Raw genomic sequence first — 60,948 nt, 5'->3', positions numbered from 1 at the left:
TCTAATAATTGTATTTTATGCGATCAGTGTAAATGATTGCAGGCAAGTAAAAATCAAATAAAAATTCACTTCCAAATGTCGCAAATGGGTCAGAAGAAAATACTCTTTTATTGTTGAGTGCTGTAAAAGTAACAGATTTCAGGTCATAGGGAGTAATAATTCTTAATCATTTCATTTCTTTTGCTTTAAATACAATTTCCCCACCTTTGCGAGATAACCATTGTTCATTGTCAGTGTATTATCTCGCCTACAATAATTATCAAATGTCATCAGTTATTAAAATCCTTTAAAAACCAGGTGAAACACAATAATTAGAAATCAAAGGTTGCAAGACTCAATCATTTCCTTTCCAATACACCTCGTCTTATAGTTTTCACACGGATGGGCCTTCCATTACATTGTGGTGGAGAAGACTTTCAGAAGGAGGTCAGCAGCAAGACCGGGTGAGATATCTCCACACGTGACCCTTCGTTCTAGCTCCGGGAGCTCGGCACGCACCGCTGAATGCTGCTGGAAGTGGCGTAGAGCGTTCTCCTGAATCAGATTCCACAACCACACCTTCTGCTGAGTTTGCCGTCGGGCTCGGAGCTCCCCGCTGCTCAGCATTGCATCCCGGAACTGTAGCATGGTGTCCCACAGCTCAGGCACACCCTGCCCTGTCTGAGAAGATATGCGGACCACCTGACCACACATGGGAAAGAGAGAGTATAAAATGTGTTGGTGTGGTTAACTTTAGACTAAATGGAAAGATAAAAATAAAAAGCAGAGGAAGAAAGTGAGAGAACGGAAGCAGGCAGTTGCTTTACATATGAGCAGCCACAATGCAGAAATGTAAAGGGTGTTCGCCCACACACGTCACTCCATCCTTGTTTCAGTGAAAGACCTATATACGACCTTTAGGAGGGTGGAAAAAATCAATATGACTGTCGCATCCCCTAGTACAGGGATGAAGTTTAGAAATCATGCTGCTCAGAGGAAACAAAGGCTTTAGCGGTTCTCATCCATGTGGGTGGCCTCTAATCAGTCAAATGCATGAGGCAGCATTTGGCCATTCAAAGGGCTGCCTATGCTGGCTCTGTGCCCTCTGGGTAGAAGTAATACTGGGGGTGAGGGGACAAAGAGGAAAGACTTGACAAGGCAGAGCAGAGCATGATGGGAAATGAAAACAGACTACTCCACTGGCCAGGGGTCTCATTTATAAAACTGTGCGTAGGATCCTTACTAAAAGTGTAGCCTACGTGCACCCGAAAGTCCCAAAAAAATTCAGACTTATAAAAAAACGTGCGTACGCCAGAACCTGCGCAGAATTCACTTTATAAATCCCAGTCAGCGGAAGATTGTGCGCATATGCGTCTCGACGCCTAGTTTACAACGCCTAGTTTTACTATGCATATCCTCATCTGCATATCATTTGTATATGATTCTTCTTCCACGTGATAACATGTTTAACGGTACAAGACATTAGGACAATATGAGATACGGATGTGCCGTCACATTACAGTAATAAAAATCATTTAGTAGCCTATCCTTGCCTTGTTTTTGAATAAATAAATCAAATAGTGTAAAATACATTTCAGAGAAAGTTTTTCTCAATCTTTTCCACTGGCCAAATAGTATTTTTAATTGATTTATACTTTTAACTGAGACAGATAGGCCTTGTTGTGCATTATTTCCACAAAACTATTTTCTCAGACAATCTGCTATTATCATGATAAGCAATTATCTCTGTGGTTAAAACATTAAAACACAGCATGCCACAGGAAAAGTGTTCAAAAGCATCGCATCCACAACAAATATTTCTATTTATTGAATTTTTTTTTTTGTAACTTCTCAGTAATGATTTCATGTAGTTTAAGTGTTTAACTCCATTAGAGAATGGCATATTTAATCATAAATGTAATATTAAATGTTTATATCAGAAGTAAAACATAGTTTAAATCATTCTTTTATTTATTTAAACTTTTATTGTGAACATGCACTGTATTTATGATTAGAACTCGTAATGAAGATTTACGGTTTTACTTAATCTGCCGTTAGATAGGCTATATATGCGTCAGTTTTACTAAACGGCCCAACCGCTCGCTGGCGCGGACATTTAAGAAGGGATGGATATTTGCTTCAACGTGATAGGCTTGGTGAGTGAAATTATATTTGTATTATCTTTCTGTATATGTATAATTTTCTTTAGATTTTCTGTCTAAAAATTACCAAAAAGAAATTTAACTCCAGCTCACCATCGGTGTCGCCAAACTGCTCCATCTCCAAAACGTTCGTACGCATGGGTTAGAGTTTGCATGCAGGTGCGCAAATTTTCCCGTCAAGTTTGTTTTTATAAATCACAACTTATGTGTCGGAAGTGGCGTACGCCTCTTTCAGGGCCTGCTTTGTGCGTACGCAACGGTTATAAATGATGATAACCGTTTCTCTTTATCTTCATTCTCTTTTGAACAGAGAATGAAGATATATAAATAAAATGCATTTACATGCGAGTCATTCTTATATGGGAGGGAGGTGAAGAAGGAAAAGTGATCAAATAAAGGCAGGGCTGTATACACTACTATTTAATAGTTTGGGGTCTGTAAGATTTTTAATGATTTTGAAAGAAGCCTCTTATGTTCACCAAAATCTGCAATTATTAGATTTAAATACAGTTAAAACACTAAAATTGTGAAATATTATAACATTTTAAAATAACTATTTTATTTTAATATATTTTAAAGTTTTATTTATTCTTGTGATGGCAAAGCTGAATTTTCAGCCTCATTACTCCAGACTTCAGTGTCACGTGATCCTTCAGAAATCATTCTAATATGATGATTTGTTGCTCAAGAAACATTTCTCATTGTTGACAAGAGTTTAATATAGTTGCTTAATATTTTTGTGGAAACCCTGATACCATTTTTTTTTTTTAATTGCTAATTTTTTACAAACGTAAGATACAAACACAGACAATCTTTCAGACAATAAACAAGTTATACTTCAATAGTTAACAAGAAAAATAATATAAAGACGCCTGGTTTATCTATTGAAAATTATTTGCCAAGAGAAAGAAAAAAAGAAGAAAAAAAGAAAAGCATATTATGAAAGAATATTAAACATGGTACAAATTCTAGATGTTTTTATAGCTTTCTTATTTACAGACGTTGAAATTGTATTTAAGTTCAACTTCAGTTCTTGTTTGAAGATGTCAAAGCGGGGTTTACTCTTTGCATATTTTAATTTATGGATATAAAACTTTCCAATAAATAAAAGGAGGTTAATATAAAAACCTAATTTGATTAGATTCTTGTCATTAATATACACCCCAAAAAGAATGTGTCTACAAGATAAAGAAAAAACCCTGATTCATTTTTTCAGGATTATTTAATGAATAGAAAGTTAAACAGTTTTTTATTTTTTAACTGAAATATTTAGCAACAAGGTAAAGGTTTTTACTGACACTTTTGATCAATTACATCCTTAATGAATTCAAGCATTATTATCATTATTATTGAGCCTGAAACTTTTGAACTGTAGAGTACATGTGAATTTTTCCAAATTTTTCCTTAATGCTGGCTGTTTATTCTGAAATTAACTAAAACAAATATTCGAAAAAATCTTTAATGGCCATTTTCTTTAAAGAGGAATTTCATTTCTTTTTTTAAATTTCTACTTTATTTTTGTGTAAAATTGCTGTTGAGCATGAAAAAGGTCTGTAAATTTACAAAGCACAAAGTCCACTTCAAATGGAGTTATTCTCTATACCAGTAAGCACATTTCTGAACTCCCTGACATGCCTTCATTGTAGTCTTAAGTTTTCTTCCGGGAACGTACACGTCATCAAATAAATAATTCCCACCCAAGGTATACGCAAAAAAAAAAGAAAAAAAGTGGAGAGGCCTGGTGGAGTTATGTTAGTAGTGTGTTGAAACTCGTTGTGGTAAGGGCCGTGACATTTCAGAAACACGCTCAAAGCGGTTGACCAATCACAACACACTGGTCCAGCCGACCAATAAGAGCACATTGCGCTTTTCGGAAGGAGGGGCTTCATAGAGATGGGAAATAAACAGAGTGTAACAGACTGGGAAGAGGGGTGCTGCAACAATGTAATGTGAAAACACTTTTATTTTTTGAACGTTCAAGCATTAAAAAAAAACTATTTTAGTATACACCAAAACCAAGACTTGCAGATATGATGGTCATCTTATATTTAATTACAATAAATTAATTACAATTGTTTTTGTTTTTTTTGTAGTATATACGCAAGATATGAATGCAAAGCATGATTATAAAGTCACACACCTTCGGTTTCCAGACTTTGGACTTCTTTCGAAGTAACTTCAGGGCACTTGTGTATTCTGCCTGTATTTTCCGTGCGGGAGCAACCAATTCACCATCTGATTTTGTAACCACCACCAAGTCAGCCATCTCAATAATTCCTCTTTTGATTCCCTTTTTGAAAATAGAATTTAATCAAATTTCTTTAAAATATAAGAATCGCCTATAATATAAAACAATCAGTTTAGATAACTCCGATAATGTTCAATGGCAGTGGTTCTCTAACTTTTTTGACTCCAATTCTTTTTATAAAATGCCAATTGAATTGAGTATTAAGATTTTATTAATTTAAAAGAAAAAACATTTTAGAATATTTACCCAGGTCTATAAATAACACTAAGAATGTATTAAAATGTAATTTAATAAAAAAAAAAATATATATATATATATATATTAACATTTAAAATGATGGCAAAAGGGATCAAGTAAAGGAAGTGTGTATACCTGTAGTTCATCGCCCCCTGCTGGTGGGATCAGCAGCACAAACATATCCACCATGTCAGCCACAGCAAACTCAGACTGACCAACACCTGTGTAAACATTTAAACTTAAGTTACATTGCATACACCATTGTTTTTAAGATTAGCTTTTCTCAAAACTGAAAATACCATGAAAACCTGGAACAAAGGCTTACCTACGGTCTCCACTAATACAATGTCATAGCCTGCACCCTCACAGAGGACTATGGCTTCGTTGGTGGTTCTCGTCACACCACCGAGGGTTCCTGATGTGGGAGATGGTCGGATGTAAGCGCTCATGTCTCTGGAGAGTTCTGTCATTCGTGTTTTGTCTCCCATCAGTGAACCTGCATTAAAGGTTAGCAAGGAATAGAATAAAAGTTTGGAAACATTACTATTTTTAATGTTTTTGAAGAAAGTCACTTATCTGCATTTATTAGATCAACATATAGAAAACAACATTAATATTGTGAAATATTATTACAATTTAAAATAAAGGTTTTCTATATTAATAGATTTTAAAATTTAATTTATTTCTGTGATGCAAAGCTGAATTTTAATCAGTCTTCAGTTATATGATCCTTCAGAAATCATTCTAATATGCTGTTTTGATACTCAGTTATTATCAATGTTGGAAACAGTTGTGCTGCTTAATATTTTTTTGGTACCTGTGATACTTTTTTTAGAATTCATTGATGGATAAAAAGTTAAAAAGAACATTGTTTATCCATAATATGATTTAAAAAAAATTAAAGAAAGAAAACAAATGACTGAACCCCAAACTTTTGAATGGTAGTGTATATTGTTAGAAAAGATTTCTATTTAAAATAAGTGCTGTTCTTTTTTACTCAAAGAATCCTGTCCAATATTTCCAACATTGATAATAAATCAGCATATTAGAATGATTACTGAAGGATCATGTGACACTGAAGACTGGTAGTTTAGTTTAGATACTTTACTTTGGTTTAAAAATATAACATTCAACTTTACTTTTTTTTAATTAATTTAATGCGATAATTAATTCATAAATAACAACTGTTTTCAACATTAACAATAATAAGAAGTATTTCTTGAGCACCAAATTAGCATAGAAAAATGATTTCTGAAGGATCATGTGACACTGAAGACTGGAGTAATGACTTCTGAAAATTCAGCTATGCCACCACAGGAATAAATTAAATAGAAAAAAGTTGTTTTACATTTTAAATTACTAAAGTGACTTAGAAATGTATGTACTGAGTTTGTGCAGATTAAACAAGCAAATATCTATAGCACCAATCGAAAACTGGCACCATCATCTGTAGGTAAATGTTTTTCAGACATGTGAGTGCCTGTTCACCTCCAGTTGTGCATGAGGAAGGATCCACAGCCAGAACGGACACTTTATGTTCTCTTCCTGTCAGCATCTTCCCAACAACCTCAATGAATGAAGATTTTCCAGCACCAGGGGGACCAGACAGTCCTGAAGTCACACGTACAGAGAGGTGATTGAGGATTGAGGGCATTCATGCAAACAGCAACACGGTTCATTTCACTCCTATAGTTCACATCACCTTACTGACCAACTCTGAAGGCCGCTGGCTTTCCACCATTGCATCTCTCCTGCTCCTGACGAAAGGCCAGCACTCTTTGAAGCAGAACCTGGGCTAACTCTTTCTTCCTCGGATGCTGGGTTTCTACAAGGGTTATCGATTCCGCGAGAGCTGCCCTTTGACCCCCGACAAGTCCATCATAAAGCTTGGTCAGTAGTCTTTTCTCCCTGTCAGTCAAGTTTGAAATGTGATGGCTTATGGCAGTCTCAGCTGAAACAGATCTCGTCTGTTGGAGGGTGCAGAGGGAGGCATAGCACAGTTTTGCAGTACGCTTACAAAGGGAATGTCTTAAAGCCATTGTACTGTGTATAGGAAAAAGAACAGCAGCACGATGAAGAATAGGAAAAACTCTAGTCGGACCCATCTTCCTTTTCCTGTTGAGTAGAACTCATTCTGTAAAAACAGCAAAGAATATCTATGTGAATAGCTTTCAAATGTAAACCTTACCTTTTTACAATTGGTGAACATTACAGACTTATTAAAATTTACCAGTCTATGCAAAATATAATTTCCATAAAAAATTCTTAAAAAATGAGAAATTCTTCTCTTGAAACTCTTAAAAAGGTTGTTTTATTTCTTCTTCTTTTTTTTCCAATAAATGGTCATTGAAAGGCAGTGTTTAACCTTAAACTAGCCTATATCATATGAGCTACTTTTATACACAGTAACATTGTAACCAAATATAGGAAATAGTTTAAAATACTTAATTGAATTATATTCTATTATCATTATTATTCTCTATCAATAAACAAAAAAAAAATACAATTATGGCAAACAACAGAATAGCAAATTTAGCCTAAATTAAGCAGTCACTCATTAGGCTAGTTTGGGACCAATGTTTACTGATCAATTTATACAGCATAAACTAAAGAGAAATGAGAAATGTAATAGTTACTATAGACAGTAAGCTTGCTATATTTGGTAGCCACCACAGATAACTAGTTAACGTTATACAGATTCAACAAAATGATATATTCTTAAAGCTTATGGCAATGTGGAAATGCAATAGCTCGTGATGATTTCACAGTGATAAGAAAAACTGTAGTAACCAAGATCATATAATGGTATATTTTATCGGAGCAGCTGATCTTCGTTAACTTATCCACTTACATAGATCACATCATTTCATAATACATTTCAAACCGATCATAGAAATCAGACAAGACAAAACTGACCATCTGGAATGGAAAACAGCATCGATCAAATCACCAAGTTTTCTGAAACCGTCTGTTTATCGTCATTTGGACAGATTGCTTACAAATGGTAATCTTTAGTCATGTATCTCGGTTTCCCAAAACCAGTTGACACTGAGGTCGTGTAAGTGAGGGACGTCAATGTTCTTTCAAATAAAAGTTTCCCTCTTCAAAATAAAAGTCCATATTCGCTTTGGAATAAAACGAGCCTAATAATATTCCCATCTTCTTTAAATAAACATAATGGATGATGATGTTGTCTTTGAAAAATTTGTGACATCAGTTGTAGTCAGCTGTGAGTTTTGTAATGGAAATGTGCGATTATGTTATTATTATTATTATTATTATTTTATCTGTGTTAGAATTATTAACCTCATCAACCCGACAAAAACTAGGTTGTAAAAGCCTTTTTTCGAGTTGTGAAAAGGTTATAATAATCTTTTAATCTGACGTATTTTTTTATATTTTTTTATTTAAATACATCAGATGCTCCAGAAAGTTACAAGCCAACATCATCAGTGGAAGGAGCATCAATAGTAGTTTGTGTAGGCTATGCTGCTGTGATGGTTCATATTGATTATACGACTCCTGTCTACCTCTCTACCTCTGCACAGAAAATTGTTTTTACAAAGAGTCAAATAAATGATCATGTCCCTGTGTTTCATAATAAACTGCAGGAGACACTTTATCAAATATCAGAAACTGCTACATAGCCTAACTGAGCTTGTATTGTGTAAACACTTCGATTCCATTTGAGCAATGCTGAAGGATCAGAGTCTGCATGATGTCAGCATACAGTGACACACATCTGACAAAAATGGTTTACAAACACTTTGTATTCGCTGTGATTTATTCAACAAGGAGCTCAGCTTACAATGTGAAAAAAGTATTTTAAGTGGTAAATAAGCAGTAGCCCATAAATGACTAAATTAAATCTTTATCTTTGCAGTGGGGGCAGGAAGGCAGAAAGGGCTGATGTTTTATATTTATTTAGTATTAGAACACATGGCCCTTAATTAAGTCTAATAACCAAATCATTCATTTTACTTAAAAACAAATCCTACATATCAATCCAATGATTGAATTGTCATATTTAAGAATGAACATAATGTAAAATAATATTAAAATAAATAATAATGTATGATCATTTGTCACATACAAACACATAGAACAACATTGTCTTGTTATAGTTTACGTTTTAGTTGAATTAGTTTGTAACTGCTTTTATTATTTAAGTCAGGCAATCCTACTGGGATCCTGCATCCATAAGATGTCTTCCGCCCTCACGTGGCCGTGAGAGGAAAAACGCAAACAATAATAATCTAATAATCTAATAATGTAACATTATCATGTACTTTTGAGGACTGTTAGACAAATAATATTCATTAAAATTTGAGAAACCCAGTAAGATAAATTATTTTTATGCTATATAGTCTAATTACAGATTGTCATGGACTCAAAATGACACCTATAATTAAATAGTTAAAGCTGCAGTCAGCAGTTTTTCCTCTTTGTCGCCATCTCTGTTCGAAATCTGCAATTGCAGTTATTCGTGGAATTATCAACTTTACGTGAGTTGTAGTTCGACACCCTCGGCATGGCACAGTGCGGATAAACACAATGTTTGAGGAGACTGTGAGGCTATCAGTCACCGCGCCGGTGTGGATACTGGCATTCAGAATCACAGATTATTCTTTTTGGAAGTATGACCAACATAATAAGACACGCAAAGACATGTGCTGCATCCCAATTCGCATATTATCCGTCCTAAATAGTATTTGAAAATAGAATTAGTACGTCCCAAATCGTAGTATGTTTAAATGAGTGTTCCAAAGAGACCCGGATGGTCTACTGTTTCCGGTCAGAATCCGAAGTGCAGATCGATGCACACTCTTAACGGCTGATATTGCCCACAACCCATCGCGCGTTGGACGAGTGAAAAGTGTTAAAAAACTACAGACATGGAGGATGCACGAGTCCGGTGGTTATGTAGAGAGGTTTAGATAAAGGGGTCGTTTGAGTGATTAATTATCAGTATCTAACCTGACGAAAATGTATTTATTCAATGTTGGCTACATTATATTGCATCATTGTGAACTTTTGTAAAGATAAGTTTAGCCATTAACTTTTAAATGCATCATTATATTGAAATTGCAAACACATGAGGAGAGTCTCCTCAAGAAAGACCCACGACTGGCAGGTGAACGTGCTACAACATTTCTCTCCGAAACGGTAAGAAATTATATTAGATTGAATGGAGGATTTTAATTGTGATTAGATGATTGACAGGGCAGTTTACGGTGACAGAAGCACGCGACAGAGCTGTCCGTTAAAGATGACGAAGTAGTATGTCCCAAAGCTTGCCTACTCTTTTGCTACACACTCAAAAGTATGTACTTTTTCTTCACAAAAAGAGTACATACTTTTAGGGCGTAGTATAAGTAGGCGAATTGGGATGCAGCCATGCTCGAATTTCCCGCGGAAATCCACCAGTACCACTGGAATTAAAAACATTATTACAAGCTTACCGCTTTGAATCGAGCTAAGGCAAGCAGATAGTTTTGAACACTGGCTGGTTATGTATTTTCTCAAATATGTATTTTGGATAATTTTTAACCCCCAAAAAGCTACGGACTGCAGCTTTAAATACTAATTAAATAGACAAAAATGTTTTAATTTTTGTTTTCATAAGCAGTGGTTTTGTTTGAAACACCAACGTGCTGTTGTAGCCTATGCAGCCTCAGTCGCGGGGGTCCCTGCCCATTCAGTGGTTGCTGTCTCAGCAGACTGGGTCATGGAGGCCTCAGAGATTACTGTTATGGCCCCAGAATAACTGGAGAAACTCCAGAAGGAAGCAGTTTTACTGAAAAGAAAAGATTTGTATCTTTGGCAGATCTCCAATAATGAAGACTCTTTTAATAATGATAAATTATTTGGGTAAAAATTACATTTTTGAAAGTATTAAAATGTTAATATAAAGCATAGTGAAATGATAAATGTCTTGTGTTATTTTATGACATAATAACATCATTGACATGCCATCAGGGTGTTTCCTAGCCTGGTAATACCAGACTCTGCTACTTCACTTTGCTTCGTAGACAGAGTCTGGAATGGCATAATAGAGAAGTGTTTTCTCTCTCGCTAGGGGGCGCTTGTCTGAAGTTTAAAATCATTGGTTACCCGTAAGCCAATCAGATAAGTTTATATATGACGTATGTTATGTGCCAACACAGCCGCATTGAACCACAGACATCATGCATCGAACTCAAATCTATGATCGAACTTCCACTGTAAACCTGCTGTAAACACTTGATGATGCGAGCGAAATACCGGAGTGATCATGTCTGTAAACGACTTTTGCAGATTATGCGAAGTTAATCTACGCATCCACGGTACAATCAGGGCCTCTAAACTGATATTTGACAGTAGAGAGAAACAAAAAAATATTTGCAGCCAACTGTCAAAGTTAGGATTAGTTCTGTTAAACACAGCTCTTTGTTCATCTCGAGTCTGTCGGAAATGCTGCAACTTAATTGCAAGATTACAGCATGTCATGCCAATATTTAAGACCTGGAAAAGAAATGAGACACTGACCTGTCAAAAGGCTCCCCAGTTTCTCGCTGACGATCGGTAATAGTTGATAAATGAAACTTTTCCCAAAGGGAGTAGGGCCACAACATCACCTCCATTCAAAATGTTTAATACACACTCTTCTTGTTCGGGCTTCAGTTTGCTAATGCCGGGAATATTCTCCACAACAGAGTGAATTGCATCCGCGTCTCCATATCCGCGGTCGTTTTCAATTTCCCTGACCTAATCTTAAACTCGGCGCTTAGCGACTACGTCACGGCTTTCAGCCCGCCCTCTGTTCGTTGATTGGCCCGGCTGTTTTCAGGTCGGAGGAAAACGGATAGATAGGCCGCTGTCTCAGACTGAGTACAGAAGCGAAATGAAATTGAGCGGAAGTACGAAGTCTGACGTAGTCAGGTTAGGTGTTTCCCCCTCCTTCAGCCCAAAACGCTGATATAAGCTCCAACATCCCCACGACAAACATGGGTTTTCAAACTTGTCCTGGAGCATCCCCAGCACTGCACATTTTGAATGTCTCCCTCATCTAACACACCTGATTCAACTCAGCTCATGAGTAGAGACTGCAAGACCAGCACTGCGTCCCAATTCGCCTACTTCTACTACGACCTAAAAGTATATACACTTTTTGTGAAGAAAAAGTATATACTTTTGAGTGTGTAGCAGAAGGCAAGTTCGACTTTGTCATAACTGTGTCTTTAATGGAAGCTCTGTCGCTTAGTTACGTTCATCCTGTCACCGTTTAAACTGCCATGTCAATCATCTTGTCACAGTTAAAATCCTCCACATTCAATTTAATTTAATTTAATACTGTATCGGAGAGAAATGTAGTAGCACGTTGATCTGCCAGTCGTGGGTCTTTCATGGGGAGAATGTGTTTGTAATTTGCATAAAAGTTAATGACCAAATGTTTCTTTACAAAAGTTCACAATGCTGTTGCAGATGAAATATTATGTGGATAACATTAAATAAATATCTTCTCGTCAGGTTATATACTGATTATTAATCACTCAAACCCTTTTATCTAACCTCTCTACTTAACCGTAAAAGGTTCAACCAGGCGCTCAGGTAAAGTTATAATGTCCGTGATAGGTGCTCTTGGGGTAGGGAAAAGATCCAAAGAAACGAAAAGCAGGTCCCAGGCACTCAGTCAAGTTTTCAATGAGGAGAAAGATAAAGTTACAAAGCCTTTATTTAGTATGGCTTAAATCATTTTAAAAGTACACGAGCCAGCATGTTTCGTCCAACAAGTGGTACTATTCGCACATTCGTCATGTTTGCAGTTTTATTTATTCGTGTTTGTAGTTCTAACTTAATCCTCGTCCAATGCGCAACGGGTTGTGGGCGATATTAGCAATTAGAGTGTATCTTTGGAATACTCATTTCAACATACTACTATTTGGGACACGTTAAAGAGTTAGTTCACCCAAAAATGAAAACTCTGTCATTAATTACTCACCCCCATGTCGTTCCAAACCCGTAAGACCTTCATTCATCTTCGGATAATAAATTGAGAATTTTTTGATGAAATCCAAGAGCTTTCTGACCCCCCATAGACTGCATTGAAATCATCATTTTCAAGGCCAAGAAAGGTAGTAAAATCATCGTTAAAATAGTCCATTTGACTATTATATAGTTCATCCTGCAGCCCCTGTGTTTGTATGTTCAGTTTACATCTGACCATCTGTGTATTTCCAGTAAATACCTTTTACCTGCATTATTGCATCCTCCCTGTCTGTTTATAGCAGCATCACAGCATCACGAGAATGGATGCACAGGAAGAGAGTATCTCAAACACAGGGCGTGCGGTGCTGGCTCTAGTAGCGCAGGTGACCGAGCTCACCCAGCAACTCCAACATCTGAGAGGTCCCACTGCGCCACCCACACCGCCGGTCCAGCCCACACCACCGGAGCCGCCCTTCCAGTCAGAACCTCGCCTACCTGTTCCTGAGGCTTATTCGGGGGAACCCAACTACTGCAGAGCCTTCTTGACCAGATGTTCCTTGCATTTTTCTCTGCAACCCAGGACGTTCAACAACGAACGATCGAAGGTGGCATTTGTCCTGGCGCTGCTGACTGGAAGAGCGGCGTTATGGGGAACAGCGGTGTGGGAGAACCATGATCCATGCTGCGCCTCGTTCCAGGCACTCTCTGAGGAGATGAGGCGAGTATTTGACCGAACGGTGGCGGGAAGAGAGGCGACTCGCCAGGATGCTCGCCGACCTTCGCCAAGGAGACCGCTCGGTATCTGACTATTCCATCGAGTTCCGCACCCTGGCGGCAGAGTGCCAATGGAACGAGGAGGCGCAGTGGGACATGTTCCTGCGTGGGCTGGCTGACCGTGTCCAAAAGGAGATCTACGTCCTGGACCTTCCGATGAGTCTCAACGGACTAATTGATCTGGCCCTGAGGGTGGATGCCCGGATAACCAGGATGGAACGCCGTGTACCTTCTGTCAGGCCACCTGGGGGCGCTGAGGGCCTACTGACCAGCGACAGGGACACGGTCAGCCCCGCTTTCGATCACGAGCCCATGCAGGTGGGGAGAGCTCGGCTTTCCCGGGAGGAGAAGGAGAGGCGGAGATCCCAAGGACTTTGTCTCTATTGTGGGGGAGCAAGTGTCAGTCTATCTTCAGGGTTTCATCCCCAAAGCAATGGCCAGACCGAGAGAGCCAACCAAGATTTGGAAAGAGTGTTCCGATGTTTGGTATCTAAGAATCCTTCATCCTGGAGTCAGCAGCTCTCAATGGTTGAGTACGCTCACAACTCGTTACCAGTGTCATCCACGGGCCTTTCTCCGTTTGAGTGGAGCTTAGGTTACCAGCCACCTGTTTTTCCTAGTCTGGAATCCGAAGTCGTGGTCCCCTCTGGTGGGGGTGAGGGCGATCAAGGCTAAGGCCGATCGCCACCGGTCGAAGCCTCCCGTATACGTGGTTGGCCAAAAAGCGTGGCTTTCAACTATGAACATTCCGCTCCGCTCCGTTTCTAACAAGCTAGCTCCCAAATTCATCGACCCATTCACTGTCACCAAGATCCTTAGTCCGGTGGCAGTCCGACTCAAACTTCCTCCTGCGTACAGGAGAATTCATCCCGTCTTTCATGTTTCTAAATTTAAACGTGTGTTTCATTCTCACATTAATCCGTCTGTGTATTTCCAATAAATACCTTTTACCTGCATTATTGCATCCTCCCTGTCTGTTCGTCACAGCATGGACCTGTTGAGTTTCATGGACTTCCATGGAGGAACCCTCGACGAGAAAACATGTTTTGCGGCGGCAGGACCTTCATGCTGCTAACATTTGCTGTGAGTGAGCGCGCTGTCTTCTACCGGGACATCAAACCAGAGAACCTGCTGGTGAACCAGGACACCATGTAGGTCAAATTGATTGACTTCGGGTGCAGTGCGCTCATGAAGAAATCTGCCTTCAAAGTCTTCAGTGGTATGTGTTATTATGAACCGCTTTATTTGGTCACAGAAACGCATCCTATATATAGTCAACATGCTGTGGAAATATATTAATCATCAGACAACTCTTTTCTCCAGGCACAAAAGCGTACAGTCCTGCAGAGATCAAATTTGACGGCAAGTACCACACAAAGCTGACCTACTTACCAAAGCCTACCTAGTGTGTTCACTAGGGATCCTCCTGTTCAAGATGGTGTGCAGGGATTATTTCACATTCCACGACCTGTTCACCATCTGTGTGAACACCTGGACCAGTCCTGGCCTGTCACAAGAGGTGAGATATTCATCAAACAACAAAGATGGACAATTTGAATTCTAAATCATACGAAAAAGACCAATCGCTTAGGTGTGAAGTATAAATTAATAATCAGACATCTGTCTCGTCTTTTTGCACAGAATGTTGAGACATTTGTGCTTGTAAATGTAATGCATTTAGACAAATAACACTGATTTATGTTTTTGTTTCAGGTCATGGAGTAAGACTGAGAACATCAGCAAACAACTCCTGTCATGGCCACCCTGTTGTTCTCTGTCCTGACATGAGTGACCTTTCCATTCCTCCACTTAGGCCTCAGTCTTGTCCTGGTAGCGTGTGGTGCCTTGACTTGAGGCAGCAGTATTTGCGTCTGGTGGTATTGCAAGTCAAATTTGCAATACCATCAGATGCAACTATTGCAAATTATCGTATACATTTTCACACAAAATGTCTAATAAATAAAGTCATTTTGTAAGAAAATGTATCAAATTTTTTTTAAAGAAAATTCATAAGAATATTTGTACAATAAATGTTCTTTTACAAAATGTTATGAGAACATTTGAAGGAAACCGTACAAGACATATTGTAAGAAAATGTGTGAGACATTCTGTAAGAAAATATGTAAGACATTTTGTAAGAATATTTGTAAGAAAATGTATAATAAATGCATATTTATATTACACCATGTTCCCTTGTAGAGTTTCATAGTACATTTCTCCGACATCGCCGCCCTTTGACCTTCTCTGACAGGCCAGAGCTCCCTGTCATGAACTCTGACCAAACATCTACTGTCATCTGCCATCTCTCACTATATATGACCACAAAAGAAAAACATTCAAAACCATTCAACCATTGAAAATGTTGTATAACATGTAAAATTATACAAAAACACTACATTAAAAAAGGATCCCCAGATTTATTTATTTACCACAATTAGAGCAAGTGCTTGAAAGAAAAAATGGTTACATAAATCTGTATTTGTATAACTAGATCAGTAACCAGTATCTCAAGTGAATGAAACTTCCACACTTACAAGAGCTGTGCTGTCTTAACTATACTATCTCATCTTATCTGTGCTATCAAATGCAGTGGAATTTAGACCATTTTAGGGGTTTGAATATGATCTTCTTACTGCAGGTGCAAAAACAAAGAAACAAACATCCAAACAACAATAACAATGAAGGTATTAAATATGACACATTTAATAAATTAAACAAAGTTATACTGAAACATGTCTATTGTAATACGATTTGTTATTCCTGCTCATAAATTGTAGATAAAGAACATAATGCTTTAGTTTTCCTACAGACCATCTGGAATAATTTTTTTGACACTCCCACAATTCCAACATGTAGCGAACCTGGTTGCATCCAACAGGAGGTTGTTTAAAGTAGAACTCCCTATTGAATTACACTGTATGTAATAGAGTACATTAGACACATGGTACATTTAGTTATTGCTGCAAGAAATGAGTAAATTACAAACTTTTCAATACTAATTGTAGATTTTACTTATATATATTTAAAATGTATGAACTGATTATCCCTTGACACTAGAGGGAGCTGTTCACACAGTATAGTAGGCTTTATATCTGATTGAGAATATTCACACAGACACAAAATTAAAAATTGTTTTTAAAGTTAGATCTACAGGTCCTCTGCAGTGGTGTTCATTAAGCATAAATACCGCTAAGGAAGTTTATTCTGGACTAATTTACAGACAAATCAATGGAGTAAAGTATTTGAGTAAATGTAATTAGTTACTGTAATTGGTGACTTGTAATGGAGTCGTTTTTGCTGTATACAGTATCTGTACTTTTACTCATGGTCAAACAGAAAGTGGATTTGTAACAAAGGCACACCATGTATTTGACATCAACTCGTAAAGGCTGTGATATTGTTGCAGAGGTTTGAATTGGTGCCTTGAACAAATGTGGATACTTTGTATAAAAGGTTGAGCACTGTAGCTCAACAGTTCGGTGAGTTCCTGATGCTAAAGCAAAAAGTGTTACAACTACCGGTCTCCCCCTACATTGGTTCACATGAATAACAATAGCACTGATCTTACTAAAGAATCAAAATTGCTATATACAGTACATTCAGAATAAATGTAAGGGCATATTTAATCAGCATTGCACATTTTTATTCACATGTCCTTTCACAAACAGTATGTGGTTTAACTGATAAAAGCAGCCTTCTATTCTGGGGAAATAATTTTTTTGTACAAACAACTTATAAAATGTAATCATACAGGCCTACAACAATACTTACATGTTTGACAGAATTTCGAAGGGAGATGGCATATCCCTTGGCATACGAGGGAGTGTTTTAGCACTGATGATTTGTACAGTACAGGACATGTTTACACAATACAATGACCCTGTATGAGTTATGAATGCTAATTTTCCTTTTTCATTGTTCTCTGCAAAAATATCAGCATTGATGTACAGTCGTTGCTTAAATGTGGAATCTTTCTATTGTTGAAATTTAGATATGTCAGAATGTTTATCATATGTAGATGTATTGTGTGGTCAAAAACATATAGATTTCCTGCAGAAATGTTTGCAATCAGGGATCTGCATTGGGCAGATGTTATCATTGGAAAGGTAGCTGGTCGGGGCTTTGTTTCAGTGTACTCAGGATCCTGTGGTTAATTGCCACTGATTGGATAAGGAGGGAGAGAGCGAGAAAGATCGCAAGGGAAAGGCAGCTTCAGCATCAACAAAGTGGTGGTGGGGGGGTGGGGGGGTGGGGGGGGGACCAGATACAAGCCCTCCCATAAATTAAATTGCTGGGCTATCTTTGTGACCTTTGACCTACCACTGCAACAGTTACAGCACCACTGTGGTAGCCATGGCAGCTATGATCAATAAAGCCATGAGGATGACATCATTGCAATGTCTTACTGCTCTCAATTGATGATTCAAAGGAAAACCCTGTCACTAAGATTGTAACAGCCTTATATGTACCTTTAAGTTGTGGTTTATATGCTTAGATTTTTTTGGTCACATTCTTTGGTAACACTTTATTTTATGGTGTCATTGTTACACGTTATAATAACGTGTTGTAATAACTATAAATTATGCATAATTACATGCAACTAACCCTAAACCAAACCCCAATCCTAACCCTAACCCTAACCCTATAGTAAGTACATGTATTTAATCATTATTACACAGTACTCAAATGTATAATTACACTGTAACACGGACACCTTAAAATAAAGTAGGCCTCTATTTTATTGTGTCCTTATTACAGTGTAACTATACAGTTGAGTACTTACTATTAAGGTTAGGATTAGGGTTTGGTTTAGGGTTAGTTGCATGTAATTATGCACAATGTACTGTTACTCTAATAAGTTGTAACGTGTAACAAAGATACAATAAAATAAAGATTTTTTGCTATTTAGTATCTGTATGTTTTTAATGAGCTGGTAGGATTCACTGTCTCTTTATGTTATTAGCTCAAGTTTTTAGTGCACATATTTGCATTGTAGAAGTCCTGTGTTTAACATGGTTTGCAGATGGAAATGAGTTTAGGGTGGATCTGGTTTTTGTTGTAATATAAGCTTCATGGTGTGAATGCTGAGTTATTCTCTTGCTAACTGTTCTAGTCTTCTCTTCTGTTTTCTTTAGCATTAAAGTGCATATACTATTATTCTGTTCTAAGAAAAGCAAATCAGACATGGAGGCTTTGTTTACAGCCGGAGCTATTTTCACCACACAGATCTCTGTTTAGAATACGCCACAGGAAAGGATGATGTCAGAGGACTATCGCTTACAATATGTCCAGATGGACGTAGCACTGCGGCTCTTGTCTCTTGAGAAATTACCTTACAATGTTGAATTGAAGGAACATCTGTGAGATGGGAATAAAAATATCTTCATCTTCAAAGTTGCATGATGTTATGCAGGAATTATATTTGCTGATCATGCAAACAATAGCACCACTAACCTGACAAATGAACAGAGTGTTAGTGTCATTTTTGTAGCTTTGGTGATGTTATTCACGTCTATAGCATTTTAAAGTATAAATTATGTGAGTTCATGTTTTGCCTTTTTATTAGTCTACGATATTAGTCTACGATGATTTGTCCTGTCTGGGGTCTTGTGGTTCCAGATGAGTCAATTAACTGGTTGAGAAACTGACCCAGTGATCTGCTCTATCTGACGTAATGTCTTTATTTCTTCAAAAAGACCATAATTAAAGCTCAGAATAAAGGGAAATGTCAACTGCTCAGTTCCGTAAATGTGTGTGTGTATGTGTGTGTGTGTGTGTGTGTGTGTGTGTGTGTGTGTGTGTGTGCGTCTGTCTGTCTGTAACCATAGAGAATGGTATGCATGTACAAATAGTCAGTGAACAAGCAAGGACTAATTAACAGATCTTCTTGAACTGCTACATAAACACCATGAGCCATCATATCAGAAAGTATATGTCTCAAGATGCCTTTATGTAAACTTTCTACGTAAAAAAGTCCTACACCAAATCAAATTTTTGAGCACACAACACACTGTAAAAATTGATCATGCAGTTGACTTAATTTTTTTTTTTTAAATGAGTAAACCTATTGCCTTAAAATTATTAAGGCAACAAGTTTCCTCACTTTTTTTTTTTTTTTTTTGTCAAGTCAATAATGCAATAAACTAAATTACATAAAATTTTATCAGGTACTTCTGACAATGTGCTTTTATTGTTTTTAGTATACATTTCTTCTTTTTTTTTTTGTTCACTATAAATAATATAATTTATTTGCAAAAACCCTATGGTATTTACTGTAAAATTAAAGTTCAAACATTTTTTAATAAAAAATAAAAACTTTTTTAAAGTTTATTTGTAATATAATGTATTGTTAAATAATCAAAAATGTGATAACCTATTAATTTGGATAACAAATCTGAATATTGCAACAACACATCAATGATCTGTTTGCAAACTCAATGGGCTTTTTATCATTGAAATGACAAGGACGACCTTGGCAAATACTTTTACACTAGCGTGGTCTTCAGTATGCAAGCCCTCCACCAAGTGACCATGGCAGCTGTTCCAGCCTCTCGAGCCTTGTGCAAAGCCCCACAATTGTCCTCTTATTCCTCTCTCCACCCTGGGGTAAGGCAGACCACCCTCCTAGCAGCCATGGGGATTGCTGATGGTGGATAAAGGGGTTAATTCTAGCCAGGCCAGGGTGAGGGGCTTCATCTTACACACCGCCCATTTACAAATAACATAATGTCCATTTGAACAAATGCCAGTCAACAAAGTTGTTATCCTATCAGGGAGGAAAATAGGAGGCATGGTCAGCTGTCAAGGCCGCTGTGCTCTCTCATCTCTTAACCCACATACCTTCAGAACTACTGGTGTTCTTTAGGAATATTTTATAGTATAGTTAAGGCATTCAAGGAATAACAACTTAAAGGAATATTCCCGATTCAAAAGTAGCTAAGCGCAATAACCACAAAAAAATTCATTTAGACTTGGCCCTATATTTCTGCTTAAAGAAAATAAAGAAGCTAAATCTGAGTTACAGCGAGGCACTTACAGTAAAATAGAAGTGAATGGGGCCAGTTTGTAAATAGTAGAATACTCTCTGTTTCAATTGTAGTCACAAGACTTAAACGATGTGCAATTTATCATGACTTGTGAATGTGAACAGAATCACTAACTCAACTCTTGGATAGTCATACAGCGTTGTTGCCATGATAATGCCTAAAACAACCATACAAAAATAACAAGAACAAATTTACAGCTCAAATAACACAAAAGTTTTAACAGAAGAATGAATGTAAGTGCATTTTTAAATTATAAGCTTCACATTTCTGCTTTTAAAGAAATGTCCAAGAAATGTCCTCATTCAATTCTATAAGTGTTTATTACCATTCATTCACTTGTAGTGCCTCATCATTACATTGAGTCCTTTTTGTGGTAATTAACACAATGCTGTTGATTGAGCTTAACATGCATTGAACTCAGAATATTCCTTTAATGCTGTTCCAGAATTTTAAAGACATATTGAACTGAACTGAATCAACATTTAACTGACTTGAGCTGAATAACAACACTATTGTCTTCAATAGAGCTGAACTGAATTTGCTTCATAACTAAAAAAACTTTGCAACATTCACACTGTTATTGAACTAAACTGAATCAACATTGAACTAAATTGAGCTGAATAATGACACTATTGTCTTTTTAGAGCTGCTTTACAGCTGAAATTGTATTTGTTTCATAACTTTGCAACATTAATACCATTGTTTTCTTATTACTGCACTCTTAAAAAGATTTGGTATGGCACTAATGGTTCCCTGAAGAACCTTCAACATCCATGAAACCTGTCCATATAGCACAAAATAGATTATTTTATTGGAAAACGGGTTTTCAGATTATTAAAATGTTCTTCACTCTCAGAAAAAAAGGTTATTTTAAGAAAAATTTTTTATTGCAGTGTAAAATGAACGAACCATGTTGCTGTTTTAATTAATTTGTTGATTTATGATTCAAGTTTTTCGCTTTGACTGTTTAGAATTTGTTTTGTGTGTATTATATGTTTATGTGAAATTTGATGTGAAATTTTAGTACGGCCATCTTGGCCAGGACTCCCTGGAAGAAGAGATTTCTTTTAATCTCAATGGGACCTTCCTGAGAAAATAAAGGATAAAAAAATAAAAAATAACATAGAATGCCGTCTTCTATGGCATTGCTGCAAAACCCCCCTTTTGGGTCCTTTATTTTTAAGAGTTTGTGTGGCTGCTTTGAAACAATCTGTGTTGTATAAAGACCTATATAATTAAACTTGTGACTTGACTAACACTAGCAACAAATTAACATGTACTCATGCAGGTGGCATTATGGTCCGTGGCGTATGAAGGTTCGTAGGATAAATAAAATAAAAGCCCTTGGAGACAGTATTTAAATATTACCACTCCAGACATTATTTCTAGAAGAGCAGGAGTACGGTGTCAATGGAGGCGCCTGTTTGAAATGCGAGCTGCCTGATTCTCTGCCATCATGCTTAGCATTACTGAAAACACCAGTGCTGTGCCAAAGACCGCTGATGGCACCAAAGCACAAATGAGTCGCATACAAGCAAGCGCACAGCTTGGCTCCCCAAAAAGAAATGAAAATACTACTGATTTAGACCGTTTCTTTAGGTCGAGCCTCAGGATTTGTATGCTGTTCTTCGATAAGCAGAATGTGGGCATAGTTTTTCAGCACTACCTCACATTCCTATGGCACAAGCGTCCGGCTCCATTGTGATGAGGGTGAGTGGCAGAGGTGAGAGGCCCTCCTACGACCTCTCCTCCCTCCTCAGCAGTGGGTGATACTATAAGACAAAAAGGACTCAAATCGAAAGTGCACCTGACAGCAGCCCAGTGGGAGACAAGCATTGTAGTTTTCTCGCTCATTAAGGAGGCGACTTTATCCTAAAAGTTAGGTAGCCCTATATCCCATTAAGCAAAACAAATTTCTTAAGACATCCAGTGTTTGAAAATACATTAGTGTCTGTCTAGTCCTTTTCGTGATTTAAATACAATATGCTCAGCTGCTAGATATGCTTTGATATTGTAGCATGCTGTGATTGGAAAGCTTAAAATGTGTTCTTTTGAGTTAGTCTCATTGAATTGTACATCCATATGGCTACTTATTTAAAGCCTGAAGAAAACTGAAAATAAAATCTGCTATAAGAAGCTATGCAAATAAAGTGAGAACAAGTAATGTCTAAGCTGCAGCTTCTTTAATATGACCCTTGCAATTCACAAATATTTCACAATTCACAAAAGAAAAAAATACTAAGTAAACAAATTGAAAAAATAAACATAGCCTAATAATGATGATCATTAACCAACAGCAATTCATAAATCAAAGCAATTATGCAGGCAATTTTGGACATATAAGAACTATTTTAGAATTCTGCACACTTTTTGAAACGCACTCTCGGCTAGCAGTGTTTTCCCAGATTTCACATTCACGTGCAGCTTACTCGCGCCTCACTCAGACATTCTGTCGCCAACCGCGTGACGTAATCGGCGCTAGCAGCACTCCTACTCTCGATAGTCTCCTTCCGCCGCTGCCGACACAGATATTATAGTTCCACTCAGAAACATAAAAAACCTGTATTGTTAATGAGGAATAAATTGTTTTACATTAATATATGACTGCTTAGATTGATTCTTGACATTAACTACCAACCCAACATTGAGGAGTTTCATGAATAGTTGTGCATTTCATTCATTGATTTAGTTGTGCATTTCGTTTGTAGAAAATATAGGCTAATTGACTTTCTGCAGGGATGATGGATTGTCATTTTCTCGTTTTGTTTTTCATCTTGTAAATCAGAGTTTGTGATTGATTGGCTCTACACAGTAAAAATCCTTCTCTTTTTTAGTAGGCTAAACGAAACTTAATTTAGGTTACTGTTTTTCCAATTGATTTGACCAATGTATTTTAATTGACAAAATTAAAGAGATGTAGACCTATCTGTAAAAAAAAGTTGGTTTGGAGTAACTAAAACTCAAATAATATAATATAAAAAAATATAATGAGTTGAGATTCTTACAGTGTATGCAAGAAGTTACAGTTATGTGCATTTTTTTGGAGAGATTAGAAGACTTGTGGATTAGCACTGACTGAAGATCTAATTCATGTGTTGCTTTTACTTTTTTAAAATCTACTTTTAACCAGTATTTAGGCTACATGAATACAAGTAAAAAATAAAACTAAATGTAATAATTGTGTTATCAATAAAACATTTAGGCTATATAACACAAACAGATTTTAGATTTTTAAGGCATTTAAGACCCCATGTAAATCAGTCAACACAATATCTAAACATAAAGCATAAAGGGTAACCTAAATACAGATGGGATAGGCTACTCTCTGATTATTAATCGTGTATAGGCCTAAATATTGCCTTCAAAATGTGCACGTTTAAATGCCATCTGTCTGTGTCATAATGGGATTAATTTAATGCTGATTTTTAGTAATGGAGAAATTTTTTACAAGTTGTCACACTATCTGTATTCCCCCTACTGCAGACTACTACATAGTGATCATGTCCATCATCAGGTCATGTAGAAGTATGCTGTGCTTGAATTAACAGCATCACATTGAAACGCTCATTGCATGGTTTTCCCATGGTCCTATCCAGGACAGTGCCATGATGGACCGCTGACTAGCCTCTTCGGGCCATAGAAAGAGTAGGCTACATTTTCACGATGTTACATAATTCATTCCACAGTACTTTGAAAACGTCGAATGTGTAAAAAAGTAGGACTTGTTAGAACTTGCGCACCGCCCCTCACTACATCCCGCGGCGTGATACGACTTCAGCGCGGAGGGTGCGGCGGTCCGCGACACACTGACGCCAGGCGAGAGCACAGCGAGTCTTGTTGTATGAATGTTGTGAAGGATCGCGTCGAGGTGGCGCACAAGGTACAGTAAACTTTACTTTTGTATTTAAACGCGTCAACAAACTGTGAAAATACGAACGGCACGTTTGTGAATGCTGCTTAGAGGAACGCGCAATTTATAACTTCTTACCTAGTGTTTCTCGCGCATTGAGATCAGCAATGAAGCATCCAACTTGGTTGTTCTTCATAACAACTCAAGAGAGTAAATCACTCAGTGTTTGCTATGGTTCATGTGCTGTGTCTGCACATCAGCCTGTGGTTCTCACAGTTATGCTGTTTGTAATGCATAAAGTACAATTTTGTTTGACTGTCACATGATGTTTGTGCTGTTGTTGATGTTTTGTTTTCCAATCAGGATGATAATTCAATCATTGATCTTGATTATTAAATCCACACAAATGTGTTACATTTTTTTTAGTAATTTCAAATACATTATTTATTCATTATACTCCATTTCGTTCTTTACCACCCACTTCTGTTTATTGTGCAGTCGGATGGGATATTCTTTGAGTAGGCTACTCAAAAATGGCAAATCATACACATAACTTACAGTGAATATTTGCTCCCGTACATGATGCATGCAGAGACTGTGAGACCTGAGCCAGATTTCCTGACATCATTGAAGATGACATATCAGATTACTCAAAGGACAAGAATTTGTCCTTGTCCATGATTTACTTGGATTTTTTTATTCTGACACATTGTGTGTGTGACAGACATAGAAAATGAGTGTGTGTGTGTGATTGTCTAATATCAGCTTAACTTACTGTAATTTTTGGGGGAGTTGTCTTTGGACATAGACTGCTGGCTGGCCAAATGTATACAGATACAGTACATTGCAAATCCATTAAAATAATTAAATGTACAGATACATTATACTTGTACATAACATTCGTATACATTACAACAACAACACTAATAATAATAATGAAAACAGCTTAAAATTGGGTAGAGCAGGGGGTCTGCCAATTACTACATTATACTTGTACATTACATTAAAACAATTGAGACAATGAAACATTAAGCTGAACTTTAGTATCTTAATGTTAGCTTTTATTTAAAAAAGAAATTCCACAAAACATTTAGTTCAAACAGTAAACAGAGACCCCTGATCTACCCAATTCTGAAAACCAAATCTTAAATGACAGGTTTGTACAGTGACCTACAAATTATTTACTTTACAGTTTTACATAAACAAATGATTTAAGTTTGTTTAAAAAGTTGTTTTCATTATTATTATTATTATTATTATTGTTGTTGTTTAAAATAATAATATAATAATAATAATAATAATTATTATTATTCTACCTATCCTAGTTGAAAACATCACATTATTTGTATACCAATATATTTCTTCACAGACCCTAAAAGATGTTTTAATTATTATTAGAATTTTTGTTCTTGTTGCTGGTATTATTATTATGAGGAGGAGGCAGATATCCCATAAATAAAAAAAACAAACAAGAAAAACATTTGTTCACAGACCATCATAGTGTCCTTGCTTTCTGTTTGCAAAGTGTAAAGTGAATGTATCCATATCTTGCTCAGGTCTGTATATGGACATACCATAAGTATGTATTTAATGTATTTATGTGTCTAAATATGAAGATCTACATGCCTTTCCAATCATTTGTTTTCCGTAAGTGTAACAGGTTAACCATCTTTGTATAATCTTGGTGGTTTCTTGGCTCTGCGAAACTCTGCAGTGGTTCACAACATACTGAGAACAAATGATTAGCCATCAGTTTACATGAACCTTTGGCCAGTTTGATTTAAATGTGGCATCACAGGGAGTTTGAAGCACACTTGCTCTTGGTCTGAGAGTCTGTCTCTCTCACTCTCACTTTTCTCTTTATTCCTCCTTCTCAATTTTTCCAACCCCCAACCTTTTTTATTTTTTATTGGAGAACATCGCAATTGAGCTGGCGCTTAATGGAGGGCCCAAGATCCAGCCCTTGATAAATAATGTAAGTTCTTTATAATGCAGAGTCCCCTGGGAGGGCCGAGAGAGCATCATTACTCCTAAATTGATTAACGGCACTGAACCAGCGCAAAATGATACATGGATATGATGCGGGGGTCAAGGCTGTCAAAGTTGTGTGATGGGAGCCACATTAGCTCTGCCTGCTGCACCAACCCTCAAGCTAATGCTAATATTTACATGCACTCAGGCCTGGAGTGCACTAGCTGAAACGTGCAATGATTGCATTTTAATGGCCGCCCTGCATTGCAAATGTAGAAACCGAAACTGCCGTTTTGGTCCATTTGTGCAATTTTTCAAGCAGCAAGCCCACAGTTTACTGACAAGACCCCTTTACGTTCATCTCACCCTGCGCTCATTTAGTATCCACCAAATTTTGCATCCTATGGCCATGCACTAGGCAGTTGGCCCACACAGTGAACTTACTTTTAAGCATTAGATGTTTTGACTGGGCTCCAGACAGCCCAAACTAACATTGTCTGAGTCAATACAATGGTATATTGACCCTTTATGTAAGTGTGTGGTCAGACTAGTGGTCAGATTTTATGAATCCTCAATAAAATGTATCAATTCCCATCACTCCGACAGCCTTTGTATGCCATTGCCTAGAGTTCCTAGGACTGTGGAATTCCTCTCAAAATGACATGGAATTGAATTAAACAAAACAGTTGGCTAGCAACTCGAAGACCTGTCGGTGGTCATCAAAGCATGGATCTAACCAGACAGACAAGAAGATCTTACCAAACCCAATGGGCCTGGTCTGAGAACAGTGTATGGTTGTTCAACCAGCACCTGCTGTAGGAATACCCAATCTGTGTGGTGTTTGGGTTTGGGAAGGGTGCTTTCAACATGTATGACAGCTTCCCTAAGGGAACAGCTGCATGTGTGTTTAAGTTTGAAGTGGCCTGCAGCCTTTGACAATATGTAAAGATAAAGAGGCTCTTGATGTGTCAGGGAGATACTTGTCCCACACAGGTGTTGAAGAGTTTCTCTGTCCCAACAAAGTCTTGTCATCAGAGAGAATTTACTGTGTCATAATATGTTCCTTGTAATATTGCATTGTCACTTTGATATCATAATCTCAATGTTGCTTTGTGACATAATTTCACTTTTTTCAACCACTAAGTTTCAAATTTTTCTCTCATGTTTATGTCTGTTATTAATGGTGTTATATTGATTTCTCGTTTCGTTTCACTTTAAAGGGCATCTATGGACCACTTGCACTGAACTTCGTGACACACTTCCGTTTGGAAACAATACATATCACTTATTTCCGGTTATGTTTACTTTCAATGTACTGTGGTCAATGAGTTGAACAAACGCCAACTAAAAAAAGTTTACTGTGTGCAGAATTTTCAAAACTCATCAGAACATGAAGTTTAATCCAAACCAAGCCAATCTGAGAAAGCTGCGGCTGTTAAAAATACGTAATTATTTCACCACAGGGTGTCAGTGTTCGTCTAAACTAGTGACCACGACGCTGAAATGTGTGAGAACAGATGAATAACATCAGTACGAACCACGAACATTTATTTATTTGGATTAAATATTTTAATCATTCAGTGTCATTTTTCAATGTCAATCGTTTTACTATTTACATGTTCATGCCCAAAATGCTTAATTAATATTCAAAGAAGTTGACTGTCATTCTCCTCTACGCTGCGTGCGGTTCTGATCTATGGTTCTGATCCTAGGCACCTCGCGAGTATTCATTCATTCAACTATTTTAAAAAGACAGGAATAAAGCACGAATGCACACAAGAAATACTTTTTATTAGTCAGATTCATTAAAAAATGTGACCTCAACAGGTATGGAATATAAGTAGGCTAAGAGAAAAATACTGTTAATGAGAAGATATAGGACTGCTGGAGGTTAGTGAATAAATATATTATTCAGAATGTAACAGTTGGAAAGAAAATATATTTATAGGAACATTTCAGCAGGCTCAAGATAATTAATACAGAGATCATTATTCATTGTTTTAATCAATTGGCATCCATAAAATGTAGTGATAATCTGCATTCTCATGTAAGGACGTGCGATGAACCATAGACGAACACTCTAACCGGAAACTCCCGATATGTAATAAGTAGAACGCGGAAGTAGTTGTGCAAGTAGTGCATTATGCCCCTTTTCACAAGATATAAAATAAGTCTCTGATGTCCCCAGAGTGTGTAAAGTTTTAACTGAAAATACCACATAGATTATTTTTACAGCATGTTAAATTTGCCACTTTTTGGAGGTGAGGAAAAACGCGGCGTTTTTGTGTGTCCCTTTAAATGCAAATGAGCTCCTGCTCCCGGCACAGAGGGTGGAGCTTCAAGAGCTCGTGCTTCAGTGTCAGGACAATCTCATGTCAGAACAGAAACCGTACTAGCAGTGTTCAGTTCGAACCAGAGTCGGACAATGATGCCTACAGCGCCAGAGAATAATTCTGCATGTTGCAGGTATAGTTTAGCTTAATTACGGTTATAACTTATTTGTCATCTTGCTTTTATCAACTATTAGTACAAGTCTGTTGTAGCGGACCTCGTCCGAATGATGGGCAAAAATATTTGTTTTAGTCCAGAAAATCACTAGCCTGACTTCGTCATACTCATATTCTAGTCAGAATGTGAGTCTGATACTGCTCCATAGTAGAGGGCTGCATTGGGATTGAGTCCCGCCGGGTCCCGCGGGACCCAACGCAAATCTCGCGGGAGCGGGCGGTTTGAACTTTGCTGCGGGCGGGAATGGGCGGCCAAAAAAAAAACCCTGCGGGATCGGGAGGTAGCCTAACGACATGATGGAGATGTCAATGATGTGGAAAAGAACCTCAAATGGGGTATTTACAGCACAAAACCTGAGCAAGGCAAGTCTGACATTTACTATTCATCTTCCTGATCAGTACGTCAGAATACATGCAGGCCAGGGAAACGAAACCAACAACCCCATGAATCTCTTTAATAATAGCAATACAAATACGCGTTTTTTTCCTGCGGGACGGGAGAAGACACAAAGTCAATGCATCTCTATTATTGTGCGGGAATAAATTCTCCGAGTTTTGCGGGTGCGGGCGGGAGTGGACATACATATTGCGGGAGCGGGCGGGAGTGTAACACATACGTTGCGGGAGCGGGCGGTAATGGTCAGAAATTCGGCGGGCGGGAGCGGGATGAAGAAAACAGTCCCGCGCAGGACTCTACTCCATAGGGCTTTGATTATGAGGCGTGTCTTAACCGAACCAGGAAAAAAACAAACTCTGCACTCAATTGGATAGACCTACAACCAATCAGAGCAACTCAGTAAGTGACGTATGTTGAGCACGCATAGTTGTCAACAGAACTCAACTGCACGAACGCTGGAAGAAGTAGTAAAATAATGAGTGTAAACGATCTTTGCCGGTGTTGTAAAAAGAATTTAAGGATTCGTGGAGTACTTGCAAACACGAAAAGCATTTTTGAGAGAAATAGAAAAGGTGAATGTATATGAACAAGTTCTCCGTTTAGGATTAGATCTGGACAATAAAGCAAACAAATCTGGTCGCATTTGTCGGCCCTGTCTCAACTTTATAACACGGTTGCAGCGCGACTTGACTGATTTTAACAAATGGAGATCATCTGTCCATCATCGTATAAAGCCCGCCCTGGCAATTTGATTGGCCCGACGATTTCTGAACAGATCATAATTACTCCTCAATGGATCGAGTCCAGACCGAACTTCCCGACCAAAAAATGTTGTGGGCGGGGTTCGGGCTGGCATCCAGGCTAGAAAATCACCGTAAGAGCTACAAAACTTCTTATCTATAAACTCTGTCTCTACCTTGCATTATCATCAACATACACAGCGAATTACACAAAACACTCGTTACAACTAACAGTAAACAAATATATACAGACCTTTTTGGTGGGTGCTTAAAGGTACAATATGTAAGAATTTTGTAATAAAACAACTCATTACTGCCATGACCAGTATCACTCCGAAGACTGTAAGCTGGAGCACAAACACAACAGTTGGTACAGATCCATCCTCGGATAACAACGTTTTTATCAATCCTGCTTTGTATGGACCTTCGTTCACAAAGCAGTCTGGTGTAAAAATAATTCGCTCAAACATAAACGCATTTAGGTAGATTGGGGGCTCATTCCCTTCAAAAACAAAAGTAATCCACTCTTCAGCAACTCAGATGTCGGGTGTAAATGACGAATATGTTCATTCTTAAATCCATCAACAAAACACCTAAATCGCTTCTGCTCCGGCGTCGAAACAATGCCGGACTGTGTACAGCTCACTCAGGGCGGGTCTATGCTAATACGGCAGTGCCAGTCAACAGTCATGGGCGGGGCTTGTGCAAAAGTACGTCACATTGCTCAGAATCTCAATACGGCTTGTTCTGAGACACTGCTTATGATTTATGGGGAGGACTTTATCACTGGGTGGATTTTTATCATTATAGGGTGGTTGTGTACACACACTGCCACCACATATTTATGTTCAAACGTAAAAATGAATTTTGCATAATAGGTGCCCTTTAAGTGTTATTACCATGTTATTACTACATTTACCAACTTTTATTATTTGACATTTCAAATTTTACACGAACTGCTGAAAAAAACAAGAAAATGCAAGAAAAATATATCGATTTTTCAAAATTCATGAGAAATTATATAATTGTATAGGCTATAATATATAATTATACGAAATTTATAAGATCATATACTTTAAGAATTACCAGTATCAACTCTAAAACAGTCCAAATTTATGAAAGCTTTTGTATTTAATTTTGAATCAAAACAGCAGCAATGTTTTCAAACAAAATATATAAATTTTACTTGCTTAAACTTTCATGCTGCAATGGTTCATCAGTAGGTGAGCATATTCCTGTTCATCAATATTTTTCAGTCTCAAAAGTGTGTGTGGGATATGGCAAGGGGATAATTAAAAAGTGTTTTTTAGACAAATCTAACTCGTAAAAAAAGTCTGCATAACATCATATGTAAAGCCTCATTTGATCTCTCTTTAAGAAAAGAAAAAATTGGTCAAAATGGTCCAGAATCAATTATTAAGGTTAATTACTTCTTCTTCTTCTTCTTCTTCTTCTTCTTCTTCTTCTTCTTCTTCTTCTTCTTCTTCTTCTTCTTCTTCTTCTTCTTCTTCTTCTTCTTCTTCTGTATATTAGTCCTATGAAAATTATGCCTAAGCTGAGAATTGGATTGTTAAAACATCTACATTTATCAATCACATTAATCTAAAAAAGGATTAAGCAATAGAAGATTCCACACAATTTGATGCATTGACAGATCTTTAATGGCATTAAGTATTTGCAAGCTCACCTTATTCCACAAGAACAGATGGAAAATTCCTCATATTCTTCTTTTACCCCTCTGTTATCTTCCTTCACTTGTCTTAAGAAGAAGCTCTGAGGAAAGAACTTGTCATGAATGTCTGCTAGTTTTAAGTACTATTAGGATCCCTTGTGTTAAAAAAGACAACCCAAAAACCAACCAGAAAGAAAAAGATCTTGCAGGTTAATTGGGGATGCACTTCCTACCCTTTGCTCACCTCCTCCCTGACAACAGCAGAAGGTCCCAGGCTTTTAAATGAGCTTTTGGCTGGGAGATGATGCTAAATATAGGAGCAACTTTTTAGCCTCCCTGTCGCTGTGGTCCATGATAACAGTCAGCTATACTCTCTCCTTCCCAGTTAATAAATAGCACCTGTTTTCATTGAATGACTCCCACTCCAATGTGCAGAGTTCATGTGAGTTTATAAGCCAAAGACATTTTGTGATTTTTGTTGAGAACATTTTACTGATAAAAGACATTTGCTGTAAAACGTTTAGGCTATTGAATTAGAATATTATTGTTGAAACTGGTCAGTTCTATAGAGGCATTTGTGTTGTGATACGTTGCCCTGATTGTAACCTACATCAGACAAGCTTTCTAAAGTGAAACAGTAGCTGAGGGCAGTCATACTCACCGAGGACAACATTATTCTTAGCACTCAGCATAGTTCAAATAGCTGCTCTCTGATGTCACCTTTCTTATCTAGTGTTGATGGGCCAGAATAGAGTCAGTGGATAACACTTACCTGCCACTCAGACTCTGATACAACCTAAAGTGGATTCATATCAATCACAGGCAAGTCCTTGGCAAAAAAATATATAGATAACTGTAGTCTTTATGTGTGGAAGGTGATGGGGAAAAAGGGAATAGGTATTGTCTAGAAATAGCTAGAATAGTGTTTTGCAACTTAGAAGTGGTTCAGTTATCCTCCTTGAAGTGAAAGCGTCTGAATCTTAAAAAATATTTCAGGCCTCTTGCTTTTATTCCAATGAGGATGCTATGCTGAACCATCTGGTAACTTCAAAAGAAGTGTGCAATCTTGCATTGTGCACTCTTATTTCCCTTCCTATTATCATGAATGCTGGTTAGTGAATGGCTGCCTTGGGATCCTTCTGAATGGACACTTTTATTCTTATCTCAAATGCATTTCTTCTCTATTCTAAGATTGTTGAAAGGCTCCCTTTATTAAATTATTTGCACTTTTTGCCTGTTGACCACTTAAACAGTTAACTAGAACCTAGAATATGTTCCAAAGCCTACAGCGGTGTCTTGAATAGCATCCTGTAATAAGCTGCATCTTTACATATGAGGAAACTGATATGAGTCAGGAGGACATTGTTCAGTGGTATACAGCATCACTCAGCAGTGTGTCACGGCAGTATCGTTTAGCGTGCCGTATGAACACATCCCACTTCCCATATTCTGAAAGCCATTTCGAGAACTTACCGTAGAGCAGATGTAATTGGAAGCTCTGCGCTGTGACTCCAAAGGCAGCCATTCCGAGAAGCTGTAAAATAATGATGTCATCATCAGTGTTGTCAGGGTAGAAGATGTATTGCGTCATTTGTTCTGGATTTGTGGAATTAAGACTGGAATACACTATACGACTTTTAAAATCTGAACACTAGGAATTATACGCTTACCAAATTTGGTTACAGAGAAAAAACTGACAAAAAAAAAACCGACTGAGGATCACACACTACCAGACTCCCTGATTGTTCCGAACACAAAAATAGAAGAAACATGCGGCTCATTGCTAGAAGACAATAGATTGTAAAAAAAAATATGGACGTTGTGTCCGGTGATGTCACCCGTAGGTTTCTGAAGAGCATTTTTGAAGCCCAAAGTGGGCAGAGCTGGCCGTTGCCATCTTGGCAGTGCGTCACCGCGCGTGTCTCCCGGAAAACTGAAAATGAGCAAAGAGGCGGGATTAGCAGAGGTCACGTGACGGCAAACAGACAGCAGACAAACGGCTTGTAGTGACAGCAGCGGCAATCCACCTGTCACTCAAGTGGCCACGCCCTTTAAAAAAATTAAAATTAGCTATATAGACCAAAACCACCTTTGTACCAGGCTGTAAAAAAAAACAAAAAAACATCTGCTGTGTTGGATTCAAGAGAAAGACCGGAAGGTTGCCACTTGTAGAAGACGTATGACAAATTAAAAAACTATGTAGTCTAAAAGCAGCTCAAAATATCAAACATATTTCATAAACTCTAACTGGATGGAATCATAGATAGCTGACTTGTTGCCTCGTAGACCTATTTGGCAATGACTTCACAGGCAACGTTTGTGTATGAAGTAGGTAACTCCTGAAACTGATTTTAGACAGGCTTCTAAGGCAGCATAACAGTAAAATTATCTACAAAAAATAGAGAGAGCTTAAGTGAATATTTAATTACTACAACACTAATTTATTCCTAAAATTAAAAACAAAAGTTGTAAAAAAATGTTGTTCAAAAACATACATTCACACACTAACTGACCACAATGCGCTACTTCCTGATGCCATTTTATTTTTAGTTCAACTGTCACAGAGTTGAAGACACAGGAAAGTGGGATTTTGTTGCCAATGAAGAATACATCTATGCTGCCTTCAAAAAGATAAGATCATTAGACAGGATGTGATATGATCATAAATTCAGACATTCCTTGTTGCCTTCCTACCTTACAGCATTTTTCAGCTTTTGGATTCGGCAAAAATCTGAAGTGTGATTTTCTGTAAATCTGTTAACTGGACTACCCAATATCTGCAGGCTGGATCTGTCGACTAGTGCAGACTGCAAATCGGGGCAAAAATCTGGGCAAAGTCATGTAGTGTTTTCCAGCCTTTAGTGTCAGTAGTGGAACCTCTTAAACGGATCCCAAAGTAATGTCTGACTGTGTTGTCTGTCTCTTTACAGGTGCACTTGACAATCTGACCTAACTGTGAAACAACACAACTTTCAACAATACCCTTGTTCATGTGTCGCTGTGGTTGAGTTTTTGATTCTCTTTGAGGAGGTAGAGCAGAGAGTCCTTGTTCCTGTGTGGTGGAATCCTACGGAGTAAGTGTGACAACGTTGGCTGGGGCGCACGTGGCGCCACAATGAGCGTCATCTCGCTCTTCTCCTTCACCAGCCCGGCAGTCAAGCGACTGCTGGGCTGGAAGCAAGGTGACGAAGAAGAGAAGTGGGCAGAAAAGGCAGTGGATGCACTGGTCAAGAAGCTGAAGAAGAAGAAGGGTGCTATGGAGGAGCTGGAGAGGGCACTCAGCTGCCCCGGTCAGCCAAGCAACTGTGTCACTATCCCTCGCTCACTAGACGGGAGGCTCCAGGTGTCACACCGGAAGGGGCTGCCTCATGTAATCTACTGCCGAGTGTGGCGTTGGCCCGACCTACAGTCGCACCATGAGCTCAAGGCCCTGGAGTGTTGCGAGTTCCCCTTTGGGTCTAAGCAGAAGGATGTGTGCATCAACCCCTACCACTACAAGAGGGTGGACAGTCCAGGTGAGTGACTGAGTTTGATCATGAGCAGTATGAGCAGCTGAGAGATACGTTTGGATTTGGATTCATCTCAGTGACTAAATTTTTTTAACCTGTTTACCAAAAAGAATCATTCACATTTGTTCAATGACCCTTTGTGCAGGTTACATCATTATAGGAATAGTTGGTGGAAAGGTTTAAATGAGATAACAATTAATAATTAATCAGTTTATTAATTCATAAATTATTAACAACAGGCATTCACTACCAACACTTTTACACACATTTACACCAAGGATGATAACTATATAAGTGTTTTAATAATAGGGAAGTCCACTCCACAACAATAACGAATACTACAGGAACAATCGTTGGAGTCAGTTTCAGATTTTTTTGCCAGCTAATGAATGACAAAATAATTGACAGCCAATCAGCATCTGCTCGACTTTAAATAGCTCAAGCATTTAAAGTGACAGACAACATAACTGCAGTGCACTCTTATAATAAACAGAATGTTACTGTCCATTGGTGTGGACAATATCTTTATAGTTATCCTTTATTAACAAATGTGTTTCCACAAAATCTTCCAAGAGACTCCAGAAAGAGTGTTTAAGCATCCTAAGTAGTTACCCCACAAATGACAACATCAGATCGTTAATTTATTATCTATAAATCTCTTCCATTTTGTCAAAACTATTTTGTGAAAACAAAGACTCGTTCAGAGAAGGTCCAACTAATAAAATTCTCCTTGACAGTCCTCACTTAAATGCTTGTTCTCGTAAGCAGTCATGTGCTTTAAAAGGGCAATACTTCAGTGAACAAAAATTATGAGTCAGTGCATGGAAGGAAACAAGAATGATTCTTTCTCTTTACAGATACGTTCCAAAAAACCACATTCATTCACAATCTAAAACTAATTTCAGGGGTTGAATGCTGAAAAGTCATAGAAATCTATAATAGTAATATGTATGTAATATTCTTCCACTTTAGGGAACTCTTAGTGATTTTAATCTCTATAAAATGTTTGTGAAAATCCTTACTTAGAAGTCACGAACAGCTGGAAATGTCACTGAAAAATGATGGAAAAGTCATGGATATGTATTGGCTAAAAGGTGTGGGATCCTGTAAACACAGCTAAACTGGACTTTGTTTGTGAGTCAGTTGTTTAAGCAAAGATTTGTCCTTTTGGAATATTTTGTTTGAAATAATTTAAAGGGATAGTTAACCCCAAAATAAAAGTGTTGTCATCAGTTTCTCAGCCTCCAGTTGTTGCAAATCTGTATGAGTTTCTTTCTTCTGTTGAACACAACAGACGTTATTTTGATGAATGCTGGTAACCAGACAGTTGAAGGTAGACATTGACTTCCACAATAGGAAAAAAATACTGTGGAAGTCAATGGCTGTTTACCAACATTCTTCAAAATAACTTATTTTGTGTTCAACAGAGGAAAGAAACTCATACAGGTTTGGAACAACGTGAGGGTGAGTAAATGATGACAGAATTTTCATTTTCGGGTGAACTATCCCTTTAAGTGTTATTATCAGTTCATCTTGGTGTACAGATTTTCTCTTTCCTGTTGTTAATATTTACCTTTAGAAGAACAAGTGAGTTAAAGCACTCTTTCAGTGAATCCCATATGAATTATATAGCCCATGTGTACCTTTGCCATGCATGTTCCTGAGTTTTCCTTTCCCATGGTTCCTGCAGATGGTCTCTTTCTTTTTCTGTCCTTCCCCTTCCATATCTCTCTCTGGCCTCTGCCAGGTGCTTTTCTCGTTTGTTTGATCCTGATACCACTTGAGAGAATCTGGTAGCATCGAAAACCTTCTGTGCTCTGTGTGTGTGTGTGTGTGTGTGTCTTAATGGGAAATGAGAACATTTTCTTTACCTCTGATTTTGGTGAAAGAATGGACTTCAAATGCACAGCCCCCTTTTTGTTGGCTAAGCAGAAGATGAGGGTCAGCTGACAACACAGAAACAGCTGTCCACAGTATGTGTGTGTATATATATGTGTGTGCACATTATGAGAGCAGGAGCAGGAAATTCCAGTCGGAGGCAGAATGAGGGCTTTGTTCAGGGTCTGTGTACACTTGTGTGTGTGTGTGTGTGTGGCGGCTGAAACATGCAAACATGTGGCTGTAAAGAGGAAGAGTTTTACAGGAACTCCTGTCACCCACACAGACAATAGCAGGAAAGAGAGGATGCCTGCCTTGCACACGCTTGCAGGCCTGTGGATATCTGGACACCTGTCTTTCCCCTCCTCTCCAGAACGCCAGCATGCTGGCAACAATTATTGTTTAACAGTACTCATTGCTATATCGCTAAAATACAAGTTCCCAGTCTCACTGGAAACAACTTGACAGTCTAAAACTCTTAGCCTGTCTGAATGAAAAGGCATGCGGGCAACATAGGTGGTGAGACGTTTATAGCTGAAAATCCACTTCAAAACACCAGTTACCACATGTTATTGCTCTACTATTTTTAGAGAGCATGTCTGTGTGTGACAACTGTGAATATGTCTCTTGGATGAGTTAGCTGTAGACTCTTGGATGTGATGGTTAATTTGTATATTACAGAAATACAGAAAATTGTGGACAACAAAACACTAAATATAATCATAAATTATTAAATGGATTGTTCACCCAAACATGAATATTCTGCTATCATGGCATTCCCAAATCTGTAATAATTTCTTAATTCTGTGAAACGCAGAAGATATGTTGAAGGTATATGTTTTTGTCCATACATTGAAAGTTGTTTTACACCCCATTGACTTTAATTGGATGGATTTTTCAAAATATCTTCTTTTCTGTTCCACAGAAGAAAGTAAGTCATAGAGGTTTGGAACTATAGGGTGAGTAAATTATCACAGAATATTCATATTTGGGTGAACTGGTGTTTTGATGATTCTTTATATGTACACTACAGAATACTGTATTTACTGTTGAATTTTGTGTTAGAAATTAATTATTTAGCCAGTACATAAAATATCCTCCAAAGCACTAGAGTATAATGATTAATATTCAGAGCTATTGGGTTTTTGGCAGGACATTTCCAGAATTCATACTTGTGTGTTCATGTCGTGTCCATAAACAAAGAAAAGAAAATTTAGCCAGTAGTGGCAGATGAATTCACGTCTCATTCATATCTCAAAAGTGTGACGGATTCTCGTGTCACCTTCTCCATTCTAATTGCTTTTGATTGGCATATTTCTTCTCTATTCCTAGTTCTGCCACCCGTGCTGGTACCACGAAACAGTGAGTTCAATGCGAAACTCTCTATGCTGCCACGCTTTCGTAACCCACTTCACCAGACAGAGCCACCAATGCCTCAGAATGCAACCTTCCCTGACTCCTTTCCCCAGCAGCCAGCAAACACCCTACCCTTCACCCCAAACTCTCCAACCAACAGCTACCCCAGCTCGCCCAACAGTGGCACAGGCAGTACAGCCACCTTCCCCCACTCACCATCCAGCTCGGACGCAGGCAGCCCTTTTCAGATGCCAGGTGAGCTGCACTTATGCTATTTATTCTTCAATGTCTTGCTTTCTACTGTAGTAGAAAATGTACACTACCGGTCAAGGGTTTTGGGTTGGTAAGGTTTTTAAAGGCATGTCTTATTTACACCAAAGCTGCATTTATTTTATCAAAAATAAAGTAAAAAGGTAAGATTGTGAAATATTACAATTTAAAATAACTAATTTCTGTTATAATGTATTTTAAAAATGTCCTGTGTTAGCAAAGCTGAATTGTCAGCATCGTTACTTTTCAGTGTTATATGATGTTTCAGTAATCATTCTAATATGCTGATTTGCTGCTCAAGAAACATTTATTATTAATACCAATGTTAAAAACAGTTGTGCTGCTTAATATATTTATGTAGAAATGTGATAATTTCTATCAAATTTAATAATTTTTCATTCTTTGATAAAAAGAAAGTCCAAAAGAACAGCGTTTATTTGAAACAGAAAACTTTTGTAACGTTATAAATGTCTTTATTGTCACCTTAGATTAATTTAATGCATCCTTGGTGAATAAAAGTATTAATTTCTTTAAAAAAATCTTACTGACCCCAAACATTTTAATGGTAGCACGGAGCCCCTAAAGTTTTGGATTCCTCTGAGGAACATTTGCAAGAGAACACAAAAGCATTGGCATAATTTTTCTTCCCATCTAATTTTTTTTCCTTCATCATGTCCCTTTAGGGGCTCCATACTTATGAGATTTTTAATGTTTGTTTTGAGACAGAACCATAGAGCACGGCACTAGCAATGACAAGGTCATGGGTTTGATTGAAAGGTTTGAAGTGCCTGTCAAATGTGTAAAATGTAAATAGTAATTATATGGTACTTTGATACTTGTGTGATTGCCATTTACATATAGAATAATATTGAAATGATACTGTAAGGTACTTCAAATAATACAATGATATTTTTTAAGGGACAGCAGACACATTGTTTGCTAACTGAGTTACCTTGTAAAATTAATTTAAATGGAAGAAGACTGTTTGATAAAGGTACATATTATGGATCCTTTTCACAGGCTATGATTAAGGTACATTTATAACTCTATACTTCGTTATTATTTTTCTCACATTAAAAAGGACAAAACTAGTCAACACGGCTGAGATGGGGTTTCTAATACTTCTAACGGAGTAAATTTGGTATTTTACTCTCCTCTGAATCCTGTGCTCCATCTTTTTTTCCTCATTTGGAAAATTGTCAAATAGTGAATTTTTTGGGGGGGGGCACAAATAAATATGACTTTCTGTAGTCTGCCATGTACTTCTAAGAAAAAAGAAAAGAAAAAAGTTAATTGTAGGTCTGTTTATATTGTATATAAGTTATAAGTGTTAGGTGGATTCTGTGGGATAATATTTATTTATCTACTTCTGTTTTCCTATGTTTTTGGGTGTTGCTTCAAAAGAAACCCCTCCACCTGCTTATATGCCCCCAGAGGAGCCAATGACACAGGACTGTCCACAGCCAATGGACACTAACCTGCTAGTTCCCAACCTGCCATTGGAGATCAGCAACCGACCAGGTACACTCCATTTGCATCATAAACCCCCCATAATAAGACAGCACACTAAAGCCCAATTTATACTTCTGCGTCGAACTCACGCCGTAGCTACGTCGTAGGCTGTGTGTAGCGCGCGTACCCTTCGGCGTACCCTGACGTGCACCTCTCCAAAAATGTAACAACGCGCTAATTCTACGCAGACGCAAGCGCTGTGATTGGTCTGCTAGAACCGCTCCCTCGGGTTTCACGTGCTCCCTCTGCATGTGTAATTTCGCGTTAACGCGGACAACGACGCAGAAGTATAAATGTAAACCAACTCGTAGCCTACAGCGTAGAGGCTCCGACGTAGGTCCGACGCAGAAGTATAAATCAGCCTTAAGCTTCAGTCACTCCAGCAAAGATATTGCCTCTTCCTTACAGCCTGACATGGGCTGCTTAAAACTATCAGCAGCTGCCTGCCCACACTGCAGGTGCAGGAAGTCCACACACAAACATACTCTCACACACACACACACACACACACACACACACACACACACACACACACACACACACACACACACACACACACACACACACACACACACAAGTCACAGACAGTTCTACTTTTTGTCACTTAAAGGGATAGTTCACCCAAAAATGAAAATTCTGTCATCATTTACTCACCCTCAAGTTGTTCCAAACCTGTATACATTTCTTTCTTCTGCTGAACACAAAATAATATTTTTAAGGAATGTCAGTAACCAAACAGTTGATGGACCCTATTGACTTCCATAGTATATATATATATATATATATATATTTTTTTTTTCCATACTATGGAAGTCAATGGAACCCATCAACTGTTTGGTGTTTTGGTGAACTATCCCTTTAAATCTGGTTTATCTTGCAGCAAAGTATGTGGCGTGATTATGAAAAAAAAGCAAATAATGTTATAATTCTTTATTGTTTGATTAATTTCCTGTGTATTATTGTAAAAAAAGAGTTGTTCCACATCCTGCTCAATTTTATCCTTCAAACTGAGCGAATCGAAATCGAAAACCAATATAGTGAACATATATGTAGGCTATGCTCTAAATTATGTGCAGAAAAGGTTAAAAATATAAAGTTACACAGTAAATTAAAAGTAAATTGCACAGTTAACAGTTAGAAGTTTTTAAGTTATAGCAAAAATTGGAATGTTTTTTTCTAAAGAATGCTGTTAACTCCTTTAATATTTTAATATTTACTCCTTAAATATTCAATAATATTTACTTTTCCATTTTAATTTATGCATGTTTGGAAAAATCAACACAATGTTTAAAATCTGTGTTCATGGCATTTTTAAATATCTCTCTAAAGAAAACAGCGCTGCACTTGATCACAATCAATGACCCACCAATTTGTACAGTACAGAGCAACAAATATACAGTTTGCATATAGTGAAACCTAGGCAGGGGTATCGTTAAAATTTTTTCGATATCGATACCAATACCGATACCTTGACTTCGATACCGGTTCCTGAAGTATACTTTTTTTCTATACCAATTTTATGAAATCCGTTTTAACAAGATTACATAATCTTTTTTACATTTACATTACATTACAGTTTTAACATTTATATTACCTAAAAACTATTTTGGTCAGTGTTGACTACAAAGACGAAGTTGACATTGCCATCTCCGCAGTATAGTGAACGCACGCCTATAGAGTGAAATGCACCTTTCGTTTGGATTACATGATCAGAGTATTTGTTTTCGATTCGAATTGGTTTGTTTAAAAGTAGACATTTCAAGCTTTCTATATGCCTAGTTCTCATGTCTGTGAGGCAAGTAGCCTAAATGCTGAGTTTCGGTTAACTTGCAGTTGAAGACGGAGCAACTTTCTGCTCTTAAGTTTATTCGGTGCACTGTCAAGTGCTTCATCAGATTTGTCGTTTTGTCAGTCTTGTCAGCAGTTATCTTATCAAATATTGCATCGCGTCCTGTTGGCATTGAGCCTGGTGAATGTAGACACACTTTTTTTATATTTTCCACATCTTTTACATCTATGGGGGTTGGGACGCTTACAATACAGCCTAACTTGTGAGCCACGTCTCTGAGCGTAACCGATGTAAACTAGTGTTTTACCTTGATGCCTTGCCACAACCAATCATGCTTGCATGCTTATTGGGTCACTGACGATGACAAGATTAATCCCTTAGGTATCGAAATTTGGTACCGAACGACAAGACATTTTTTGATACTCGATGGTATCAAAGCAATTCGGTCGGTGCCTAAAAAGCATCAAACTCGATACCCAGCCCTAGTGAAACACAGAGTTCCACAGGAGGTGAGGGGTGTGTGCAAGGTGTTGAAATATTTGTGGAAGTTGGGGATGCATGCTCAAGCTGCTTCCTGTGCAGTGCTGTAGTGCACACTTCCATTGTGATAGGCTAATGGGAAAAGAGTAGACAAAACACACCTGTGGCCCAGTGTCACAGACCAGAGGAAGCTGTCAAGAAATATGCCATAGATAAACACATTTAACTCTCTTTGGGATTAGCACAGTAGGAACATATGAGCTGTGGATATCAGAAAGAGGACATTTGAGTGATTGGTATTTTATGGGACCCAAAACAAGTTGCACTTTGTGGGATTTGATACGGACAGCTATGCCACTTCCCAGCAAGCAATAGCCCTCATTTCACCATCTAGGTTAACTATAGACCTGATATAGTCCGGCTATGAGTAACCCATTTCTAGCCAAAATAACCTTAAATTTGGTTACATGTCTTTTTTTGCCAAAATAACTTGCGAGATGTATGACATTTCATCATGTAAGCAAAGTCAACAGTGATTACAAGGTGTTTGGTTTCATTTCTTTGACGTGTTCTTTGCGTAGCCTGTGCGTCTATTCTTGGGCTATGGTTAGACGTCTATTAAATTTTCACTGACAGCCTAAATTTTGCCTTGTTTTAGCCTAGACGTCAGGGCTGCATTTGGACGCTATTAGACATCTTTTATACGCAAAATTGCTTGCTGGGATATATTATGCTGATTTGGTTGTATTTTGTAGGCCCTTAAATAGTGAATTCCTAACCAATCAGTGCTGCCTGTTACTAAAGTGTTACCATTAATAGCCTAGCAACAGTGACATCATATAAATACCCTAGTAAAATCGATATGCCCTCGGCTGTAATAGATGAGATGCAAGTCTAAATCTGTTAAACATATTGCTAAATCACTTTCAAAGACGCAGTCCAGTACTAAAGGACGGTGCATTAATATATTGCAAAATAAAATGTTTTGTGGGTTGAGTCTACTGTGCAAATGTTTGGGGTGAGGTTTGTATACTTGGATTAATTGCATTGATCAAAAGTGACAGTAAAGACATTTACAATGTTACAGATTTCTATTTTAAATAAATGGTGATCTTTTGATCTTTCTATTCATCAAAGTATCCTGGAAAAAAATATCACTGAAGACTGGAGTAATGGCTTTGCCTTCACAGGAATAAAGTACATTTTAAAATAGATTAAAATAGAAAACCGTTATTTAAAATTGTAATGATATTTAACTATATTACTGTTTTACTTTTTGATCAAATTAATGCAGGCTTAGCATGTGAGTTAATAATATTAAATCTTTACACCATACTACTATGGTTTGCTATGGTATTTGCATGTGCACTTGCATTCATTGAGTTCATAACGTTTTGTGCAGATGTTCAGCCTGTGGCCTATGAGGAACCCAAGCACTGGTGCTCCATTGTGTACTATGAGCTGAATAATCGTGTGGGAGAGGCCTTCCAGGCCTCCTCCACCAGCGTACTGGTGGACGGCTTTACCGACCCCTCGAACAACCGCAACCGCTTCTGCCTGGGTCTGCTGTCGAATGTCAACCGCAACTCGACCATCGAGAACACGCGACGCCACATCGGAAAAGGTTTGACTTGACACTGAAATGACTGTATAAATCAACTATTCTAGGATATATTGCATATGTAATTGGGTGATTATTTATTAGTGCAATTATACAGTATAGCACTAAAATATGACATGGACATGGTGATAGAAATATGATATTGATGACAAATCGCTGTTAATAAGCTATATATACATATACAATGTAAACTCACAAGCACTTTTTTTTTATACATTTTGCAGGAGTCCATTTGTACTATGTGGGAGGAGAGGTGTATGCCGAATGTTTGAGCGACAGCAGCATCTTTGTCCAGAGCCGCAACTGCAACTACCACCATGGTTTCCACCCCACCACCGTATGCAAGATCCCCAGTCGCTGCAGTCTAAAGATCTTCAACAACCAGGAGTTCGCTGAGCTCTTGGCTCAGTCCGTCAATCACGGTTTTGAAGCCGTCTATGAACTCACCAAGATGTGCACCATCCGCATGAGCTTTGTAAAGGTAAGCTATAAACTGATAATTCATAGCTCACCCAGCAATACTTTCATCATTTACTCACCCATATGTGATTTTGAACCTGTATGCATTTCCTTCTTCTGTGAAAAGCAAAAGAAGATATTTTGAAGAATTTTTCTGAATGTCAGCATATTATCTGTTTTTCTCCATATACTATATATAGGAATATTTTTTTTTTTTTTTAAATAAGTCTCTTATGCTCACCAAGGCTGCATTTATCCGAAGAAAAATACAGTAAAAACAGTAATACTATGAACTATTATTATAATTTAAAATAACTGTTTTCTATTGCAGTATATTTTAAATTTTAATTTATTCATATGATGGTAAAGCTGAATTTTCAGCATCATTACTCCAGTCTTCAGTGTCACATGATCCTTCAGAAATCATTCTAATATGCCGATTTCTTGCTAAATTATTATAAATTTGCATTGGTATATATATATATATCCAAATGTTAGTAAAAATCTGTCAATCGCCAGTTGGCCGGTAACATTTTTATAAATTCTAACTTGCAAAATTGTGAGAACATGAACGTGAACAAATGTGAACGGCGCTCTGGACAGTTAACAGGGCAGTGCTGCATTGTCATAAAAGGTTAAAGGGATAGTTCACCCAAAAATGAAAATTAGCCCATGATTTACTCACCCTGAAGCCATCCTAGGTGTATATGACATTCTTCTTTTAGACGAATACAATTGGAGGTATATTAAAAAATGTCCTGGCTCTTAAAAAGCTTGATAATGGGAGTGAATGGCTGTATGTCTTTGGAAGGCCATCAAAGCACATCTTTTCATGATAAAAGTGATCCACACGTCTCTGTGGGTTAATAAGAACCTTTTGAAGTGAAGCGATGCGTTTGTGTAAGAAAAATATCTATATTTAAAACTTTATTGACTAAAATAACTAGCTTCCGGCAGACGGCCGTACGCATCGATTTACGGCAAAAGAGTAACCCTTGAACTTGACGCACAACGGAATGACGAACGCGGTTGCCCAGCCCTGTTTGTTTGAACTGCGAGAGGCTTAAATTGCCGTCATTACGTTGTGCGTCAAGTTCAAGGTTCAAGTTCAAGAATGTCATATACACCTAGGATGGCTTCAGGGTGAGTAAATCATGGGCTAATTTTTATTTTTGGGTGAACTATCCCTTTAAGCCTCGCCAATTTAAATATTCAAGCTCAAGAAGACGCGAAAGGGAACTCAATTAGTTACGCGTGCAGTGTAGGAAGTTTTCTGTGCACAAACATCCGAAGTGCTCGCCCAGAAATCCACGTCCAGAGAAGCACACAAATACTGAATACTTCTCTCTTTCACGTCTTCTTGTGCTTGAACAGACATATTCAAATAAAATTGTCAAACTGCCCATCTTGGCAAGTATCCTTGTAAACATACTAGTCAGTTATGTCTTTACTGAACGTAAACAGTTGACAAATAAAATGCATGTGTAACAGTTTAATGGTTCTGTGCATTAGCTCTTAAAGTGACAGCAGCCTAATATTCCTGCTGCTCTCTGTGTTTTTAATGTTAATTAAACATCAAACGGCAAATAGCAATCACTCAGTGTTTTTGACTGAATAACTTTTGTAACTTTAACAAGGATTCATGGCTGGTAAAAAAAAAATATTTATGCCCAATACATTTTTACTGGCCATTGGCAGGTGTGGCATACAAGTTAGTTTTAGGCCCTGCATATATAAGACCATTAAAAAAAAAAAAAAAATATATATATATATATATATATATATTTTTTTTTTTTTTTGCTCAGGAGTGTATATATATATATACAGTATCTCACAAAAGTGTAAAACACCCCTCACATTTCAGCAAACATTTTAGTATATCTTCTCAAGGGACAATACTATAGAAATGAAACTTGGATATATTTTAGAGTAGTCATTGTGCTGCTTGTATAGCAGTATATATTTACTGTCCTCTGAAAATAACATACAGCCATTATTGTCAAATTAGCTGGCAACAAAAGTGTGTCCAAAGTGTCAATATTTTGTGTGAGCACCATTGTTATCTAGCACTGCCTTTATCCTCCTGGGCATTGAGTTCACCAGAGCTGCACAGGTTGTTGCTGGGATCCGCTTCTACTCCTCCAATGACATCACGGAGCTGCTGGCTGTTAGACACATGCATGGCCATGGGAAGATATTTTATCAGGGGGGTGCTGGGGGTGGGCCAGGGCTTAAAGGCTTGATATTGCGGGTGGTGCTGGTAGAGTTTTTTTTTTTAAATCCTAATATTTAACAGCCCAAACAAAAAGATGAACATACAAATGAATGAAGACAGAGTTATGTGAGAACGCTCAGAACTCATAATAAACTTCAAAAACACAGCACAAAAATCTGCATCTTACCTTATGAGTTAGCTCAGGAGTTAGTGTTCACACAGAATGCATAAACTTTCAAAGTGAAAACGCCAGACGCGGGCAGTGGAACGGGGAAAAACGCAAGGTCTCAAAGCGTTTTAGTTTAACTTATTTTAACCCTCTGGGGTCCAAGGTGTTTTTGGGCTCCTTGAGATGTTTTGACATACTCTGACATTTGTGCTTTTTTCAGTTGCTTATAAACAAATTACTGGCAAAGGTGTAATTACACTCTATTTAGCACAAACAGGGCTACCATAATGTGTTATCAACATGTATGTACATTTTTGTATTTTTGAGAGAATATTGTTTATGCGTGGTTATTGAAAAAACTAAAACTTAAAGTTTCTGAAATAAGGCCACAAAACACATACTAAATGTGTCCACAAGACTTTTGACTAATGGATGTTGTCGCCTAGATTTTTTTCCTTTAAAATGATCTGAAAATCATCCTGCCTTATCATTCACATAAAACAATAGATTGGTTTAAATTTAAAAATGACACTTTTTGTTTGGAAAGGCAATATGCGCAGGGGTGTGACCTGCTGTGATTCACACCTGAGAAGACAATGGGCCCGCATAATGAGCGCATAATGGGGCTGCATACTAATGAGCCTTTCATTCAGGTGTGTCACTGAGCCACAAGAATGACAAAAATATATATATATATATATATGCCTATATACAAAATTGGTTCACAGTTCCAATTATTTATTTATTTTTCAAATTGTGCTTGCAAATTGTATAATATCATATGTAAAAATTTCTAGTAATTGTGCAGTTAATTATCATACTGTTTTTACAGAAAGTTTGGGAATATATCCCAAATGTGTCACTAATAAAACACAATACAAATAATTTAAAGAGGAGGCTTATATTGAGCTTTTAAGATTTACCTAAGATTTATTTTTATGTAGCCTACATATATTTTTGCTATTTTAATAAAAAGGTTACAATTACAACAACAATTAAAATTTTAACTATATTTCAAATGTAATCTTTCTTTGTATATACTAAAGTATACATTTTATCATACATATTTCACAGTTGCGGATTAATTAGTTTGAATATAGCCTACAATCGAACAAACACTATAATAACATCTTAGCAAACAAGCTTATTTGATGTGGCAGTATTTTACAGTAAAAACGACATCTTGTCTTTCATATGTAACATCGTTTTTATGATTAGGACATATAAATGTTAATTTGCAGTTTAATACGTTGCTTATACAAACATATTTTATTTCAACATATTTCAGTCGATTTTTAGTCATCTCAGAATTGGAATATAGTTAGGTAAAAGCTGTTCATTCATTCACACACAAAAACGCGATTCAAACAGTCTTTTTGTTTACAGACACTATTCCATATCGCGATTAGAACAAAGCACTTGAAAATAAAGAATGTACCTATTCCTCGGCTGGATCCGTTGCTCCTCCAAATGAAACTACCTACTTCTGAGGTAATTTTTTCCAGGATTATTATTAAGATAGTATTATTCCTCACAGCGTCGTAAATATGAGTCTCTTTCGGTGGTTATCCAGCTGATGTGAGGGCGTGGATCGCCTGAGAGCATTTGTGTTTGAATAGAGCGCGCGCTCCGTGGGCGTGGTCAAATTAACTTTAATGAGCTGAGACGAGAACGACTATCATCTCTCTCTTTTCGTACAGATTACATAAAATGAGAAAATTTGTTTTTTATATAAATGACTTTATTTAAAAGAAGATAATTCAGGCTTCATGCCTGTGTGCCTGCATAACTGTTTGACTGAGTATTTGCAGAGTTACGCTTTTTCGGAAGCGTTTCAGAATGGACTTCACTGACAGAGAGAACACAGAATGCGCATCATGTTTATTTTTCTTTATTAGGCGAAAAGCACAACACTTTGTTTTTATTATGAGGTTCCACAAAAAAAATACAAACTTAACAGGATCGAATGATGTACAACACTTATATGTAAGATCAAAATCAACAGAGTAATTTGAGTCTCTTTTGCACTGATAAGGAAAAAAGTGAGCTGGTATCGCCGGCGAGACCGCCGACCCCAGAGGGTTAACTTGAGTGCTGCGTTTTGAGTCATGCGCGAGACGCGAGCGCAACAGTTAAACACGGCTAGTGCGTTTACACTGAAAAACAATGGAAAAGTGGCAGAGTGGAATAGAGAAACACGTTCTGTGTGAACAGCCCCTAATGCCGATGAATGCTTTAATCAAGACATCTATATTTATTTTTTTCACCGACGTCAGAACATGCATTAAATAAGTGTCAAATGAGTTCTGAGATGCTGGTCCTCAACCAGTGTCACGTCACTCACTCCATGCGAGATCGGGTTTTGCCTTGATATATTAATTTCTTTTAGAGTCATAAAAACATACTCGACAACATATAAAAACAAAATAATCTTTAGGGTAATTTTATAAAGGTAGAAGGTGTTTTAAAAAAAAACTTTATTTAAAGTCATGTCATCAGTCGTCAGGGGGTGCCGCAGTACCCTCAGCACACCTAGTTCCCACGGCCATGGACACATGGCGCCTCTACCTTCCGCTTGAGGATCACCACAGGTGTTCAGTAGGGTTCAGGTCTGGAGAAATACTTGGCCACTCCATCAACTTCCCCTTCAACTTCCTCAGCAAGGCAGTTGTCATCTTGGCGGTGTGTTTGGGGTCGTTATCATGCCGTTCGGACCAGTTTCTGAAGGGAGGGCATCATGTTCTGCTTCAGAATGTCACAGTACACGTTGGAATCCATGTTTCCCTCAATGAAGCACATCTCCCCAGTACCAGCAGCACTCACGCAGCCCCAGACCATGATGCTACCACCACCATGCTCGACTGTAGGCAAGACAGTCTTGGTACTCCTCACCAGGGCGTCATCACATTCTGGACACCATATGAGCCAAACAAGTTTATCTTAGTCTCATCAGGACACAGGACATGGTTCCAGTAATTCATGCTCTTGGACAGGTTGCTTTCAGCAAACTGTTTGCAGGCTTTCTTTTCTTTCTTTCTTTGCAGACTCAACCTCTTTGATTGACCCTTGCGAGGCCTGTTCCGAGTGGAACCCGTCTTGGAAAACCTCTGTATGACCCTGGCCTGTACTGGAACTCAGTTTCAGGGTGTTACCAATCTTCTTATAGCCTAGGCCATCTTTGTGGAGAGCAACAATTCTAATTCTCAAATTCTTAGAGAGTTATTTGCCATGAGGTGCCATGTTGAACATCCTGTGGTCAGTATGAGAGAATTGTACTCAAAACACAAATTTTAACTGATCTAATACAAGATACAACAATTTGTATGGTCCTATCAAGCAGACAAAAACATGAAAATGATGAATAGAACATGTGGCTTTGCATGGTTAAATGACATACAGCTATTATCACTTAGGGTGTACTCACTTTTGTTGCCAGCTATTTTGACAATAATGGCTGTATGTTGAGTTATTTTCAGAGGACAGTAAATACTGCTATACAAGCAGCACAATGACTAAAATATATCCAAGTTTCATTTCTATAGTATTGTCCCTTGAGTAGATATACTAAAATGTTATCTAAAATGTGAGGGGTGTACTCAATTTTGTGAGATACTGTATATATATATATATATATATATATATATATATATATATATACACACACACATACATGTTTTGGGCCCCACTGACTTTTCTTGTATGAACAAAAGACACCAACTAAGACACTGAAAGAAATACATACCTGTTTGCAACCACATGTGTGTGAGTAAAAAGCAGAATTCAATTATAATTTTTGTTTTTGAGTTAACTTTCCCTTCATGTAGCACACAATTTTAAAGGGATACTCCACCGTTTTTTCATATTAAACTATGTTATTCCCTTAACTAAGACGAGTTGATACATACCTCTCTCGTCTCAGTGCGTGCACTAAATCGCTCTGTCTTGCGGCAAAACTTTGTTAGCACTTAGCTTAGCCCAGTTCATTCATTAGGATCCAAGCAGAGAAGCGACCAAACACCTCCACGTTTTCCCTATTTAAATACAGTTACACTCGGCGCATATATATCTATGGACTCGGCGCAGTAATATCATCACCCCAGAGAGGGAGAGGGGGAGAGGATTTTTCAGGAGTGATGATATTACTGCGCCGAGTCGAAGTGCTCCCAAGCACTTGCTATGGTATTCCGCCATACATTATAGTTATCCACTTTACACGCTTAGAAAAGTGCAACGTTTTATTTTGTGTCACCATTCTTGGTTGAGTTACACTACTCGTGTAACTGTATTTAAATAGGGAAAACGTGGAGGTGTTTGATCGCTTCTCTGCTTGGTTCCTAATGAATGAACTGGACTAAGCTAAGGGCTAACAAAGTTTTGCCGCAAGACAGAGCGATTTAGTGCACGCACTGAGACGAGAGAGGTATGTATCAACTCGTCTTAGTTAAGGGAATAACATAGTTTAATATGAAAAAACGGTGGAGTATCCCTTTAAAGAGAACTATACTGTAGACATAATTGTACTTGTGTTTCAGGGTTGGGGTGCAGAGTACCATCGACAGGATGTGACAAGCACCCCATGCTGGATTGAGATTCATCTTCACGGGCCCCTGCAGTGGCTGGATAAAGTCCTTACCCAGATGGGCTCTCCTCACAACCCCATTTCCTCTGTGTCCTAGACAGAGCTGATCATAAGGCAACTGCTGATGTAACCCTGTCAATCTGGGTTCCCATGCAGAAGCTGATTTGTTTAAGGGAGATGTGGGAGAAGGCAGGAGGGTGGGGGTTGTATTCTACTTGAAGGCAGTTTGTTTGGGGGCATAACATTTGGCTGAAAAGTCCTCAGTTCTCAGCCCGTGAGAATCTGGAAGATACTTGACAACTTTTGTGTGACCAAGCATGTTAAATGATGAGGCCATCATACTTGGGGCAAGTATCCTCCTTTGGTCTTGTTTGTGAGTGAAGTTGGGTTTTAAGCCAACTTTTGTTTGTTTTCTTTCTTATTCTTTTGCATTTCTTCTCCTTTTTCCAGTTTACAAATCAGTATTCCATTGGCAAAAAAAAGATCTGCATCGTAGCTTAGAGACTAGTACAGTGTTGTACAGAGTAGTATAGCGTGAACACGTCTGGTAGACAAAAAAGTAAGATAACATAGCAGAAATATAATGCTTTAAATGAACTGAATGGCATGAAGCTGTGAGAAGATAATGAGGTTATTAATGCAAAATTTCTCACAGCTGGAAAGAAGAAAAAATGTAGCAAAAATGGACAAAAATGTCAAATGTAGAATGAAAAATACATATATTTGAATACTTAAATCTTTTGAATGGGATAAACTTATGGGAAAATAGGGCATGTTAGTAGTGGGTAGGGATGCATGAGCAAACTCATGCACATGTTGCGCTAATTTTACCGCAGTTGTGTTCGACTGATTTAAAAAAAAAAAGGTGTGTAAATGTACTTATTAGTAGAGAAAGTGCTGTGCAGTCTGTTTTTTTGCAAGTGTGGTTTGATCCCCAGGATTGTAAGTCTATGATGTCTACGAGAGCAGAGGCAGGCATTGTTTACTTTGTCCCTATGTTGTGCACTGTGCTGCACGGAAGAACGTCCTCCTTTCACTGTTATTTTTTTCCTGAAATGCCATGAATAATCTGTTTTCATAAAACACCTTTAGAAAAGTAAGAGAAAAAATATACGTAATGCCTGTGCATTTCCAGCATTTTTCGAGTAAAATAGTTAGTACCTTTTTTGTTGACAATTCTAAATGGAACTAGAGATATTGTTTTGTAAAAAGTAGTTAAATTTTTTTTTTTTGATTAACTTGCTCTGAGTATTTTATTCATAGTGAAATCCCATCCACTGTTAAAATGTAAACATTTTTGTATTTTTTGAAGAAAATATATAATGTTGTTCCTTCATATCTGCATTTTCATAAGTGGCTTCTTGTCTCTGTCCTTTTATTTTTGTGCTGTTCTTGCTTACTTGTACTCTCAGAAAGCAGTTTTATTCCATGAATATCAAAGTCTCTACTGGAAGATTCAATAAAATTGTTTCATTATCACTGTCTTCTTTTCTCTTGATGTTTAGGAAGTTCTAAGGCAAACAAATCACTATTTTACAGTATCAAATTCAATGTGTAACCCATTATTATGAAAATAATGTTAATTAATCAGATACGACACAAATTTAATTCATTATAATGTTTTATAATGTTGAAATGTAAATGGTATGGAAATTAAAGAACTGTATCTAAACAGACCTGTAAAGTACTGTAGTAGGCCTAAGATTATGATAATTGAAAGTAAAGGCTTAAGGTAAAACTATTGTACTAGCTTAAATTTGCAGGACAAATGAGATTATTAAATGTCATAGATTTACTGGACAACAGCACTAGTTTCATTCATCCAATCTCTGTCATATAAAAAGAAAACGGCTCCCTAGTGTCATAATCTGACATTTGTGTTGAAAGGTTTGCAAACTACTGTGTTGCTGTTGTAGGTGAATGTGTCTCACATTTCTATCATGATTTGAATGTGATTTAATATTTAGTTCACTAGCACAGTCTAATTTTCCTGGTAAAAAATATATATTTGTATGTGTGTTAAACCACCATATGCATCAAGCTTTTACAGACATTAATGACACATGAGTGGATTTACCCAACTAAATAGCTGTGAGAAAGAAAAATAGATACTGACAAGCAGACATTTACCGTAGCCTAAATATACATACAATTAATTTATATGTTTAAAAAGTGACTGTCAAGTGAAAATTATGTCATTAATTCTCATTCACGGTTCCATGCTGGGGGAATGATCTCCCCACCGTCATCCGGAATACAAAATTATAAAAAAAAAAAATAATAATAAAAAAAAAAAAACCCGGAAAACTCATCTCTTTCGTGAGCACTTAACCTCATATAAAAATAAATCAAAAAACCTTCCTTTTCCCTTAATACTCCCTTGTCTGGCTTATGCTACTCTGAGAAATGCCTGCACTTTGTATTTTGAGCACTTCTTGCATCGGTTTTGCCTCTTTGCGATAACTCGCTTTAAATTTAGTCCTAATTTGTAAGTCGCTTTGGATAAAAGCGTCTGCTAAATGACTAAATGTACTCACTCTCATGTCGCTCCAAACCCGTAAGATTTTTGTTCATCTTCGAAACACAAATGAAGATCTTTTTAATGAAATCTGAGAGCTTTCTGTCCCTCCATTGACAGTCTACGCAACTACCACTTTCAAGCCCCAGAAAGGTAGTAAATACATCATTAAAGTAATCAATGTGACTCCAGTGGTTTAACCTCAATTTTATGAAGCGATGAGTGCTTTGTTTGCGGAAAAAACACGACATAATTTTCCACTTTATTTACAAAATATTCATCTCTAATGTGCATTCACAAGAACACCACTTCTTCCTTATTTTTATTGGTGGGTCACATACCAGCTTTTTAGGTCCGTCACCTCCTGTGCTGGAGTGTGATGTGATTTCAGATGAACATGCAATCTATAGCCTATAAAGTCCACTGTTCTAATGGACTTAAACATGCCTTAATAAGTTTACAAGATCCTTGTTTTGTGTTTAATATGTTGCTGATTCAATCAGCCTGATTGTAATTCTTATGTTCTGTAGTTCTATTTGTAATTCATTATTTTCCTGTTCATACTTAGGACTACAGAATAACAACACATGATCAACTGTTTCCTTTACTTGCTGGCATATTATATAAAGTGTAGAATTGTCTTGTCTTAATTTATACGATATATATTTCTATGAAGATATCATATCTAAATGTTTGAAATGTTTGAAGACGGGCAAGTGGTGCCAATGAGTATGAAACAATCACAACCTTATTTGGCATCACTTCTACCCCAAAAAAGTGCCATCTGAATTGCCACCACTTCTGCAGTGTATATTGAAGTCCCTTCTGTTAACCTCCCATATATTTTATAGGTAATGGTCTGTATTTTTTTATTTATTAGCCTATACAGTGAAATGCCTGTTATTTTACTGATATTTGCTGTAATTTAAAGGTCCACTATTAAATGTACAGGCTTGAATTTTGGTTTTACATCAATTTTTACGTTTTTTAAAAGGAAATTGTCTGTATTTTTTTTACAGAGTTATGTGTAGCCTAATTTTACATAAAATATTAATATTTATAATTAGTAATATTTTACAGATTCTTTCTGGGAAATTAGAAAACAAAGAAAATGTAACTGCAGAAATCAGCAGTCATTCAACATGTTTTCCTTGAAGATCATTAAGCATGTGGGGGTTAAAGTGAGTTTTTTTAAGGTTAAATAATATATTTGTAGGCTACATATGCTATGCCTGTTAAATTATTATTTATTGTAGCCTCTTCTTGTCTTGCAAATAGATGCTCATTTTGATAATCATTTCATTGTTTTATTCTCCCCTAATTTAATATTTTATGAATATCTTTCCAAATCTGCGTTGCTGCATAATCAGGGCTTTGTGTGTGTGTGTGTGTGTGTGCGTGCATGCGTGCGGGCGATGACGCAGATTCAAATTAGCCGCCATTACTTTTTCGTTGTTTAATCCCGCCCACAACGGTTAGCTGATTTGCCGAGTAAATTGAGTAGGGGGAGGCTGCAGACCTGGAGCCGGCAGATATACGCCCCTGGCAGTTTTACGCCCCGGCAGTTTTACGACCCTGTTGTTCCTGATGCGTCCAGTAGAGGGGTATACTGCGAAATAACATCATTAAATCGACGCTTAATAACCCGTCCATAGACTTGACAATTTTGTGTTTTTTGTTCATTTAAATATAAACGTTATAGTGTAGATCTGCACGGATTAAATTATCTGTTTAACAAAAAAACAAAGGGGGTAAACGGACATCAAAAGAGATTGAATTAGGGTACACAAATATGCAATATTACATTTTGTCAATATAAAAACATGTAAGGTTCTTTACAACAGACTCAATGATATTATTTGTTTTATAAACCTTTGAGTTTAAAGGTTCTGACATTTTCTTAAAGGAAGAAAAAAAATGAACTTTATATCAGAGGAGAATATTCTAGAATCAGGATTACTTTGAATGGTTCTGTCTTTATGAAGATGAAACTTGCCCAGAAGACAAAGTAATAATACCGTATAATCAAGATTAACATCGTTAGAATTAAAATCTGACAAAAATAGATTCTGTCATTTGTATGTTAAATAATCTGCTAAAGTTATTGTTTTTTAGCAATGATGCAACATTTATTATTTATAAACGATTAGCTCGATAGAGCTAGGGTAGGTAGATATCAATTCATAATAATGGATGGGTCTATAATGTATTTTGACAGGTTTCTGTTCTATCTGGCTTAAACTTAACTAACCGCGTGTAGGTTTAGCTTCCCCTATCTTCTCTACTCAATTTAAAATTAATTTTAATTTTAATTTTCTTTTGTTGCCTGTCTTCAGCTTGGCCTCTTCTGGTAAGACTCTGTTTACTCCTTGCATTAAAACATACTCCACATGGTTTATAGAGCAATATTACAGTAGATAATGGAAATATGTGAATTTTTTTTAGTCTATGGTGTGAACACACAAAAGACACATTTATAATAGGTATGTAAATCTCTCTCTCTCTCTCTCTAAGTACAGAGTTAAACTGCACACTCACTCAAATACGTTAAAACACATTACAAACTTTCCCCATATGGTTTGAATGTAGATTCTGGTTTGAGTTGTTTCTTATAAATGAGATGATCTAATTATCTCATTTACATCTTAATATACATTTTTTCTTAAAATAGCTTACTGATCTGGACTCAAATGTAGGGTATGTGCACTTAATGTGGGTTTTATCATACTCTGTCTTTACCAAGTTCTCTTTAACTTGGATCTCATAAAGGTGTGTTTGCTTTAGCTACTTAAGGAAACACACACACACACACACACACACACACACACACACACACACACACACACACACACACACACACACACACACACACACACACACACACACACACACACACACACACACACACACACACACACACACACACACACACACACACACACACACACACACAGGGACAAGGTCAAATTCACCATGGATGTCCTTTTTAACTTTTTTAATGTTTCATTTTTTAATGTTTCATCAGTGAGCAGGAGCAGTTAAAGAAAAAAAAAAAACAGTTAAAGAAGAGTGGCAAACCATAGGGGAGTCATCATAATTCATAAATGGTGTTAATAAATATTTTTTTGTGAACAACAATATTGTCTATATCTTCTAAATGGCCCATGGAATTTTAGAAAAGGGATAAATTGTGTTTGTCTTCATAAAATGCTGTGTAGGACACTGTTTTGTAGCTGTATGATGACCAATAGAATAGTACAGCAGATATTTAATCGAGGATCCATATTATTACACGGTACTGCATGTCTAATGGGCTAAATATGGTTAATATCTAAATGTGACTTTATATAAATTCACAAAAACATATTTCACTCAGTCTCCTGTATATAAAAACCTATGGTGAATTGGCCTATAACTGCAGTAGGTCATAGCATCACCTGTCATAACACATAGTTGATCCAACTATGTGTATTTTTAATTTTTCAATTCACAAAAACAAATAGTCTTCTGTAGGTTGAGTGAAGAGAGTGAAGCCCAACTGAATATCTACAGAAAATTGAATCCGTGGAGATCTACACTGTAACGTTTATATTTAAATTAACAAAAAACACAAAATTGTCAAGTCTATGGACGGGTTATTAATGTGTAAGCGTCGATTTAATTATGTTATTTCGCAGTATATCCCTCTACTGGACGCATCAGGAACAACAGGGTCCTAAAACTGTCGGGGCGTAAAACTGCCAGGGGCGTAAATCTGCCGGCTCCAGGTCTGCAGCCTCCCCATATAGAGTAAATTTGGATCTGTGTCAAGGGCATAGACTTTGAATTTGAATTCAGTATATGCTCGTGAAGTGGATTGTGAGATCAACAGTGGTTTAAAGCAATCGTATTCGTCAAGAGCAGCTGTGAGCAGGAGCGCTGAACACATTGTAGTCCGGTTAAGTTCGGAAATAACGCGCTCTTTTTCAGTGAGCCTGGTTCGTCACAGCGGACATCATGCCAACCGATCGTCGGCTGAGGTAAGAGTCTCATCGTATCAACGTTACATGTGAACGATTATTACATTTGTGTTAAATTGTCAGTTTCCAAGCTAACGTTAGCGTTCTTAAATGATGTTCAGTCATAACTGGCCTCGAGCTGGAGGGCAAAACACTGAAAAATGCAGCATGCGTCTTTAAATTTTCCATCTGTTTTAAAATCAAGATCAGTTGAACCCACATCTCAAAACAAGCTTTGGTAGACTTGTTACACGTTCATTGTGTACAATCTTCGTTAATCCATGATAGTGTCAGTAAATCAATCTCTTAAAGGTGCAATGTGTGATATTTCTGAGGATCTATTGACAGAAATGCAATATAAGAAAACTTAGTAGCCTATCTAGGGGATGCGGAGGCGCGCGCGCTGTTACAATCACGTCATTTTTGCAGTGTGCACCTTTGCGCTCATGCGGACGCGTCGAGTATAAACAATGCTTTACGCTTTAACCAGCTCAGCCACAGCCCTACAGTTCATATTAGCCAGCTAAACTTTTACTACCCTGTTAGAAAAAATATGTAGTTGGATAGTTTCATGCGGTTCTTCTCCGTCGCTGTAGGGTTTGCTATGTGGGGAGAAATGTGCTGGTTACGTTCGGGAGACAATCAGCTGATTATTACTATTATTATATTATATATTAAGACCCTTGATCCTCACCTGACTATGGCTTTGTAAACTTTATCCATGATGTGGTTTATAATGGACTGTGGTCAAGGCCGTAACCAGGGTTTGAAAATTAGTAAGGTCCAGAGTGTTGTGTAAAGAATTGTGCTATAATAATGGTTATACCACGGGCTGTTTAAATACTCGATTCTGATTGGCTGGAAGGTGTGCAGTAAAACCGTTTAATGCACAGGTAGTTCCAGTCAGTTTGATTACAGTTCGAAATTAATCCGCTACTATAAACATTGGTAACCATAGTAACAGAGTTACATTTGCAAAAGAGTGAGAGAGAGACACATATGAAAACGTTTATTTAGGTAGGCTCAGAAGCCCCAATAGTTCCAAAACGTCTCTGGTTACTTACGTAACCTATGTTCTCTGAATAGGGAACGAGACGCTGCGGAAAGCGCAGTGGGATATCCTCTGGATGTGCCGATTGCCTGAAGCCCTATAGAATCACGCCAATTCATTGGCTGATGGCGCTCGCGCAAAGCTGGCTCCGCCCCGACGCTCTTACGTCGTAGCATGATGAATGCGCGCGCGCCATCTTCTCCTCAGATTTCTCTGCCGAAAAGAAAAACTGTCGGCAGCGCGAGGAGCTTGGCAGCGAACGCAGCGTCTCGTTCCCTATTCAGAGAACATAGGTTACGTAAGTAACCAGAGACGTTCTCTTTCATAGGTTCACTCAACGCTGCGGAAAGCGCAGTGGGAACGAAATACCAAACTCGCCAAGCTAAGCGCTGCCATAACTGGTACCAGACCAAATAATAATAACAACCATGACAGGTTCAAGCAGATAGAACCTGGGAACCTGGAGTCATGTCAGGATCTAAATTATAGAACCTCACAAAGGTGTGCGGAGAGGACCAATCTGCCGCCACACAAATGTCTTCCAAGAGGGCCCCTCTAAAGAGAGCTTGAGAGGAAGCCACACTTCTGGTGGAATGTGCTCTGATGCTAAGAGGTGAAGGCAAACCACGCACCTCGTAAGCCAGCGAAATAGCGTCCGTTACCCAGTGGGAAATCCTTTGCTTTGATGCTGCAAGCCCGCGGCGGCCAGCACCAAAACATACCAAGAGCTGGTTTGATTTCCTCCAACCGCCTGAGCGATCTACATACAACTTCAAAGAACGGACCGGGCAGAGCAAGTTAAGTTTCCTTTCTTCCTCAGAGGCAAAAGGAGGAGGGTGGAAAGCGTTAAGGTTAACAACCTGAGAGCGGAACGCCGTGGAAAGAACCTTGGGTACATACCCCGACCTCGGCCTCAAGGTAACCCTAACCAGGCCAGGAGCGAAGTCCAAGCATGACTCATTAATAGAGAGAGCCTGCAAATCCCCCATCCGCTTTAATGAAGATAAAGCTAACAAAAGAGCAACCTTAAGAGTCAGAATCCGCTCAGGGGCTGACTCCAAGGGCTCGAAGGGAGCCTCTGACAAACCCTCCAGGACGACTGACAGGTCCCACGAGGGAACACTAGGGGGGCGAGCCGGTTTTAGGCGCCTAACCCCACGCATGAAGGCCGAAACTAACCTCAGTTTCCCCAAGGGAATCTCATCTGATTCTCTATGAGCGGCAATAGCTGCGACATATACTCTAAGAGTGGTAGCGGCCGCTCCGGAAGCAAACTTTTCCTGCAGGAATTCCAGCACTGTGCCTACTGGGCAGTTAACTGGGTTCCTATCATGTGCTAAGCACCATGCCTCGAACACCCTCCACTTGGAGGAATATAGCCTCCTCGTCGAAGGGGCTCTAGCATTCGCAATGGTCTCCTGAACATCAGTTGGGAGATCAAAGCTTAAAGGTAACGGCCTCTGATAGGCCAAACGTACAGCTTCCAAATGTCGGGGCGAGGATGCCATATCCTGCCCTGAAGCTGGGAAAGCAGGTCCTCCCTGACCGGTATCTCCCAGGGGGAGGATTCCAACAGAGGGATCAGCTCCGAAAACCATGGCTGGGACGGCCAGAATGGGGCTACCAGAAGGAGGCGGACTCCGCTCTCCCTCACTCTGGACAGAACCGCCTGGATCAGCTTGATGGGCGGGAAGGCATAGAGTTTCTGCATCGGCCAAGGGTGGGCGAACGCATCTATCCCCAACGGAGCTGGAGGGCTCAGAGAGAACCAAAGCGGGCATTGGGACGACTCCTGAGATGCAAAGAGGTCCACTTCCGCTTTCCCGAACACCTCCCAGATCAGGGCCACCGTCTGGCGGTTCAACATCCATTCCCCAGACCTGAGCTTCTGCCTCGACAGAAAATCTGCTGCGAGGTTCAGAATCCCTGGGACATGAACTGCTCTCAGAGAGAGGAACTTGTCCTGGGACCACAGGAGAAGGTGACGCGCATG

The 60,948-nt window shown here is 37.9% G+C and overlaps 2 protein-coding genes across 2 annotated transcripts; one reads left to right on the top strand and one right to left on the bottom strand.

The window, feature by feature from the left end:
- Nucleotides 1–392: 392 nt before the first annotated feature.
- On the bottom strand, nt 393–7,640 carry mmaa (metabolism of cobalamin associated A). Its single transcript, XM_056271806.1, has 7 exons — nt 7,543–7,640; nt 6,338–6,760; nt 6,115–6,237; nt 4,952–5,122; nt 4,762–4,847; nt 4,282–4,431; nt 393–681 (listed from the first exon to the last, which is right to left on the bottom strand). Exons 2-7 carry the CDS (start codon nt 6,729–6,731, stop codon nt 394–396), a joined length of 1,212 nt encoding a protein of 403 aa, XP_056127781.1. The 5' UTR covers nt 6,732–6,760; nt 7,543–7,640; the 3' UTR covers nt 393.
- A 16,517-nt stretch (nt 7,641–24,157) lies between these two features.
- smad1 (SMAD family member 1) lies at nt 24,158–52,864 on the top strand. Its single transcript, XM_056271805.1, has 7 exons — nt 24,158–24,294; nt 34,482–35,066; nt 38,271–38,549; nt 39,969–40,085; nt 43,748–43,969; nt 44,191–44,447; nt 51,342–52,864. The coding sequence occupies exons 2-7, from the start codon at nt 34,667–34,669 to the stop codon at nt 51,483–51,485; spliced, it is 1,419 nt and encodes a 472-aa protein (XP_056127780.1). The 5' UTR covers nt 24,158–24,294; nt 34,482–34,666; the 3' UTR covers nt 51,486–52,864.
- Nucleotides 52,865–60,948: the final 8,084 nt, after the last annotated feature.

The sequence above is a fragment of the Rhinichthys klamathensis genome, unplaced genomic scaffold (genome assembly GCF_029890125.1).
Source record: "Rhinichthys klamathensis goyatoka isolate OS25496 unplaced genomic scaffold, OSU_Roscu_1.1 h1tg000325l_1, whole genome shotgun sequence".
NCBI classification, from domain to species: domain Eukaryota; kingdom Metazoa; phylum Chordata; class Actinopteri; order Cypriniformes; family Leuciscidae; genus Rhinichthys; species Rhinichthys klamathensis.
Note: the sequence above shows the minus strand (reverse complement) of the source record. Positions and strands in the feature narration are given on the sequence as shown.

Excerpts from the sequence above, each read along its gene's own strand:
- smad1 (XM_056271805.1), top strand. The coding sequence starts at position 34,667 with ATGAGCGTCATCTCGCTCTTCTCCTTCACCAGCCCGGCAGTCAAGCGA. Across the intron at positions 35,067-38,270 it reads CAAGAGGGTGGACAGTCCAG|TTCTGCCACCCGTGCTGGTA; the intron begins GTGAGTGACTGA and ends CTCTATTCCTAG. Across the intron at positions 44,448-51,341 it reads TCCGCATGAGCTTTGTAAAG|GGTTGGGGTGCAGAGTACCA; the intron begins GTAAGCTATAAA and ends CTTGTGTTTCAG.
- mmaa (XM_056271806.1), bottom strand. The coding sequence starts at position 6,731 with ATGGGTCCGACTAGAGTTTTTCCTATTCTTCATCGTGCTGCTGTTCTT. Across the intron at positions 4,848-4,951 it reads TGTATTAGTGGAGACCGTAG|GTGTTGGTCAGTCTGAGTTT; the intron begins GTAAGCCTTTGT and ends ATGTTTACACAG. Across the intron at positions 682-4,281 it reads CCAAAGTCTGGAAACCGAAG|GTGGTCCGCATATCTTCTCA; the intron begins GTGTGTGACTTT and ends ATGTGTGGTCAG.